The 61,435-nt window shown below is 49.5% G+C and overlaps 1 protein-coding gene, 2 long non-coding RNA genes and 2 pseudogenes across 5 annotated transcripts; 1 reads left to right on the top strand and 4 right to left on the bottom strand.

Annotated features, from left to right (window-relative positions):
* Window positions 1-749: 749 nt before the first annotated feature.
* LOC125510336 lies at window positions 750-12,407 on the bottom strand. Of its 3 annotated transcripts, XR_007284550.1 has the most exons (4): window positions 10,393-12,407; window positions 10,081-10,302; window positions 3,806-3,906; window positions 750-1,390 (listed from the first exon to the last, which is right to left on the bottom strand). XR_007284550.1 is itself a non-coding variant. In XM_048675491.1 (3 exons), exons 1-3 carry the CDS (start codon window positions 10,580-10,582, stop codon window positions 1,287-1,289), a joined length of 516 nt encoding a protein of 171 aa, XP_048531448.1. In that variant the 5' UTR covers window positions 10,583-12,305; the 3' UTR covers window positions 750-1,286. The 3 variants fall into 3 exon arrangements, 1 of the variants encoding a protein (XP_048531448.1); XR_007284549.1 differs by having other exon boundaries at window positions 750-3,906; window positions 10,393-12,333; XM_048675491.1 differs by lacking the exon at window positions 3,806-3,906 and having other exon boundaries at window positions 10,393-12,305.
* A 1,328-nt stretch (window positions 12,408-13,735) lies between these two features.
* On the top strand, window positions 13,736-15,608 carry LOC125510338. Its single transcript, XR_007284552.1, has 2 exons — window positions 13,736-14,505; window positions 14,917-15,608. It is a non-coding gene; the product is annotated as an uncharacterized LOC125510338 (long non-coding RNA).
* Window positions 15,609-17,130: 1,522 nt separating this feature from the next.
* LOC125510337 lies at window positions 17,131-18,263 on the bottom strand. Its single transcript, XR_007284551.1, has 2 exons — window positions 17,556-18,263; window positions 17,131-17,443 (listed from the first exon to the last, which is right to left on the bottom strand). It is a non-coding gene; the product is annotated as an uncharacterized LOC125510337 (long non-coding RNA).
* Window positions 18,264-23,086: 4,823 nt separating this feature from the next.
* On the bottom strand, window positions 23,087-23,225 carry LOC125511831 (annotated as a pseudogene).
* A 17,317-nt stretch (window positions 23,226-40,542) lies between these two features.
* Window positions 40,543-40,681, bottom strand: LOC125511827 (annotated as a pseudogene).
* Window positions 40,682-61,435: the final 20,754 nt, after the last annotated feature.

Below are 61,435 nucleotides of genomic sequence, written 5' to 3'. Positions count from 1 at the left end.
CGAAGGGGGGGGGGGGGGGGGGGTGAGAGGAAACTTCTGCACGCCGCTGCGCCTAAAGGCGCCCTGTCGTCCAGCTCCGCGTACAGGCTGCTGTGGTTTGGCGGGGTGACCGCTGGCTTCGCTTCCATGATCTGGGAGGCGCGCGCGCCCTCGCGGGTGAAGTTTTTCTGCTGGCTGCTGGTGCAAGACGCGTCCACACGAGGGACGTCCTGCTTCGAAAACACATTGTCGATGCTGAAGATGTCGGCTGTCCACTCTGCTCTGCTGCTCTGGAAACTGCTAACCACATGCTCTTCTCCTGCCCGTTCGCGGTGGCGTTCTGGAGGCATATCCAGGTCGTTGTCGATGGTGCTACGGTCTGCAAGCTCGGCGTTCTTGCTGCTGCGGTGGCGACAAATGTTAAGTTGGAGGTCGAGTTCGTCATGCTATGCTGCTGGCAGCTTTGGAAACACCGGAACGCGATTGTTTTTCAACGCTTGCCGCCGTCCCTTGCTCGCCTGCTTTACTGCTGTAGGGAGGACGCGGTCCTCTGGCGTGATCGGCAGTCTGAAGCTCGTCGATCACACATAGAGGGATGGGTGCGTGCGTTCTCGGCATTGCCTACGTGATGCTCTTCTCGTCCCTCATGTAAAGTTGGTGTTTGGTGTTTATAACTATCTGGGAGTTTAGCACATAGTGATCAATATATTCAGGTGGGACACCCCCCCCCCCCCCCCCCCCCCCCCCCCCCCCCCGCGTGAAAATTCAAAAGAAAAAAAGTTCTTGTCACGAACCCAGATAGCAATTTAGAGATTACAAGTCTGGATACAAGAATTGGGGGAAGGAGGAGGAAGGGGAAAGAGGTAGCCACCGCCGCCGATTCGTTGATCCATTGGATAGATTCTTCGTTGCTTCCTCTCCCAGCACTTGTAACCCGTAGCAGTCGGTAATGCACAGGCAGGCCTGGCCCATGTGATATCCAAGGGCCAGCCCAGTATATGTATGGGCTAGGAAGGTCCCTGACAAGAACAGTGTGCTCTGGTTCATAGAAGATGTCCATGAAAGAGTTAGAAAGACCTGGAACAATTTGGCTAATACAGATAGTAAGACGGTAACTGTGGTAGTAGAGGGATAGGTGTAGCCAGCCACATATATGTCTATAAGATTGACAGGTGCAAATGGGCTCAATCTGAAAGTCGTGTAAAGAGATCATCAAAAGAAATTAAGCAAACAGTCATGAGAATAAGAAAGACAGCCACCAAAATCCATAACCTGATTTTTTGTATGCAGCGCTCAGAGACGATGAACTATTGGACCATTCTAACCAAGTTACTTAAGCAAGCTTTGCAACCGAAATGAAGCTGCTGTACTGAAACTTTGAACATCTGCACTTCGTCCACAACCGGTTCTCCTGCAACAAATAAGAATTCCATTTATTTAATAGAATGTGATACAAAATAGAAGAGGTAAAAAGACCTATGTTGCAAAAAGAGGAAGATTACCACCGTAAGAATCCCAACTAATTAAAATCATAATAGGGAAGATATGTTTTGTAAAATGAGGAAGATATATATTCTGCCTTGCTGGGTCAAACAGCGCAGGGCCACTTGTAATTTCATAGTGCAACAAAATTGTCATAAAGAGATACCGCAACTGAAAATTAGTAGCCCATACAATAGCTACTTCGAAAATCTTGAACCATTCATTATCATCCCTGACTAAGCCCCGGGCTTGTCAACACGTCTTAGAAAGTCCCATAAAGGACGCCATTATAACACCTCACATCTCAAAGCAAGTGCACCTGTGACTACCATGAGTAACATCCGATGGGAAAAAAGCTCACCAGACGTACATGGGAGCCTTGGTTGAGTGGTTGGGTATGCGGTTGTGTAGCCTAACGATCCGAGTTCAATTTCTAGAATTGACAGGTGATGCACAGGGGTTTTCCTTCATTTATTGACGATCAAGTTTGGTGTGTGGTGAAACCACTCATCAAAAAATATCTTCTTACTCATTTATCTTCATACTCATTTAAAAATTTCTGAGGACCATGTTTATCTTGTTACTCATACTAAAATGGTCGTATGCATCTCTAGTTGGTGCAGAGGGCGGGGAAGTAAAATTCTCCCCCATTTAAGGCATACAGTGCTGCCTCCTCCCGACTCGCCCTCGTGTGGTGGACGGCGGCGGCACAACCGGGTCAGGGCCCAGGCGCGGGCTTGGTCTCCGGGTCATGGTCGGCGCGATGGCGGGTGCAGCACGTCGGCAGCTGGGCGGATCTGCAGATTCCATCCTTGTTTGGTCCTTGACGGCGCGGACAACTTCGGGGGGAAACCCTAGATCTCCTTGGGATCGAGCAATGGTGGTGCTTTTGCATCGTAGTCCCTCTTCAGGGCATCGTTTTGTAATTTGCTCCCGTTGAAGGGACCAGCGACGCCGACGGCGCACGCCCGGTGGCGCAAGTGCCGATGAAAATCGTGCAGACTACGGTCATGGCGGATGATGGCGGCGTCTTTGATGTCATTTCCTTGTCGAGGCATCGTCGTTGCAGTTTGCGTCATCAGGCTCAGGATGCTCCGAGGGAAACCCTAGATCTGGGTCTCCCGGATCGGATGATGATGGCGTTCTCTGTATCGCTTTCTCTCCTGGGGGCATCGTTTTGAAGCAAGTGATGGATGGAGGTGGCAAGAGGAGGAGCGGTGTTACATTTACCGCAAGGCCGACAACGGATCACGGCGGCATGGCGCTGCGGAGTTTCGGCGATGGCGCGCGTGGATGGACACACGCAGGATGGTGGCGTTGTCTGGCATCATGGTGGCGTCGACGGCAGGCCTGGCAAGGTTGATGCAGCAGTACAACACTGAAGATGGATTGGTGGCAGTTGGCTGCGGCGGCCTCATACCCGGCAGGTGTCCTGGTTGGGACCTCGGGTCTTAGATGTTAGGTTTGGTTGTGAGGTTTGTTTGGTATTAGACCCAGTCAGCATCCCTTCATCAACTGGATAGGAGTAGCGACAGATGTTGTTAGACGATGGTTTTAATCTTACTGTTAGTATGACTTTATAAAGTTTTGTGTGAATAATTAATAAAATGGTTGCATGCATCGCTTTTTCTAAAAAAAGACGTACATGGTAGATACAACCAATTCGACCGCCTAATTTTTATTTCCTCCGCCTTCTAGTCCATACTCTGTCCGAACTATGTCAGGTCCACTCCGGAGGGAAATTCATCAAATATCTTAAACACCTGGCATCCTCAAATTCTTGTAATTAGTGTTCTTATAGCGAGTATGTTCAGAGGACCGTAGAGAAAAAACAGGTTCGTATTAATTAACTTGTTAATTTGCTCTCTGCAGCCACTCACAAATTATACACAAACATAATCGACAAAATCCGGAGCTGACCCTCAAGTAAGCTAGCTAGGTTCTGGGCTTAGTGCTGAAGTGCATAGTACTGTGCTACATCACATTACAGGGAGACGATGATATGAGCAGGAGGAAATTGAGTATCCTGAACTGTAACAGAACAGCCCCATGACCGCAAACCGTCGATACATCAAGATCTTTATTTTACCATCTCTAAATAAATCTCTGAACACACAAAAGATCAAGGGACTGACTGAAGGCACAGTTAGCTTCAACCAAGCTCTGTTATACTACATGAAGAAGAATAAAGCATGTGAGACTGGGTATCTCCATTGCCACTCTGCTCCACATTGGTCAGCTCAAACAGACTCCAGCCAGTACTAAATGGCAGGGAGCAGCGAAGGTTTAAGCCACATCCTATCTGATCCACCCAACGATTTACTAAGTTTAAGACTGGACTTACTTTTTTCCAGTAAAATAGCTTCCTTGCTATGCATTATTGATCCAGTAATCAATACCATAATCATCACTCATCATTATAGGTTTCACTCTTGTTTGTAAACTCTGCAGAAATATTAACCACATAAATCTTGTAAGCACTTATCTACGAAAAATTGGTTCTGCATGTAAGTACACTAATTCTTGCAAAACATAAATCTGCTTGGACTGAAATCCTGGAACAGCATAACTGTTATTTGGGCTCTAAAACTTTCACCACATAAAACAACTACTGTGAGAAGGAACACGGGCACCACAAGTTAAGCAAATTTTCCAGCCTCGACATGATCTCTATTGTATTGTCTCAGCCCATGATCTCTAGTGTATTTGCCAACACCATGTCCAGCCACAGCCCACAGTGCATGGCAAAAATCAGACAACACAGATAACAACCTAGTGCTCAGTTACCATCTCTGACCGTCTTATCGCCCCTCACGTCGCCCTCGCGGGCGACCCGGGGGGAAAACCCTAGCCGCCGCCCCTCGAGTCTCCTCCTCCTCTCCCCCTCCTCGCCGCCGTCCATAGCGCCGTCGGGCGAAGCCTGGCCGGCTGGGCGGCAGCGGAGCTTCTCCCCATCCTCTCCGTCTTGGCTGGCGCGGGACAGCGGGATCCAGAGGAACGCCGGGCGAACGTGGGGTCCGGCGGCGCGGCGGGCGTGTAACGCCCCGAGACCGTTGCGCCAGGTGTCTTCCAGTTATTCGCCGTTGTTGCCTTGTCATTTGTTTGCGTGTCATGCATTTCATATCATGTCATCATGTGCATCTCATTTGCATACGTGTTCGTCTCATGCATCCGAACATTTTTCCCGTTGTCCGTTTCTCAATCCGACACTTCTACGTCCTCCAGTGCCTCCTTTTGTTCTTTTTCCGGTGCTGGTGTTAAACTTTCTCGAAATGGACCGAGATTTTCCAAGCGGCCTTGGTACACCATCGATAGACCGCCTGTCAAGTTTCGTGCCATTTGGAGTTCGTTTGATACTCCAACGGTTAACCGGGGAACCGCAAAGGCCTCGTGTGTGTTGCAGCCCAACACCCCTCCAAAGTGGCCCAATAACCCAGCCAAACCCTCTCCATCCTCTCGGCCGTTCGATCACGATCGCGTGGGCAAAAACCGCACCTCATTTGGACTCTCCTAACTCCCTCTACCTATATATATGTCCTCTCCCCCGAAATTTTCACGGATGAAACCCTAGCCCCGCTCCTCTCGCGCCACCGGACAAAAATCGCCGCCGACGGACATGTCCGCCGGCCACCTCACTCCGACCAATGAGGGGACGCCACGTCATCGCGCCGGCGCCCTCGCCCACTTACATCGCGCCACGTCAGCTCGCCCGCGCCTCCTCTCTCCACCGCACCCGCCGCGGCACGCCGAGGCCCGGGTCGGGCCCTCCCGGCCCATCTCGTCGCCGCCGCGCTCCGCAGGCGCCCTGCCCCGAGCGCCGCCCGGCTCCCTCCTCCGCCGCCTCCTCGCGCCATCACGCCGCTCGCTGCCGGTGATCTCCACCTCGCCGGCCTTCGTCGTTGCCTGCGTTGTGCGCCGCCCGCCGTCTTCACTGCCGCGCCACGCCGCCGCTTCAACTGCCGACCCGCGCCGCCACACTTGCTCGCCGCCGCCACCCTTTGCACGCACGTCACCGCCCGGGGCCCCTTCTCCCCGCCTCCTCGTCAGCTCGCCGGAGCGCCCACCTCGCCTCGCCGGAGGCCGCACCCTCGCCGTATTTGGGGAAGGTGGATGAGATCCACCAACCCCGAGAACCAAAAAGGCACCCTCGCCCCTCCCGGATCTTCTCGTCCCGGGTCCTCCTCGTCCCGGTTCCCGCGAGGTCTAAATTTCTGCCAAGTCCCAAATCCGTGCAATTTTATGCACCTGTTCAACATGCCATAACTTTGTGTGTGCTGCTCCGTTTTATGCGTGTAGTATATCAAAATGTTCATCTGGATGTGCTCTTCATTTTGTTCCATTGCATCATGCTTGTTTGAGTCCATCTTGATGCCCAAATCATGGGTGCAAGAGTGCTATAAAATGTTAGGTGCTGATTCTTGGCAGATTATGAGCTTTTGTCATTTTTGCCATGATTAGTGTGTGCTGCATATGGGCATTAGCTCTACATGTGTTTTGGGCTATGCCATTCCATCTTTACAGGGCTGTATGTCATGTATTTTTGTGATCAATGTGGTGACTACCACAAGCATGCAAAGTAGCTCTCGTGATATTGCTGATTTCAGATATTTAGAATTTCACTAAGTCTTTGTCTGCTGTTATTTTTATGCCATGTATTCATGTTGCTATAGTGAGATCCATGCTTCTTTTGAGTATGTTCAGTAAGGATGTTTTGGACATATGGATGTGCTCTATCCATCCGTGTCCCTATTTGCATTTATGGAGTGCCCTAGGATGACTCAATCTTGCTCTACTTTTGATATAAAATGTTTCTGGCAGATTGTTTACATGTTAATCAATTTTGCCAAGGTCGTTGTAGTTGATCCATGCATGCTATGAGTTTGTGCTTGCTTTGGTTAGCTTCATGAACATGTCTTCTTGCTGGTAGTATGTTTAGCTTGTCATGCAATGCCTTGTGATGAGTGATTCGAGCTCGCAAACATGCCTTCATAATTCTGGTTATGCCATGCCAAGTTTTTCTGCTAAGTCTGAATCTGCTAACGAAACTTACTATGTTTACCTGGGTGCCATCATATCTTCTAATCCTTTTTGGCTTATGGTCAGTAAGGGACTTTTGTTATGTGCTTTGAGTAGATTCATGCTATGCTTTTGTTTTCTATAATCTTTTCCTGTAGCATGTTGTTAGCTTGCTCTGAACTTTGCTTCCTGATGTTAATTCCTGGCATGTTGTTATTTTCACTAAGTCTGTGATGCTGATATCTTTTGCAATATTGCCATGCTTGTTCGAACCTGCTATCTTGTGATTTAGCCGTAGCTCAGTGTTCATCTTTTGTCAAGCATCTTGAGTAGATCACTGCCATGTACTTAGTTGCCATGTTGGAGTGCAGTGGCTTAGTTTCTCGTTGCATTTTAGATAGCATTGTGCTCTTAATCGCAGATTTGTGCCATTATTGTTTTGCTTGCCATTTGCAAACCGTGTCTCCGATTCCGGCGATCTTTATATCGTTTTCGACTGGAACCATCTCATCTTTCCAGCGGCACTCTTGGTTTGCCAAGTTGAGGCCTGATTCAATCTTTCCCTTCCGAAGCATGCATATGCATTGCATATCACATCTCGCATATCATGTCTTGTTTTGCATCATGTTGCTTGCGCATTGCACCATGTTTGATTATTGGTCTTTTGCTTCTGTGCTTGTCTTGGGTAGATCCAGGAGACGAGTTCCTGATCGTGGAACCTGTTGAGTATGCTTACGAGGATCACGCTTTCATCAACTCAGAGAACTTTGTAGGCAAGATGACCATACCCTCGAAATCACTTCTATCTTTGCTTACTAGATGCTCGCTCTATTGCTATGCCGCGATACCTACCACATGCTTTATCATGCCTCCCATATTGCAATGTTCAGCTTCTAACCCACCTTGTCCTAGCAAACCGTTGTTTGGCTATGTTACCGCTTTGCTCAGCCCCTCTTATAGCGTTGCTAGTTGCATGTGAAGATGAAGTTTGTTCCTTGTTGGAACATGTTTATTGTTGGGGTATCACAATATCTCTTATTTAATTAATGCACCTATATACTTGGTAAAGGGTGGAAGGCTCGGCCTTATGCCTGGTGTTTTGTTCCACTCTTGCCGCCCTAGTTTCCGTCATACCAGTGTTATATTCCTTAATTTTGCGTTCCTTACGCGGTTGGGTGATAATGGGAACCCCTTCACAGTTCTCCTTGAATAAAACTCCTCCAGCAAGGCCCAACCTTGGTTTTACCATTTTCCTCACCACCACCTACTTTTTCCTTGGGAGTCGCGCTCCCGAGGGTCATCTTTATTTTAACCCCCCCCCTTGGCCAGTGCTCCTCTGAGTGTTGGACCAAACTAGAGCCCCTTGCAGCGCCACCTCGGGGAAACTTGAGGGTTGGTTTTAGTTGTACGGATTGCTCATCTGGTGTGCCCTGAGAACGAGATATGTGCAGCTCCTATCAGGATTTGTCGGCACATTCGGGCGGCTTTGCTGGACTTGTTTTACCATTGCCGAAATGTCTTGTAACCGGGATTCTGAGTCTGATCGGGTCGTCCTGGGAGAAGGAATATCCTTCATTGACCGTGAGAGCTTGTAATGGGCTAAGTTGGGACACCCCTGCAGGGTTTTGAGCTTTCGAAAGCCGTGCCCGCGGTTATGGGCATATGGGAATTTGTTAATGTCCGGTTATAGAGAACTTGACACTTGACTTAATTAAAATGCATCAACCGCGTGTGTAGCCGTGATGGTCTCTTTTCGGCGGAGTCCGGGAAGTGAACACGGTTTTGGAGTTATGCTTGTGCGTAAGTAGCTTCAGGATCACTTCTTGATCATTCTTAGTTCTAGATCATACTTTGCTTCTCTTCTCGCTCTCTTTTGCGTATGCTGGTGCTTGCTGCAGCTCCACCTCACTACCCTTTTCCTATCCATAAGCTTAAATAGTCTTGATCTCGCGGGTGTGAGATTTCTGAGTCCCCGTGGCTCACAGATACTTCCAAAACAGATGCAGGTGCCGATGATGCCAGTGCAGGCGACGCAACCCATCTCAAGTGGGAGCTCGATGAAGATCTTGTTCCTTGTTTTGTTTCTTTTACGGTCGATCAGTAGTGGAGCCCAGTTGGGACGATCGGGGATCTAGCATTTGGGGTTGTCTTTATTTATTTTGGTTCCGTAGTCGGACCTTGATTGTATTCGCGATATTGTATGATATTTATGTATTGTTTGAAGTGGCGATTGTAAGCCAACTCTTTATCCCTTTCTTATTCAGTACATGGGATGTGTAAAGATTACCCCTCTTGCGACTTGCCTACTATGTGGTTATGCCTCTAAGTCGTGCTCCGACACGTGGGAGATATAGCCGCATCATGGGTGTTACAGGGCGGGTCTCCCATCGGCGTCGTGCGCGGCGCGACGGTGGCGACCTGCGTGTCGTGAGGTGGTGGCTGCATTGGCCTGACCGGTGGTCGCGGGTGCCGTCGGATCCTTCTGGATCCTTTCTTCGGACTCCGTCGGCCGCCGCGGGGTGGTGATGATCATCGCTGGCCATGTCGGATCGTTGGATTCAGCATCTGGAGATCTACAAGGAGTTCTTCTCGATCCTCCTTTCTGGTGGGTTGAGCCCCATGTCTCTTTCATCTTCGCGGGTTTCGGATCGTGGCTTGCCGGATCCGGAGTACACGGAGGTTTGGTGGCATAGGATGAGGACTGGAGGTAACTTTGGTCGGCGTGTTTGGCCCGGCATCGGCGACGTCGCTTGACGCCGTTACCCTTCCTGGAGGAGAAGCCGAGGTCCCCCCTATCCACCCCAGAACCCCTCCCGGACGAAAGTCCAAAATTCAGTCTAGATTGGGCGATGGCGGTGTCCTGCACGTCGTATCCTCCATGGAGGCGCCGTCTTGGGAGGAACTGCTGTTCGGGGGAGAGATGTTGTGGATGGTAGGCTCCGAGTAGCTCCAGCAGTGGCGATGGTGTGGAGGTTGCCAGGTGGTGCAGCGTTGTATCTACTGCGTCATTGACGACGAGTGGTGGCGGCATGGTGCAGCTGCATATCGATGACGGATGCGGGTGGATGGACAAGCGCAGGGTGGTCGAGCTGTCTGGCGCCATGGTGGCGTCGACGGCAGGCCTGGCAAGGTCTGTGCGTTAGTACCTGCTCTGGAGATGGATCGGTGGAAGAAGGCGGCGGCAGCCTCGGTGAGTGCGCCGGACTGGCGTGTGACCCAGTCCCGGTATGTGGCTAGGATGGGGCATCCGGCATTAGATGTTAACATTTGGTGCGATGTCTGTTTGGTATTAGGCTCGAACATTCGACACCACTGCATCAAAGGGGGAGGAGTAGCAATAGATGTTGCCTAGATGGTGGCTTCAGGTTTATTGATGTACTATTTTGTAAGGTCATTTGTGCTTAATAATTAATAAAGTGATTATATGCATTGTCCAGATGCAGAGGCCGGGGGTGCATCTTCCTTTTCTAAAAAACCCACCTCTGAATAAATCTCTGAACACACAAAAGCTTGAGGGCACTCAGTTAGCTACAACCAATCTCAAGAATAAAGGGAAGGGGGAACAGCAGGGCTGTTTTTGAGTGTGGTCGAGGCATCACATACCTCTGGTGTAGCCACCGTCGGCGATATTGGATGGCTCGACAAACGTTCTTCTACCTCCGGCGAACTTGGTGCTTCTTCCTTCAGCGAACTCAAAGGCGACATGATGCTTCTCTGGACCCAGAATTCTGGGAATTGATGGATTTTCTGATGGAGATTCCGGCCAGAAACACTTCCTTCTTATAGCAGCGAATTCCAATCCGGGTCGGGACTCAATTGATTTATCTGTTGGAGAAGGACACGGGAGCAGGATGTCCGTCAGAGATTGAAATCAAACGCGTGAGCAGGATGTCCGTCAGAGATTCAGAAGCCTACTACGGTGCAGGCCGGAGACGACTGGCAGTGGTGGACAGCTCACAGTGGCGCGTGCTCGCGTCCGGCGCTGGTGCACAACGTACTCACCCTGCCTCCTCCGGGCATGGTCTCCCTCCACCACCAGCGCGAGTGCTGAAGCCGAAGCCACTCCATCGTCGCCTCTGCTTACCTGATGCAAACACCTCGGCATCCATGGTCGACTTCTCCCATCGTCCTATCCTCCGACCGCCCCTTGAATATCCGACGCCCGTGCCTCCTTGCCTGCCTTCTCGCCGTCCTCTGCTCCGGCCGCCACTTCGCTAGCCGACGCCGATGCCTCATTGCCTTTGGCCGCCTCTGCCTCCTCATGTTGGCCGACAACCAACGCCACCACTCCACCTCGACGCGCGGCAGAAGCCGTCTCCGCCGCACATGCCTCGGCGAGCGTCGTCCATCCTCCCCACGCGAGGCACGATGGCCGGACAACCACCACCACCACCACTGCCCCGCCTCGCCGCGCCGTCTCCGCCGCACACGCCCCGTCGAACGTCCTCCATCCTCCCGCGCGAGGCACGGCGGCCGCCAGCTCAAGACATAATGGATAAGATGAAGGGGAGGGTAAGGACTGAATTCAAATAACTATAGGGTTTGTTTTGTAAAAGTGAAATGTTTTCTCAGAATGCCACTAAAGCAGGGACCGGGGGTTGATTTCATGTAAACCGAGGGGCTTTTTTGAAAAACTAATACTACGACGGACCACCAGAAGCAATAGCTGTTTTATTATTACTAGCACAAATGCCCGTGCGTTGCAACGGAAGAAAACAATGGTTCCTATCAATTAAGGTTGGCCAGGTTGAGGAACTATGTAGTAGAAGAATGGTCGCTACTGACAAGGAAGGATGGATCAATCGAGGAACGTGTGGCGTGAGCTCGAGACGGCGGTATGATTCCATGTAAACTAATTGACTGAACAACATTAAGTTTAGATTATTAGATCTACTGAAAAATTATGCATAATAGCTCAAATTTTCTGTGCAATAACACAATCTGCAAAAAAATGGCCACTTCTTTTATATATACACACAGAGAAAAGAGTAATGTAAACATTCTTTACCGAGAATTCACATTGGTATTTTTGGATAAACGAATGCTTAGGATGGCACATTCTATAGCCTTCGTGCCCCAAAGCAACCAAGAGGTTGGGAGTTCAATATCAAAACCAAACATATATTTTCATCTTTTTTGTCAAGAGGTAAATACACCAGGAGTCATAGAACTTGCACGTGACGGTCAGTTTGGTGCACAAACTTGTAAAATACGTGTTTCTGGTCATCAAACTTGCACAAACGTTCATATACGGTCACATTCCATGTACGCGGATGTATCCGTGGTCTATGTGGCATGCCAGCATGGCCAGGGCCCACCGTAAGCCCGCGACGCATGGTAGATCTGCAGACTTTTTCTTTATTTACGTATTATACACCTATTTTTTTAACTTATTAAGCCCCTAAAATAAAATTATTTTTTATTTACGTATAAAGCCCCTAAAATAAAATGAAAAAACAAGGGATGGTTCGGTTACAAACTAGGGACGTGCCACTACTAGGCTCAGGTTAACAACCACCAAACCAATGATCATTCATGTCTAGGTAGCACAAATAATTTTTATATCATATAAACATGGCCGAAAAATCAATTTTACAAGAAATGTAACCCCAAAAAAGAGAGCACCGTGGCTCGACTATGTGACCTCGTGATCAATGTTAACTAAGATTACCACCGGGTTTCGAAAACACAACATATCCAAATGGGATAAATATTTTTCATGTTGTTATTCCTTCTTGTTCTATGTAAGAAAAAAATTTATATTTTTGTGTTTGTGATATTTAATAAATGTTTATGTGTTACAAAAAAGGTGTGTGACATTTAAAAAAATGTTTAAACATTGTAAACCACATTTGTGTAATTAAAAATGATACGTTGCATTTTAAAAATGTTCGTGCATTCCAAAAAAACTGGTCATGACATTTTTTAAATGCCTATACAATGTATAAAACTGTTTGTGTAGCTTAAAAATGTTTTGTACCATCCGAAAATGTTAAAAACATAGTTGAAAAAAGTTTCAAAACTTGTATTTGAAAAAAATGTTAATCATATGTTTCAAAAGTATTAAGCATATATTTTTTAAAATACTCCAAACATAGATGTATACTGGAGTATTTAAAATAAATATATATATATATATATATATATATATATATATATGTATCATAACATAGATGTATACTGGAGTATTTAAAACATCAAAACATATGTGTATCATATGGAGTATATGTTTCAATACACATAAATTTCAAAACTTGTATTTGAAAAAATGTTAATCTGGACAGGTTGTGTTGATTAACATTTTTTTAAATACAAGTTTTTGAAACTTTTTAAAATGTCGCATACCTTTTTTTGTAACACATAAATATTTTTTGAATGTCACAAACACAAGAATATAAATTGTTTTCTTACATCTGGACGTGTTGTGTTGTCGGTGGTAATCTTAGTTAACCTTGACCACAAGGTCACATGATCGAGCCACGGTGCTCATTTTTTCCATGTTACATTTCTTGTAAAATTTATTTTCAGTCAATGTTTATATGATACAGAAATTAGTCGTGCTATATAGACATGAATAGTCAGTAGTCTGGTGGTTGTACACGTGAGACTACTAGGGCACGTTGCAGCTTCAAAACCCCATATCGCTTGCTTTTTAATTTTATTTTTAGGGGCTTAATACGAAAATAAAAAAAGGCAAAGGCTTCTCTGCAGATTTAGATGCTACAGCGGATGACAGTGGGCCTTGGCCACACTGGAATGCCACATAGGCCATGGATACGTTCGTGTACATGAAATGTGACCGTATATGAATGCTCGTGCAAGTTTGATGACCAGAAACACGTATTTCACAAGTTTGTGCACCAAACTGACCATCGCGTGCAAGTTCTATGACTTCGGATGTATTTACCTCTTTTGTCAAAGGTGGCAGGAGCAGGCCCATCACAGGAAGGTCTAGGCCCAGCCGGTTGGGGCGTAGCGCATGTTTTCATGTGAAACGGTACCACCTCGTCGGGTAATAAAATAATTTTAAAAATTCAAAATAATGAAATCACCTAAGCGGGACGAAACCAAGAATATCACCTTGCTTTAATAATAGGTATAGACTAGCAAAAAATGCCCGTGCGTTGCAATGGGAGAGAAAAAAAATTGCATGTATGTACTTCAAAAAGTATGGCTCATGACCTCCGTAGGTCCACACCATCTTCTCTAACACGATGCTCACCTATGTCACCTCTTAAAGCTCCTTTCCGCTTTCATTGATAGTGGTCACGGTGTCCAAGACAATGCACATGAGCAACACAAATAATGATAGAAATGAGTAGAGTGTGTTTTTCCATATAACTTCATTCAAAACAAATAATAAATAGCACATAGGTAATCATAGCGCATACCATCAAAATATACAGCCATTAATATTGTGTAACCGTTTTCTCCGGCTAACAAAATCACTTTGATATTATTTTAAAAGCTACATCCTTTTGATCGATGGATGTGTACAATTGAAAACCTTGACAATTGAAATATAAAATTAAGTTGTTAAATTTTGATCTACCGATATTTTTTTGATTTTTTTATAATCAAACTACATGGTCATGTGCAATTTTCTTTTTTGAGAAGCACCATGTGCAAATTAGTACTCTAGCAATCCAACCACGTAATTTGAATTGACCTCGTACACTTAGAATTTTTTAAGCAAACCCCATACATTTGGATTTTTTTTAGATAAACCGTACACTTGGATGTGTTACCACGGGCCAGCTACTTGGGCCTGACTAACCTCGCAGGAAGCCGAGCTAACACCTATGGCTCAGCCGCCCCACCGCTTGGGTATGGCAGCGCACACGCCTTATCCCCTGGTTCCCCACCGCTGAAATCGTATCCTCTCGTCTCGATTCTTCCTCTCCCTCTCACTTTTCTCATCTTCATTCGCGCAAGGTGCGGGCTTTGCAAGGCTGCTCTCCAAGGGGCAGGCGACAGCCACTGGTGACACCGTGTGTCACAACACACGCATTTTCAACTTGTACATTGGTAATTGTTTGAGGAGTGTGGCTTGTGTGTTTAATATGTTCCTTCGTAGCCTTCCATTGAGTTTAATATGTTCCTTCACTGCTTGTTGCTGCCTCAAGCAGCCGCCGTATATAAATTAATTAGATTGATTACAAAGGAGCGAGGTGGTACTATTTATATTTTGATAATAAACATATTTCTTCTTACAACAAAAGCACGCAACCGCACTCGTTCCTATCCCCCCTTCGCAAATCCTCCCTTTTTGCCACTCCAGTAGCCTGGCCTCCCTGCTTCCGACCGCGCCTGGAGAGGAGCTCCAGCTGTGCCACGAGCAGGCCAGCCTAGGAGCTGTCGCTGCCCCCTCTCTCCTTCTCTCTCTCTCTCGGCTTTTACCTTCTTCTTCTCTCTGTTTCTAATCTTTGTTTTCTATAGGGAAGTCACCATGGAACAACCCCGCTGCCTTGGAGCTCGCCCCGCCTCCGGCCGGCCACCCATCCGTCGGCCTCGTGCTCCTCCACCTCGATCCGTCCGCCCCACTGCTGGACCGGAGCAGCCGGGTCCGCCGCCCAGACCACCAACCAAGAGCCGCCTCTTGCCTGTCCTACGGTCGGGAGGAGGACGACCGAGAGGAGCGGCCATTGATCCGTCACCTGGGCCGCCTTGGAGCACGCCCTGCCTCCGGCCCGCCACCTCTCCGTCAGCCTCGCGCTCCTCCGACATGATCCGTCTGCCCCGCCGCTGGATCCGCCGCCCAGACCACCAACCAAGCGTCGGCCCTTGCCTTTCATACGAAACTAAGCTACAACATCCAGCTACGCTAGCCCACTTATCTGACTATGTACAACTTACACACTAGTTATATCGTTCTGAAACAAGAATAAACAAAAAAGGCAGTGATTAGTAACTGAAAATTCAAACTAGCAGCCTCATTTGTACGGGTTTTAGAACAATGTACCCTAGTTTTATCATTTTTTCTGCACGTCTCACATGGTTCACAAACCCGGGCGTCCTCTTTACTCCTTTTAAGATGTAAAATATCATGATGTTTGCACGTAAGTTATCAGGTACGAAATTCTAATGTTGCCATGCTTTTCTCACTCAAGTTTTTGGGGTATGTTTCTCAATAGCTTTTTCTCTGTTTGTATTTAAATTATCAGGTATCGGCTTCGTATATTACCATGATATTTGCAGATAACTTATCGGGGGTGTATTTTTCAACACCCCCTCCAGGTCAATGTTACCATGGTGTTTGTATGTAAGTAATTAGATCTGTGATGAGTAAATTATCACGTTATTTAGACAGAGGTTATCACGTGTTCATTAAAAAAAATCACTTGGACAAATTTATTACGGTGTTTTGTACCAAAGTTATCATGTTTGCGGTGTGTAAATCGTCATGCTAGGTACATAGAAGGTACTGCGTGTACCTTTTCAACAATTTTTTCACCCCCATATCATAAAAATTACCATGATGTTCATACACAAGTTATCAGATCTGCATGAGTAAATTATCATACTATTTACACAAAGGTTATACGGGAAATGTTTTCAACAACTCTTTCTCTGAGTCAAAAATTGTCGTGGTGTTTGTACGAGTATTATGCGGTGTGTATCTTACTGTGTTATTTACACATAATTTATCGGGGTATGTTTCAACATCTTTTTTCTCAGAGTCAAAAGTTAGCACGGTGTTTGTTCGTAAGTTATCATGTCTGCGGTGCGTGAATTACCATTATATTTACATAAAAATTAACGGGAATTATTTTCTCAATAAATTTTCAACTAGTCAAAATTACTGCAGCCTTTGTAAGTAAATTAGTATGTCTGCAAGGTCTAAATTACCATGCTATTTACATAGAAATTACCGCGAGTATTCTCTAAAACATTTCCCTATCCAAAATTACCACGGTGTTTGGATGTACATTACCGTGTTATTTGCACATAAGCTATCAAGGGTAATTTGCAATGATTATTATCCTAGTTAAAATTACCAAGGTGTTTGGATGTAAGTTATCAGGTCCGTGAGGCATATATTACCATACTATGTACAAATAAGTTAGCAAGAGTATATTTTCCAACAATTTTTTCGTAGGGCAAAAGTTATCATGGTGTTTGTATGTAAGTTATCGGTTATGAGTTGCTTATACTATCATGATTTTTTTAATTAGTGGGGGTATGTTTGAACAAAAAAAATCCGGGGTCAAAAACTTATCATGGTTTTTGTAGGCAGTTTAACAGGTCCGCAGTGCTTAAAATAATATGCTATGTGCACAAAATTTACCATTGTATGTTTACAATAAATGTTTTTTCATCGAACAAAAAATTATTGTGATATTTCAGACGTAAGTTATCAAATCTATGGTGCTTATATTATCGTGCTATTTACACAAAAATTATCGAAGGTATGTTTTCAATGTTTTTTAGTTGTGACTCAAAATTATTGTGGTGTTTGTGTGTAAGTTATCTAGTCCTTGGTGCTTATATTACCAACTATTTACAGAGAAAATCACCAGGGTTATATTTTTCAGCAAAAATTTAGGGTCAAAATTACTGCGGTGATGGTACCTAAGTTATCAAAATCAGTATAGGGAACATTTTCAAGGAGCAGTTTACTGCGAGTGAGAGAGATACCTACCTGACAAAATATCATTCTTTTCAAAACTACTTTTTTTCTTACCAAAAAAGAAAGGTCCACGAGAATTATAGCAGCAGATAGCAGTACCATGAAGGAGCACGGACGTGTAATTTGCTAACTAGCAGCACGCTAGCTAGCTTGCCAAAAAACTAGCATTCGTTGGAAACAAAATTAAGGCATTCGTTGTACTAAAAAAGAAAAGGCATGTGTTGCCCAGAACCAAAATACTATTGTCTCCTCTGATTTTAGTTGCTACCTGAAGTTCAGCTGGAGCTACCGTGATTGAGTGCAGTCTCGCGGGAGCAGAGCCGCCCAGCACTGCAGCTGCAAGAACACCAATTAGTCTGGGAGACATAGAGCACATGGATCGATCTAGGAATCAGCCGAACCGACGGACGCAAAGAATCAATCGATCGGTTAGCCGAAGAGTAGGTACCTCCTGTTCAGAACAAGTTGAAGCGGCGGGATCCTGGTTGGTGGGCGGCGGCGCGCGTCGCCGGGGCTGGCGGACCCGAGAGAGGGAGGGGCAGCGGCTCGCTGGGGGTCGGAGGGTCGGCGGGATGCAGGTGGTACTGGTGTGGGCTGGCCGGCGCGGCGGGTGGGTGGTTGTCGTAGCGCCGACTATAGGTGGTGGACCTCGCGGCAGCGGCGCGCGCGACCAGGTGTAGGTCGAGACCTCCTCCAGCTCCAGGTCGAGACCTCCCCCAGCTGCAGGTAAGCCGAAGGGATGGGGAGGCAGTGGTTGGTCGGGAGGCGAGCGGGACGTGGTGGGGAGGCGGCGGTTGCCCGGACGGAGCGCGGGGCGGTTCAGGAAGCGGTGGTTGGCTGGATTTCGCGGTTTTGTTGTCGGGACGGGGGCGGCGCGTGTGGCAGGGGGTCGTCGCCGGAAGAGGAGCTGGGCGAGGCCGGGGGCAGCCTAGATGGCAGGGGAGGCGTGACAGCATACCAAAGATAGGCGGCGGGATCGCACGTCGACGCTTGGTGGCGGCAGGCAGTGGCGGCATCGGTTCCGGGCGGATCCAGGGAAAGGAGGCGGCGCGTCGGCCGGATACGGGGACGGGGAAGGGGCAGGGACAGCGCGTGGGTGCCGGTGGTTGGATAGTGCGCTTGGAAAGATGGCGAGCTCTAGCGATTTGGACGGAAGGTGTGGCATTTTTGTAAAAACGGTTCCGGTTGCCACATACATATTTCGATTTATTTATTACTATATTATTTTTTGCGGGGAAGATATTTATTTATATTATTTCATGACTGTTTCTAACATATTTACTTTAGTTTTGTGTATCTAATTAAAAATGAGAGTAATATATAATTAAAAATTACTCATATCTTGATAAAAAAATGTTCATTAAATTTTACAAAGTATTCATGTACTTTTAAGATGGCATGCATCCGATGAAAACCAACGTCTTTGAAATCTGAAACCTTTGCTTGTGAGATGTCGGATCGAATGGAATACTAATTATGGATGGGGTCGCATAACTTCAACCAATTCTTATTTCTTTTCTTCAGGAACTCTCTCTCTCTCTCTTTTATATGTGTGGTTGTGTGCATCTCTCAAAGGGCCATTGACCGAACTTTATTAGATGGGAAAGAAATACAAGCTGGTTACCAGTCTAGGCGCACTAGAACTGAAAACCAGAGGATGCTCTCCTAGAACCGCCATGGATACACGTGAGCCTGAACAAACAAGCATTGTCAAAACTAGTTACACGTGAGCTTGAACAAACAAGCTTGGTCAAAACTAGTCGCCCAGGTGGGAAATGCATCCTGCTGAATGTCTTCACGCACCATATCCAGCACTCTAATTTGGAACTCCATTCCTTCCACAGCCTCCAGTGTGTCAAAATTGAAAGAATAAGAAAGGCGTGGAAGCGTATACCTTCTGGCAGGGACATGTACGTGTTAAATACTCAGAGAAGATTACATCATGCGGCGCAGGTTGTTGCAAGACTTTGCCCCTACTCCAAGCTATACAAGATAAGGCTTGATCTATACTAACAACCTGCACCGGTTACAATATACACACGCCACAATATACGTGACAACATGTCACGTTTCCTACAACTACTAGCCTACACTTTAACATCTTCCTTTAATCTTAACGTGTCAAGGTTTAGATCATGCTTGAAGGCTTGTAGTTTTCTGACTTGAAGAGGCTTGGTGAATCCATCTGCAACTTGATCTCCTGTTGGAATAAACTGAACATCCAATAGTTTTTGTGCAACTCTTTCTTGAACAAAATGACACATGTGTTCTTCCAATCTCTTTGTGTTTTGTCCTTGCATGAAACACATGATTTGCAGAAAGATATGTTGCCCCAAGATTATCACACCACAAACATGACACATGTGTTCTTCCAATCCCTAGTTCATCAAGCAAAGTTTCAATCCACATTACCTCAGCAGTTGCATTTGCCAGAGACTTATATTCTGCTTCAGTGCTAGAACGTGAGACTGTGATCTGTCTCTTTGCATTCCAGGATACAAGATTTGACCTAAGAAAAATTGCAAAACCTCCAGTTGATCTCCTATCATCTAGACACCCGGCCCAATCTGCATCAGAGAATGCACTCACTGCCGTTGAAGGAGACTTGCATATTTTTAAGCCTGTTTCAGCACTGCCTTGAATATATCTTATGATCCTCTTAACAGTTGTCCAATGCAAAGAAGTAGGAGCATGCATAAACTGACAAACTTTATTAACAGCAAATGATATATCTGGTCTTGTCAATGTTAGATACTGCAATGCACCTACTGTGCTTCGGTATTTAGTTCCCTCTTCTGGACTTAACAGTTCTCCTTCATGCAAAGATAGCTTGTCAGTGGTAGACATGGGAGTACTAGAGGGTTTACAGTCTCTCATGCCTACTCGCTTGACTATGTCTCTGGCATATTTTTCCTGAGTTAACATAATACCATCATGACATTTTTTTACTTCAATGCCTAGGAAGTAATGCAACTCTCCTAGATCTTTAAGAGCAAATTCTCCTTTCAGATTTCTTAATAGTGCTGAGGTGGCTTCTTGTGATGAACTAGCAACAATTATATCATCAACATAAATCAACATAAACATGGTCACCTTCCCTTTTTTGAAGAAGAACAAAGACGTGTCTCCTTTAGATGCCTTGAAACCAAGTTGTTGTAGCTTTGTACTCAACTCGTGGTACCAGGCTCTGGGCGCCTGTTTTAGACCATACAAAGCCTTGTCCAGTTTACACACATGATGTGGTTTTGAACGGTACTCATAACCTGGTGGCTGTCTCATATAGACCTCCTCCTCGAGAACGCCGTGTAGGAACGCATTCTGTACATCCAATTGGCGAAGACTCCAACCCCTGAAAACAACAATAGACAAAACAAGTCTGATAGTAGCAGCCTTAACTACAGGGCTAAAGGTATCTTCATAATCAATCCCATAGCGTTGTTTAAAGCCTTCAGTTACTAATCTAGCCTTGTATCTATCTATAGTGCCATCAGGTCTTTTTTAACTTTGTACACCCACTTACAGTCTATGATATTTCTCCCTTGCTTTGAAGGAACTAAGTGCCAAGTTCGGTTTTTCACAAGTGCATCATACTCTGTGTGCATTTTCACTGCTTAGTGCCTCTGTCAAATTTTGAGGTTCACCAGAAGAAGCAAAGTTTGCAAACTTAAAGTTCTTCTCATACCTGACTGTACCGTCCTTGAATTTTGTAGGTTTCAAAATACCTTTCTGAGCACGTGTGGTTATCCGTGGCAACACGTCCTCACCCGTAGAAGATCCTTCTCCTCGTACTGCAGCTGACCGGATCGGGGTGGCTCCCTCTGCCACCGGGCTCGAATCCCGCGTGTGTGGGACCGGCGAAAGCGACCCGCCGGCTCGTCCCGCACCGCTCGTGTGCGCGTCTCAGGCGGTGTACCGCCTGTCCTGCCTCGACAACTGGCGACCAGAGGCGAGGAGGCGCATGCAGGCGAGGGAGCGTCCAACCGCGGGCCCGCCTCGAGGTGAGCGCTTGCGTCCGCGCCGCCCGACCAGGTGGCAGATGGCGAATCTGGAGACGCTGGGGATCCTGGGGCCACCAGAAGATCCACCTGGGATCCCGTGACCGCGTTAGGCAGCGCGCGCCCGATCCCGAGGGTGTATCAGCCTCGTGTCCAGCGCCAGGAGTTCTCTGCTGCTGCTGCATAAAATCACAGGCCGGAGCGCTGTTTTCACTGGCATTTTTTTCACCGCTGTCTCCATGAGGGTTAGGATTATTAAACAGATGATCATTAGCATAATATTCACCCCCTTGATCAGTAGGATTTAATAACTCCGGAGATTGCAAAAGTATTTCTGCACGTAAACGAGCGCCAGCATTAGGATGCAAGGTAGAGAAGGGAAAGATGTTTTCATCAAATACCACGTCTCTGGATATGTAAACACGTCCAGTGGAGATATCAAGACATTTGTATCCTTTTTGAAGATTGCTATAGCCAAGGAAAGCACATTGTTTGGATCAAAATTGGAGTTTATGGTTATTGTATAGCCGAAGATTTGACCAGCAAGCACATCCAAAAATTCTGAGAATGGAATAGTTGGGTTTTTCATGAAGCAATCGTTCAAAAGGTGTCTCAAAATTGATGACATTGCTAGGAGTACGGTTTATCAAGCACGTGGCAGCAATGAAGGCTTCGTCTCAAAACTTCAGAGGCATAGAAGCTTGGGCAAGAAGAGACAAACCAACTTCGACAATATGTCGATGTTTTCTCTCAGCTGAACCGTTTTGTTGGTGAGCGTGAGGACATGAGACGTGATGAGATATACCTATCTTGGTAAAGAAGGAATTTAGCCTAACGTACTCCCCACCCCAATCTATTTGGAGAGCAAGGATTTTACGATCAAATTGTCGTTCCACAAGATTCTGAAAGTCATGAAATTTCTGAAAAACCTCAGACTTATGTTTGATCAAATAGATCCATGTAAATTTACTAAAATCATCGATGAAGCTAACATAATATTGCTTTCTTCCTACTGTTTCAACAGCAGGACCCCACACATCAGAGAACACAAGTTCTAAAGGGAACTTTGATTCACTTATTGAATTTGGATAAGGAAGTTGGTGACTTTTGCCTTTTTGGCAGGCGTCACATACAAATCATTATTGAGATAACTAGAGATAACTAGCACACGGGAGATTATTTTGACTAATGACTTTCTTGACAATAACAGAAGAAGGATGCCCTAGACGTCGATGCCACCTATCTGAAGACAGCTTTGTAGCACTTAGCACTTGCTTGTTGACGTCGGTTCCCGTGTGCCTAACTGGGTAGAGACCTCTTCTACCCCTGCCTCGAAGAAGTACCTTCCTCGTTCCCCGTTCCTTGACAAGAAAAGAATAGGGATGAATTTCAACAAAGGAGTCATTATCAATGGCAAGACGGCTAGCGGAGATTAGGCTTTTGTTTGCTTCGGGTACATGAAGGATATTATTCAGAAAAAGATCACGATCTTTGGTGTGAATGGCTGAATGACCAATGTGTTTAATATCCGTACCTGAACCACTCGCGGTTTGAATCTGCTCGTTGCCTTGGTAGCGGTCTCGCACGGTCAGCTTCTCCAGATCGCCTGTGATATGGTCGGTAGCACCACTGTCAAGGTACCAGTTGGTGTCTACCCCATACTGTGGCGCTGCGAGATTGGCTGACTTCTCTTCTCCTTGGTAGGACTCGTCGTAGCATTTCTAGCACTTCCATGCTGGGTGGCCCATCTTGCCACAGATCTGGCATTGCACCCTGGGCGCGGAGGCATTGTTGTTGTAGTTGCCGCCGCCGCCGTTGCCGCCATGTCCACCGCGACCGCCGCGGCCGCCGCTGCGACCGCCGCGATCACCACCAGCGCCGGCCTGTCTGCGGCCGCGATCACCACCTCCGCCGCCAAACTTGTAGCCTCGAGTGGCAGCATTGGCAGAGGACTGAGACCCTCCACCACGAAGATTCAGCCTCATCTCGAAGCTGAGCAGCTGTAAATACAGCTCGGCCACGCTCACCGGTTCCACCCGAGAGAACATAGCAGAAACCACCGGGTCGAAGTCTTCTTCGAGCCCAGCTAAGATGTGGGAGACGATGTCATCCTCGTCCACCCTCTTCCCGGCTGCGATCAGTTCATCGCAGAGGGACCTGATTTTCCCAACATACTCCGTGATGGAGGAGTTGCCCTTCTGCAAGTTGGCGAGGGCGATGCGGACGTTGGTGGTCTGGGAACGGGTGCGGGATGAAAGCATACCCTCAACCGTATTCCAGAGCTCGGCCGAAGTGTGACATGATGCAACCTGGATGGCTATCTCACGAGGGAGAGTCGTCAGAAGATATGAGAAAACTTGCTGATCTTTCGCGTACCAGGTTTGGAACTCCGGGTTTGCTTCCTTCGCCGTGGTCTTGCCATCAGACGAGGTTACGTCGATCTGCATCGGTGGTGGCGGCCGCTCGACGTCGAGGTACTGCTCCATCTGCGCCCCTCGGATGGCGGAGAGCACAGTTGCGTGCCACAGGGCTTGATTGCCCTTGCCGATTTTCTCTGTGGCGGCGTGAGCAAATGACGAGACATGGAAGGAACTTGATGATGTCACCATGGATGAGTTCGAGGGCAGCTCTGATTACCATGAAAGAAGAAGAAAGACGTGGAAGCGTATACCTTCTGGCAGGGACGCGTACGTGTTAAATACTCAGAGAAGATTACATCATGCGGCGCAGGTTGTTGCAAGACTTTGCCCCTACTCCAAGCTATACAAGATAAGGCTTGATCTATACTAACAACCTGCACCAGTTACAATATACACACGCCACAATATACGTGACAACATGTCACGTTTCCTACAACTACTAGCCTACACTTTAACAAAAATCGCAATGTAGTCAAAGTTGCGACTCATCATCTTGGGCACACCGGCCCTTGCCTGCAGCCAGCTCTCCTTGATGCAGCTAAACCGGTCATCCGGCGTGATGAATTGAGCCCCCAACCAAAACTGTAACATTCTCCAGACCAGGCTATGTCGCCAAGTCGCTGATACAGCCGGCCACTCTCCACATGTGTATATCCTCCAAGATTAGATCTCGAACCTTGTCAGGAGTGCTCGCCACGTTTTGTCGAATATCCTTGCATTTCTTTCCTTCCAGATTCTCCAATGTAGAAGGATGGCAATTTTATCAAAGTTACGCCTCATTTGCTTGGGGATCCCCGCCCTAGCATTCAACCACCAGTCTTCCGTGGTGCTGAAGTTGATATTTGGAATCTGAAAATCAGCTCTTGCCCATGTTCTGAACCTCTCCCAAACCTGAATACTGAAACTGCAGTGCACAAACAAGTGCGAGAAGGTTTCAGGTTCAAAGGAGCACAGGGGGCAGACTTCCTTGGAAGGCCAGTTCCTTCTTTCTAAATTATCAGCCGTTAGACATCTTCTATGAACAGCAAGCCCCATAAAAAACTTGCAGTGCGGCGGCGCTTTGGATTTCCAGATTGGCTTATAACACGCAAACCCAGTGTTCCCTAAGAAGAACATCTGGTATGCACTCTTCACCGAAAACTGTAGGTCATGAGTCAATTTCCAAACTGGCCGATCCCTCATACCCAAGTTTAACAAAGTGTCTTGAACAAGATCCCAGACCCTCAGGTATTGGCCCATGGCTATGAGCGACAAACCTCCAGATATGTCACTGATCCAGGCCCTATCTTGCAAGGCCTCTCTTACCGATTTGTTTTTGTACTTGACAAAGGAGAGCAAAGCCGGAGCCAACTCAGCAAGTGAACGACCATCCGGGAGCCAATTATCCGTCCAGAACCTCGCGGACTCGCCGTCGCCCAAGCTTATGCGACAAGCCGCGGAGAACATGACCTGCACCTCCTTCTCCGTTGCCTCGGGGATCAGTTGCCATGGTCTCTCTTCAGCATCCCAGAGTAACCAAGTCCACTTACATCTTAGAGCGAAGCCGAACCACTTCAGATTAATAATACCGAGCCCTCCCACCTCTAGAGGTAAACAAACTCTAGACCAAGGCATAAGACAATGGCCACCATTGATCTCCTCCTCCCCTTTCCATATAAACCCTCGACATCGCCTGTTAATGATCTTAATGGCCCATGCCGGCATGGGAAGCACAACCATCAGGTGTATAGGCAATGCCATGAGTACCGAGCGGGTTAGAGTCAGGCGGCCCGCAACAGCTAGCATCCTCGGCTTCCACCCCTTCAATTTATCCGAGAACTTGTCAATGAGAGGAAGCAGATCTTGACGTTGCATACTATAAATGGTAAGAGGAAGCCCCAGGTATCGAATAGGGAATTGCTGCCTCCTGCACTGGAAGTGCTCTTCCACCACCGCGGCTACCTCTTCGTCGCAACGGATAGTGGTGATCGTACTCTTTTGCATGTTGATTCTCAAGCCTTAGGCCTCTCCAAGTAGCTTTAGAATAGAGGATATGATTTGAAGGTCTGGGCTAACTGGCCTAAAAAACAATACTGCATCATCTGCAAAGATAGATGCCCTCGGCATCTTCGTGTTGCACCCAATGTCAGAGAGCAACTGATGTTGAACCGCCCATTGCAAGATGCCATGCAGCGTGTCCATGGCTAGGATGAAAAGAGTGGGAGATAAAGAATCTCCTTGCCTAACTCCCTGCCCAAGGCAAACGGTTGACTCAATTCTCCATTAATGAGAACTGACGAAGATGCAGTGTACAGGAGACCACAAATCCATGAGCACCAACGTCTTCCAAAGCCTCTCGTCCTCAACACCTCAAGGAGGAACTCTCATGATAATGTATCAAAGGCTTTGGAGATATCAATTTTCATTAACACCGCTGACTTGCGCTTCTGTTGGAGCCATCTAGCTGTGTTGCGCACGAACTTGAAGTTTTCATGCATGTTGCGCTTGCATATAAAAGCACTCTAAGCCTGAGATATTAGAGCTGGGAGAAAAGGTGCCACCCGAACCGAGAGAACTTTTGCAAAAATCTTGGCAGCCCCATGAATCAAATTGATTGGCCGAAAATTACCCATCTCCAGAGCCTCTGTTTTTTTCGGCAGGAGGGTTATGATGGAGGAGTTGAGATCACCGAAGGAGTAGAAGCGTCCATCGTACATCGCCTTCATAAAGGCCATAAAATCCTTCGCTATGATATCCCAGCAACTCTTGAAGAACAGCCCAGAGAACCCATCCGGCCCCGGAGCTCTATCCGAGGGCATGTTCATAGTAACCTTCTTGACTTCCTCTTCCGTGAATGCACCTTCCAGACAAGCTGCCATCTTTGGAGAAAGCTGCCCCAAGTTCAACTCTTCAAGACATATAGTGTGACATCTGTGTTCCGGAGCACCCATCAAGCTACTGAAGAAGCTTCTAGCCAAATCCAACTTGTCCTCTAGAGCCGTTGCCGTCTGGTTACCCGCTTTGAGATACGGCAACAAGTGTTTTCTACGTGTCCCATTAGCCTTCATGTGGAAGTACTTGGAGTTTGCGTCCCCCTCCTTAAGATCCCGCACTCTCGCGCGTTGCCAAAGACGCACTCTTTCTAGGGAGGCAAAAGCCAAACATTTGCCTTTTAGAAAATCTTTCAGCTTGAGCTCTTCCTCTGACAGAGTCCTGGCCTCTTGTGCCGTATCCAGACGCAAAATGACTTCGCTCGCAATCTGAAACTGAAGATTCAGCCGGCTCATGCTCCTCTGACCCCAACTTCTTAATGCTTTCGCCGTGCACTGCAACTTGATACTAAGAATCTTCATCGGGTCACAACCAAGAATTTCCTGTCCCCATGCCTCCTTAACTACCTCCAAGAATTTCCGTGCACCAGAAGTTTTCAAAGCGAAAGCGGTTAGCCCGCGGCCTAGCGGCAGAACAAGTGAGGAGCAACGGTGAGTGATCTGAAATATTCGAGCTGAGCAATAACAGATCACTAATGGGGTGTATCTCCTCCCAATCGTTGTTGAAAAGCACTCTGTCCAGCCTAGCCATGATAGATTGCTCCTGCTGGTTGCACCAAGTGTATCACCTACCCATCAAAGGCATGTCATAAAACCCGAGCCTGTTTATGGTGTGTCTGAATTTGGAAATAAGCCTCCTATTCCCTCTTCCAGAGCTACGCTCATGCTCAGAGTAGACTAGATTAAAGTCACCCACAACGATCCACGGTAAGTGCACCTGATCACCAAATTGCACCATCTACTCAAGAAACCTTATTTTGTCATTGTCACCTTGAGGCCCATAAACAGAGGACACCAACCATTCTTTGCCGTCATCCAAGGATATAACTTGTGCCGAGAGCATAAACTCATCCTTTTGAACATTGAAGACTCGCAACTTGTCAGATTTCCAGGCCATCAACATGCCACCTCTCGTGCCCTCTGCTGGCAGAAAATCAAACCCATCAAAAGCAGGACCCAAAGTCTCGCAAACAACAGTGGCATCCAACAAAGCCATCTTAGATTCTTGAAAACAAATTAAAGAAACATTGACGGACTGCATGAACAATCTGATCGAGCACCTTCTAGCAGGGTTATTAAGCCCCCTAACATTCCACACTAACACACCTAGAGACATGGCCATAACACAAACTCAACAACCACTGCAACCCCTCACTCACACCTAAGCATCACATGGCTCCACAGCATCAGGAAGGGAGAAAGCACCAAAACCGGGCTGCATTGGTTCGTCAAACTCCACTTCTCCAGGGGCAAAGAGAGCGATCACCGCTTTGACATGATGAGGCACCAGCGGCTTGTCGAACAGCTTGATATATTCATCTAGAGCTTTGCCAGAAACTTGTTCCTCCGCCTGAATAACTCCCATCTATCGAAGCAGGACAGTTTGGGCACGCTGCACCGGCCCCATCTTGTGAGCACCAGCTGCCTTGCACAGCCGAGCACTTCTCCTCGGTGTGAAGTTAGGTGGTAAAGTTCTCTTCCTGTGTGTTGGCGCAGACGCCGAAGGCCTAGGCCCCAGTATGGATGGAGCAGGTGTATGACCCAGACCTTGCCAAAGCATCTCCTCCGCAGTTCTATGCCCGGTCACCACACGCGGGAGGAGCAGATGCTCCCCCAGAGGAACGGCGATAGGTGTGCGCACAGGGCTCTGACTATCATCACGCCGACGCGGAATCTGAATTTGAAGACCATGTCCAGCATGCTGCGGCGAATCAGAATTAGCATCAGCCTGGCATCTACCCTCTTCATTAGTTGTATCTTGACGCCTCGAGTCTCCCTCCTCCCGTTGGTCCTTCTGCACCATCACAGTCGAGGGCATCTCTCAATGCAGAGGCCGGTGGTTATCCTCCTCTTTGAAGAAAAAAACATGTCAAAGCCAATCACCTCAAACGAGAATCCAACATGGCACCCGCCGGGTTCGGGTGCGGGTAATAGTCGCCCAAACCCTCACCCATCTTAATATTTTTCGCCCAAACCCGTATCCGTACTCGTACCCATAGTTTTATATTGCAAAACAAGGTGAAATTAGAATTGATCTGAGTTTCTTTGTTTAGGTGGTGTTGTAGAAATAGCCAATGTCGATGCTACTGTGAAATGTTTTGGTCAGTTCATACGAGTTAGTGTTGTGCTGAAACTCTTGTTGTCCTAATTTGTTTCCCGTGCAAAAAAAAAAACTTGCTTGTGCTTGTGATCCCTGGGAGTATTACGGAACATGCAACTTTTGGCATGTTTTGGTATCAAAATGTAAAGAAGCTAGGGAGTTTCACCATCCCTAGGACCATGCCAATACTTATATTATTTTGTACAGCCATTTCGACATCGATGATTGATGTTCATATACCGCCAACAAATAGCAGTTGTGGCAAGAGGCAACTCTCCAAGGCATGTGACCATTTTTGTAATCATAAGAGATGCTAATGGAAACCTTGTGGAGGTAGGATGCAAATACTGTCACATGGTCGTTCTGTGTAAGACTGCAAATGGGCAGGAATTTTGAGCAGGCATATCAAGAGTGCTGATTGCAGGGCAAGTCACCAACCACAAGGCCATTCCTCTAGAGGTACCATTTACGAACTATCGCAATTCATGCATTTTGACATCCTTGCACCGGTGCACTTTTGGGGCTGCAGTTTTATTAAATGCGAAGTGGAATTGCGGAAATTGATAACCAAATGTCGACATAGTCCCCATTTTGTACTTATCTATGACTCGACAGATCATCTAAATACCCTCTGTTTGTTGGTCAAACTGTCCTCCTTTTGCGACTAACCTACACGCTTTCGTGTGTGCTTGTAATAAAGGTGTTGACAAGGTAATGAATTGCTTCCTTAGATACCCAGTTATGTTATACAAATTTGGGTCTTTTGGTAAATGTTGTACTAAAACTTACATTTTATTCATCGCAAAAAATAAATCACATATTTTATTGATTAGCACCAAACAATTATAAAATGGAGTAATAACCATTGTTGTATGATTATGTATATTGTAGGACATCTATAGTTGATTTGCACAGAAACTGCCACAAATGTTGCTATGATTTTTGCCTTTGGTGCTGGGAGCTCTGTCGTGGACTTAGTCATGTCATTGTTCTTGCAAGGAGCATCGTCCTTGCACAACCTAGGATATAAGGCAAGGAAGATTTGCAATAGAGAAGTAGTCGTGGCAACATTTCATGTCAAAAAAGTCTTCTGACATCGTGGCATCTTGATTGGGCCTTCATAACATGTTTGCCCCCATTATAATGCACGGGCATATTTTCTAGTTATATCTCATGATTGAATACTTCCTTGAAGTATAATGTGATGGTTATATCATGATGATTAAAATTCTATATTTACACATAATTGCATCAATCACTAATATTAGTGTCAAAATCGACGGACGCAGGAACGCGTGCCTTTGACAATCTCTACTATTAAAGGAGGATTTGCAATCGTCGTGATGGTTCGACCAGCAATGCCCCCACATACGCACGATCGAGAAAAAAAAATCTCAACGGGAAACAACCGCGACCCACGCGGATCTGCCATGAGGCCTACCCCTTCTCCATCACCGTTCGACGCTCATCTCAGTCACCGTCGTGCGGCCCTTGTAGGCCGCCCTTGTACAACCTGCTCGCCGCCGCTTCAATGGACTACTCCGACAACGATGCAGGGGAAGCTAGGGCGAGCCTGTGGCCGCCCAGGTCCAATGCGGCGCAGCCGATGGCGTGGTGGTAGACGAGCGTGACCTTGTGGGGCAGGTGTAGCCGTGGAGGAGGGCAAACGGATGGGAAGGAGGCTTCTCGCCGAGAGGGTGGCAGCCAAGGAGGAAGCCGGCAGCTCGCCACCAGGGTACGTCGTCCCCGCCATACCGTCAGGCCCCCGCAACCTGGGTTGACGCCATCCACCGAGAAGCCCATCGTCGCGCTCAAGGTCGGCACCCGAGCAGGCACAACCTCGACCTACACCTCCACCCGATCCTCTCTGCCGCCGTCATCCTACCTTCAGCTAGCTCCCATCCTACACCCTGATCCCCTCCTCATGTGTTGCTCCATTCATTATGACTAGAAGGTAATGAACTAATGACTAATGAGCATGCCATCTCTCCCTCTCTCAATTTCATCTTTGTGCTAACCAGTTTGACTTCGTCCCTAGCAATTCAGATGTTCAGTGGTTGTGGTGTTGTGGATTATTCTTCTTTTACTTCAATGTTGTACTTAAAAACAACTAACCAGTTTGACTTCGTCCCTAGCAATTCAGGTGTTCAGTGGTTGTGGTTGGTACAGTAAATAGACGAGCTCTTCAGTCAATTCAATTCATCACTTGTTTTTCTATAGATTGGACGAGCTAGACTTCATCTGGTTATGAATGTTGGTTAGTTCGGTTCGGTACATTTTGCATCACAACTGTTGTGTTCACGATCTAGGAGGCCCCAACTTCAGAGTTCAAATGGTGCACCTGGGAAGAATAGGCGTGTACACTGAGTCCAAGCAAGTGTTGATCCCAAAGGAAATCACGCATGGCACAACGGAGGTAGGCGGTTCACTGAATTTCCTCTCTTCTTCTGTTTTGTATTCTTTGCCGTTTTCTATTAGTGGAATAGTGAATTATCACTTTCTCATCCTCCTACGTTTCTGATTGACGCTGATGCAAGAAGCTTAGACTTGTGTTCTAAACAAACACTAGAACTGGTGCTTTCCGTTTCACTGCCGAACATGGATGCGAGCACATCTTCATCATGCTTCTTCTCATCATGCATAGTGGTTGTTGGTCTGGTTGCTTCTGTACAGTAGATCAAGTAGGTGACACAAAGTGATACCTTGGAAGTGATATTGATTACTGCCTTGATGTCTTATTTGAATTTGTTGGTGCCTGATTTCTTAATACTTGCCTGAACAATGCTGCAGTTTTTCTTTCTGCTTTTGCTTTGCAAGCTAATTGTTTAATTGCCAATGATTTTTTTCAGTTCATACACGTATAGCAGAGGAGACGGATTTTGGACTATTGTATTTCGGATGCAAATAACATGGAAATGCAGTCTCAAGGATGGAAATAAAAGAGTCTGTGTGGTGTTGTTTTTCTTAAAGAACACGTTTATATTCCCTGTTCTTTTCGTTCAGGTTTACAAGTATTTGGTCTGCTACATAGTGCATGTGTTCACGGGCAAAATTTCAGCTTTATTACTGTCATATTTACCACTTCACGTTAGTGATTCATAGCACGTCATTGTTGAAAGCCTACATAAAAGATCAAATAACCAATATTGTTGACTTAAGTCTCGGTATTATTTCAGTTTTAACTACAGGACAAAAGGGATCTAGGAATATTATGTTGAGTCATTGACTTTGTACAATTTTTATGCGAGGGGTCATTACAGAGAGCAATATTGGTCAGTTATTACCAATTTCTTGCATATCAGTAATTGATATTGACAGTGCTAACATGATAGTATAGTTTAGTTGGTTATTCCTTCAAAGAAAATTTTAATTGGTTAAATTATTTTCTTAGTGCTTCTATTTAGATTCATTTATAGGAATGAAAAAACTGTAATTAGGAAGCCATTGTTTTAATATTGAAGTGCTGATACTGCTCCCTCTAGATTTCAAATAGTACTTTTAGGCTCAAAGTATAGAAAAAATAGGTTTACTAATCTTTTCCTCTAAATAAACTTAGGTTGACTTTGCACACGGTGTAATGAAATTAGGATGAAAGAATACTTTTTTCGTTTGTGTTTTGTATCTATTGCTTATCTGCTCTGCCTCAATTACTCAAGGTTGCGAGGGGATTCTTTTTTACCAGGACATTGTTTTTTAGGAAAGAATTGCAATTGACGCATTTCATATCTACTGCTTATCTGCCCCGCCTCGATGACTCAAGGCTGTGAAGATATATTCTCAAGTGATACTCATATATTGTTTGGCTGGCTCTTTATTATATGAGAGGAATTGAATGATTGAATTATGCATTTGATATTACCAATATACATCTGGTAAATGTTTTTTTTCTTTCGATAGTGCACTACATGTGTCTGCACTAGGGTAAAGAGGGGAAGATGCCTCCCGGGTCGCTCTCAGCGGTTCCGAAGCCCCCCCCCCCCCGCCACCTCCCCCCGCTGCTCCCTGCTCTCGCCATTGTCGGATGAGGTCGTCGGGCTAAGCCCTGTGCGACGGACGGCGGTGGCGGGGTCCTGCCCTCTGGCATGCGAGCTCCCCTCCCCCTTCCACCTCCAGATCCGTTTCTGCCTGAACCCCCGGCCTTCGGCTGCTCCGTCCCGCTGCTGGCCTCCTTCGCGGACTGCGGCGAGGTCGTGCCCTTCTCCGGGGGTCGCTTCCTCTCAGTCGCGCAGCCTAGATCTGTTCGGAGGTTGTTGGGTCGTGACACGCAGGCCAGATCTGGCCTGGGCACGCGGGCCTGCCCCTGGGTTGGGGTGCCGGCGCCTCTCCCGGCGGTGGCTGCTGCGCGGCCTCGTCGTGGGTAGCATCCCTCCCTCGGATCCAAAACTCCCGCATCGGTGCTTGTTGACGGCGCCTCTTGGTGTGGGGTCCCGATTGGCTGCCTTCGTGAGGCCGTCGCCGGTCTCTGGCCTGTTCACATGGATTCAGGTTGGCCTCGTCCAGGGCGTCCCAGCGTGCTGTTGCTTCTTTGGCACCCCGTATCACGGCTGATGGGCTACATTGATGGGCGGCTGACGTGCTCCGAGTGCGAGGAGATGGAGGCACTGCCAGGTGAAAATCTTGAGCGACGATGACGCCTGCGGGCGCCATTTTCCTTCTTGAAGGCGGCGATTTTTGGTATTGTCTCCATCCCCCCATGCTCCCAGATCCCGAGAGAAATCTCAGACCCGGGGTTCCCCGAGTCGGACGGTGTCGACGTCTTTACGTCGTTTCCTCCTTGGAGGCATCATCTTGGATTATTTCTGCTTCGGGTGGACTCGTCTCTAGCAGCTCCATCTTCACCTTAGCTTTGACCCCAGGCTGGCCTTCGTCTTGGTTACTCGGGTGGAGCTTCCCTGGACGTCTTGGGGTGGCCTTGGCGGCACGCTGCCCTTCGACCTCGGTGGCAGTACACCGGGTACTGCGTCCTTCAGTCTCAGTGGCGCGTTGCCTTTCGGCTTCGCCGGCGGCACACCGGTGCCACCGCTCAAACTTGGCTATCCGACGCCCTTCGTTCGCGCCATTGACGATTCTTGGTTTGCTTCTACTTTGGTGTCCCCTTTCCAATAGGGTTGTGTTTCATAGTGGCTCAAGCGACGTTTGCGTGGACATCTTGGGGGTGGCCTCAGCGGCACTCTACCCTTCGACCTCGGCGGCGGTACACCAGTATCATGCCTTTCGGTCTCGGTGGTGTGATTTGTTTCGGCTTCTCCGGCGGCACACCGGTGTCACCGCACGAACTCGGCTATCCGACGCCCTTCGTTCATGCCAGTGATGTTCCCCTGCGAGCTGTTGTTTTGGTGCCTGTCATTTTCTCCCTAGGCCTGTTTGTGGTTCTTTGTCGATGGTGGTACGAGCTGCTTTGCGGGGCTTGCTTTGGAGGTGTCGGCTTCCGGGGGCTTCGGTTTGGTCTTTGTAACCAGCCATCTCTCCCGTTTCTTTCTTTCATTCTTCTTGTGTTGGGCTATCCTCTTAGGTGCCTTCCTCTGTAATTTTCTTTTGCGCCCCGTGTGCGCTTTATGTACTTGTACTGACTGCTAAGTCTCCTTCGAGTTGGAATATAACAATCGGTGGGATTCCCCCCCCCCCCCGGGGGGGTTTCCCCCCCCCCCCCCCGCGGTCAATCTCGAAAAAAAAGAGGCAAAGCAATATGTGTCCCCAGCGCGAAGGATTCGGACCATGGTCATTGGAGTTTGAACATGACATTGTTGATGGCGAGAAGAAGAGATGTCTCACATACACTGAACAATTGGGTTGATGTTGTGGTGCCTCAGGACATAGTACAAGCAAGATGTAGTTGCCTCAGCCCCTTACATTATAATTTTTCTGACCAAGGCAACATATATATTATAATTTTTCTAACCAAGGCAACATATATATTATAATTTTTCTGACATGAACTTTATTTATCATGTAAAATATACAATCAAATTATGGGTTTTAATTGTTGCTTGCTTTTCAATGCCTAGAGAATGGTAAACGTAGCATGTGAAGGAGGGGGGGAGGGGGGGGGGGGGTAAAGATGGGACATGGTGGGTTTGTACCAACAATGTGCAACAAGTAAATTTGATTAGGAAGAAGTTTAATAAATAGGGACAAAGGGATATTTCAGTTAATCAAGTCTCTGTATTAGTTTCAACCCTTATCTTTGTTGTGATCAGAAAATAAGGTGGGACACACATTTTATTGCACTAAGTACATCCTTCATGTTGTTAGCAAATCAGTATTACAAATCAAAATATTATTTTGACTTGATAAATATTATATATTCATAGAAATACAAGATCAAAGACAATGGTTGTGGAAAAAAGAAAATTACCCAGGAGGGAAGAAGCGACAACATGCCATCATGTTCAACAAATTTCTGAACGAGACAATCATTTGATCGCTACCCATGGCAACGTACGGTCATTAAACTAGTCTATCTAGCACGTACAAGTTACCCACCAGCTAAGGGAAAAAGATGTTACAACTAGCAAACAGAAAGAGAACTACACTGGATCAAATAAAACAAAGTAATACTCCAAACATTAATTCACACACTAGAAACGACCAAAGATGGCTAGCACACATCGGCGGGCCGCAGGTTGGCGACTCAAGCGGTGGCATGCTTGTTGTGGAAGGGCCCGTCCTCCCGTAGAAGCAGGTAGATGAAGCCAAGGCCGATGGGCAGAAAAGGCGCTCCCAGGATCCCAAAGAAGATCTTGTCGAACCTGGTGGCGCGGGCAAACACGTGTGTGTAGGAGATCATAGCGGAGAAGGCGAAGATGCCGAGGGAGTAGACCGCGATATAGACGAAGAACCAGCCCACGCACCGGTCGGCCGCCTCCTCTTCCTCCGCCGTCATCACGCGATAGTTGCTTCTCAACGATGTCGTCTCTTCCTATTTAGGATTGATCGAACGCGCCGCTTGTAGTTGTAAATAAAGAAGCTTCGGTCGCCAGGTGATTAAATCGAGCTGCGTACGGGAGATGAAGCCCTAGCGGCAGCCGGACGGAGGACGTAGTACGCACAGGCCGGGCCGTATTACCGGGCCAGGCACCAATGCTTACAAAGACATTTTGACTCTTGGGCTAAAGACGGCAGGTACCAAGCCATACGTATCTGGGGCCAGGTTCTCGAAAAATAACGTACCTGGGCCCAAAAATTTGTTAACAATACTCCCTCTATTCCAAAACATAGTGCGCCCGCATTTTTCAAGGTTCAACTTTGATCATAAATTTAACCAACGAGACCAACCGCGACGGGAGAAAACAATTATATAATTGAAAACTTCTTTCAAATACGAATTCACTGATATAATTTTTGCTTCCGCCGCAATCGGTCTTAATAGTTAAATTTACGGTCAAAGTTGAAGCACGAGGATAGAGAAAGCACTACATTGTGGAATGGAGGGAGTATCATCTTTTTACAGCAAATGATTCTAAAAAATTGAACAATTAATACTATAGAGCAAATCTCATAGGTGCCCACTATAAGCTTATTCCAAATGTTTTTTTTTTGCTTTTCTAGATGAATATGCACTTGGTGAAACTTGGTTTGCGTCTTGTTCGATGCTAAATGATAACCTCTTGCCTAGAGGCCCGACATGTGGGATTTCTCACGAGGGGTTGTATGATTCAGATTATGTGTTAGATCTTGTTTTTTGCTAGGGTGTAGGCAGTGCAAGAAACTAGGTTAAGCGTTTGATGATCTCATCAGGGACGCGTTCGTGTTGATTATATAGCACAGGGTACATGTGATGAGGTAGGTTGTTGAAGTCTTGGCCCCTAATCCAAGCTATACAAGATAAGGCCGGACTCTAACAACCTACCTCGATTACAACTCACGCAGGATTACAACCAACGCATACACAACTACGTACACAAGTTGACACGCTACAATCTACCTTTTAACATCCTCCCTCAATCTTTTAACGTGTCAAGGTTGAGATTGTTCTTGAAGGCTTAAAGCTGTCGAATTTGTAGTGGTTTAGTGAACCCATCTGCAACTTGATCTCCAGTTGGGATGAATTTTATCTCCAGAAGTTTCTGTGCAACTCTTTCATGTACAAAGTGAAAGTCAATCTCTATGTGTTTTGTCCTGGCATGAAATACAGGGTTTGCAGACAAATATGTTGCTCCAAGATTATCACACCATAAGTATGGCACACGTGGTCTATCAATTTTTAACTCATCAAGAAGTGTCTCTATCCACATCACCTCAGCAGTAGCATTTGCCAAAGACTTGTACTCAGCCTCAGTGCTAGAACGTGAGACTATTGCTTGTTTCCTTGCAGTCCATGATATGAGGTTTGAACCAAAAAACACAGCAAAGCCTCCAGTAGATCTCCTGTCATCAGGACACCCTGCCCAATCTGCATCAGAAAAGGCACTAACAGTTGTTGAAGGAGATTTGCATATTGTCAGACCAGTGCCAACACTCCCTTGGATATATCTTAGTATTCTCTTTACCGCTGTCCAGTGAACAGAAGTAGGAGCATGCAAAAACTGACAGACTTTGTTGACAGAGAAAGATATATCTGGTCTTGTTAATGTTAAGTACTGAAGTGCACCAACTGTACTTCTATATTTAGTTCCTTCTTCTGGACTTAGTAGTTCTCCTTCATGCAATGACAATTTTTCAGTAGTTGACATGGGTGTGCTGGAAGGCTTGCAATCTGTCATTCCTACACGCTTTAATATGTCCTTGGCATACTTTTCTTGTGTAAGTAAAATACCTTCATTTAATCTTTTAACTTCTATACCTAGGAAATAATGCAACTCTCCTAGATCTTTGATTACAAAGTCATTTTTCAAATTTTTCAACAATGCTGAGGTGGCTTCTAATGAAGAGCTAGCAACAATTATGTCATCAACATAAATTAACATAAATATGATCACCTTCCCTTTTTGAAAGAAGAACAAAGAGGTATCTCCCCTTGATGGTCGGAAACCAAGTTGTTGCAGCTTTGAGCTCAACCTTGAATACCACGCCCTGGGTGCCTGTTTGAGACCATATAAAGCTTTGTCCAACATGCATACATGATGTGGTCTTGACCCATCCTCAAAACCAGGTGGCTGTCGCATATAGACTTCTTCCTCGAGAACGCCATGCAAGAACGCATTTTGTACATCCAATTGGCGAAGGCTCCATCCCCTGGAGACAGCAACAGACCGAACAAGCCTAATAGTAGCAGCTTTAACTACTGGACTAAAGGTGTCCTCATAGTTAATAACATATCTTTGTTTGAATCCTTTAGCCACTAACCTAGCCTTGTATCTGTCTATTGTACCATCAGATTTCCTTTTAACTTTATATACCCATTTACAGTTTATAATGTTTCTTCCTCGCTTAGGTGGCACTAAATGACATGTCTGATTTCTCATAAGAGCATCATACTCATCATGCATAGCATTTTTCCAATTTTTGTTACTCAAAGCTTCTATCAAATCTTGTGGTTCACCGATGGTAGCAAAATTAGCAAACTTGAAAATTTTCTTATACCTGACTGTTCCATCCTTGGGAACCGTTGGTTTGAAAATACCTTGTTGCGATCGAGTTACTCGTGTAGACCCAGCAACATTTGTCGAACCAGCCACAGAAGATCCTCTTCCCATAACCGTGTCAGGTTCGACAGCGGCCACAGAAGATCCGCCTCCTCGTACTGGCCTGCCAGGGGAATCCGCCTCGGCACTCGAGCGGTCGATTCGCCTCGGATCAGGCGCAGACGGCGACGACTCTCGACGAGATGGGCTGCCAGCCTCATCATGGTGCGCAGGATCTGTCACACACCCAACCCGGCTGTCGTCACGTGAAGAAAAAAGCAGGCTGGACCCACCCGCTCGTGGGCCAGTTTCTGTCCGCGTGTCACGCGCAGAGAGGGGGCTCGCGCCCCGTGCGCCTGTCTCCATCTGCATGTCGCGTGCGGGACTGCCGCTGCCAGGCGAATCCTCCCTGGGATCCGCGCCTGCTGCGCCTGTCGCAACTGCGCCAGATCTCTCGGGATCGGCGCCTGTCCCTTCCTCGTGTCATGTGCCTGTGGAGCCAGGCAGAGAAAGAGCTGTTTCTGCATAAAATCATGACCACAAACAGCATTTTTTTCTTGTAAATCAGTGTTATGACTAGTTGCCAATTGATCAACACATTCATTACCCCCGTGATCTATTGGATTTAGAAGCTCCGGAGACAAAAGAAGAATTTCTGCCCGTAGGCGAGCGCCGGCATTTGGGTGTAATTCAGAGAACGGAAAAACTGTTTCATCAAAGACAACATCTCTTGAGATGTATACACGTCCAGTAGAAATATCTAGGCACTTGAAGCCTTTATGCAAGTTACTGTAGCCAAGAAAGGCGCACCTTTTGGAGCGGAATTGGAGTTTATGCGAATTGTATGGGCGCAAATTGAGCCAGCAAGCACACCCAAAGATTCTAAGAGATGAATAATTGGGTTTTTCATTGAACAATTTTTCAAGAGGAGTTTCAAACTTAATCACTTTGCTAGGCAACCTATTGATGAGATAGGTAGCGACAATAAAAGCCTCATCCCAAAATTTCAAAGGCATACAAGCTTGAGCAAGAAGAGAGAGACCTACTTCAACGATGTGACGATGCTTGCGTTCAGCTGGCCCATTCTGTTGATGGGCATGGGGACATGAGACATGATGGGATATCCCTATTTTATTGAAGAAGGAATTTAATTTCTCATATTCTCCCCCCCAATCTGTTTGGAGAGCAAGGATCTTTCGGCTAAATTGTCTTTCAACAAGGTTTTGGAAGTCATGAAATTTTTGAAAAACTTCTGACTTATGTTTGATTAGGTAGATCCATGTGAACTTACTGAAATCATCTATGAAGCTCACATAATTTTTTTTCTACCTATTGATTCAACAGCTGGTCCCCACACATCAGAAAAAGATAAGTTCCAAAGGAAATTAGATTCACTTATAGACTTGGGATATGGTAACTGATGGCTCTTGCCCTTCTGGCAAGCATCACAAACAAGTTCATTATTTGACAAACTAACACATGGAAGCTTATTCTTGCTAATTATTTTGCTAACAATAATCGATGAAGGGTGTCCTGGACGTTGGTGCCATCCGTCCGAAGATGGAGAGGTGACACTGAGCACATGCTTCTTGGCATCTTGTTCCATGTGTTTTACAGGGTATAGGCCTCGCCTACCCCTGCTACGAAGAAGGGTTCTCTTTGTTGCACGATCCTTAACAAGAAAAGAATAGGGTTGAATCTCAACGAAAGAGTTGTTATCAATGGAAAGGCGACTAGCAGAGATTAAACTTTTATCAGCTTCAAGAACATGAAGGATATTTTTAAGGACAAGATCTCGTTCAGAGGTATATATTTGTGATTGACCAATGTGAGCAATAGTCATACCTGATCCACTAGCTGTGTGGATTTGCTCGTTTCCCATGTAGCGGTCGCGAACTGTCAGCTTCTCCAAGTATCCCGTGATGTGATCTGTCGCGCCACTGTCAAGATACCAGTTGGTATCCACTCCATAGTGGGAAGCCGCCATGTTTTTCGAGCGCTGGTGCTGCTGTTCTTCTCCTCCCTGGTAAGATGAATATTCCTCTTCCAACACTTCCACGCAGGGTGTCCAATCTTGCCGCAGATCTGGCACGCAGGCTTGGCAGAGGGATTGTTGTTGTAGTTCCTGCCGCTGCCACCTCCGTTGCCACTGCCTCCCCCGTTTCCACGGTTTGGCGGCTTGGAGTAGTTGCGGTTGAGATCACCGCCGCCTTGCTTGTTGGGGAAGCCACGGCCGCCGCCGCCGCATTGCTTGTTGGGGAAGCCACAACCACGTGCTGCCGCGTTTGCAGATGACTGAGAAGACCCGCCGCGCAAGTTCATGCGAGTCTCGAAGCTCAGGAGCTACGAGTACAACTCCGGCACCCCGACAGGTTTGACCCGTGAGCACATGGCAGAAACCACGGGGTCAAATTCCTCGTCGAGTCCAACGAGGATGTGGGAGACGACATCTTCCTCGTCCACCTTCTTTCCTGAAGCCATTAACTCATCACAAAGTGTTCTGAACTTACCGACGTATTCAGCGACGGAGAGGTTGCCCTTCTGGAGGTTCGCCAGAGCAATCCTGACGTTGACGGTCTGTGCGCGGGTATGTGACGCCAGCATCCCTTGCACGGTGTTCCACAGCTCATCTGCGGTATGGCATGTTGCAACTTGGATGGCCATCTCGCGGAGCAGCGTCGTCAGAAGGTAGGAGAAAACCTGCTGATCTCGCGCATACCACACGCCGAACTCAGGGTTCGGGGCCTTGGACTTGGTTTTGCCGTCGGAGGAGGTGACCTCAATGTGCGTGGATGGCACCTCCTGCTCGAGGTCGAGGAAGGACGCCATCTGCGCCCCTCGGATGGCCGAGAGGACCGTGGCGCGCCAGAGTGCTTCGTTCCCTCTCGTAAGCTTCTCTATAGCAAAGTGTGCAAAGGGAGATGAGGGGAACGAATTTATGGAGGAGCTCGCCATGGATGAATCCGAGGTAGGCTCTGATTACCATGTAAGAAACTAGGTTAAGCGTTTGATGATCTCATCAGGGGCGCGTTCGTGTTGATTATATAGCACAGGGTACATGTGATGAGGTAGGTTGTTGAACTCTTGGCCCCTAATCCAAGCTATACAAGATAAGGCCGGACTCTAACAACCTACCTCGATTACAACTCACGCAGGATTACAACCAACGCATACACAACTACGTACACAAGTTGACACGCTACAATCTACCTTTTAACAGGCAGCATTAGCTTTCCCTCTGGTCTGCAATCCTGTTGGAGGGTGGAGATGCCCAGTTCTGCATCGTCAGGGGATCATGTCGTTCGATCTATCAATGGTTGTGTGTTGGCAGTATATATGTAGTGGTCGATGGTTGTTTGTAAGACACTGTGATTTCTATCAATGAAAATTAGAGATGGAGCTCTCTTTGTAAAAAAAATGTATTCCAAATCGGCACGTAATGCGCGGGGTAGCGAGCAAACTTGCACTATACTCATGCAGTTGCGTCGACCCAAGTGCGGGGTGGAGCACATTTTTTTCTTACTTTCTTTTCTTTCTTTTGTTTTTTCTTCCATAATATTGTTTCAATTTTTTGTTTTCAGATATTTTTTTTTCGTACTATATGTAACATATTTACTTTATTTTCATGTATCTAACTAAAAAGTGAAATTAAAGTATAAAGAAAGTGCTCATATTTTGAGAAAAAAATGTTCATTAAATTTCAAAAAGTATCCATGTATTTTTAAGACGGTATGTATCCGACGGAAACCAACTTCTTTGGAATCTGAAATCTTCTTGTGAGATGTTAGATTGAGAATAGGCGCATACTAGTCGCGGATGGGATGGGATGGCGTAGGAGATAACTTTAACCGACTCCTATTTCTTCAGAATTCTCACAATTTTATATAAATGTGGTTGTGTGCATCACTCAGTGCAGAGGCCAGGGGTTATCCTCCTTTTCGGGAAAGGAAAAACATGTCAAAGCCTATCACATCAAATGAGCAATCCTGCTTCTTGTAGTTCCTTTCTCTCCAAAGATCACCGGGAGGGTGATCCTTCTCAAAGGATTGTGGGTTGTTTGTGGGAGGAGCCCATAAAACAACTCCGTCGAGGTGGATCCTTCGCAGTATTTGCCTTTGCTACAAAGTCTGCATTAGGATTAAACTAAGGAGCTCCCTTCGTCTACAAAAATTCGATGTACTTGTTGATGCGGCTTAAACTACATCGGTATTTACACAAAGAGGAAAGGATGATGCAGCACAGCTACAGTAGGTATTTTCCTCAGTGATGGGACCAAGGTTTGATGGGAAATGATGCATGGAAAACAAAAAAAATCTATGCACACACAAGATCTATCCATGGAGATGCATATCAACGAGAGGAGGAGAGAATCTACATACCCTTGTAGATCGCTAAGCAGAAGCGTTTATCATGCGGTTGATGTAGTCATACTCTTTGCGGTCCGATCACGATCCAACCGATCTAGTGCCGAACGGACGGCACCTCTGAGTTTAGCACACATGCGGCTCGATGATGTCTCCTCCTTTTTGATCAAGCAAGCGGGAGAGGAGAAGTAGATGGGATCACAACCAACATGAAAGCGTGGTGGTGATGGTGGAGCACTGATAGCGCTTCGCTAAGCGTCACCGGGACGAGGCGGTGGAACTACAGAGTAACCGGAGAGAGGGGTGCCAAGGGCTTGGTGTGTTCTCTTGGGGTACCCCCTCCCCTCTATATATAGGTGGAGGGGCGTGGGAAAAATCCCCTCCAAGCCTTAGGGCGCAGCTAAGGGGGAGAGGACTTGGACTCCAAGTCCAATTCTATTCTTACTATGACTCCTTCCTTTTTTGCCTTCCCTAGTCACATGGGCTTTTGAGGACTTGGTGCGCCTAGCCCAATAAGGCCAGGGCACCTCCCCGCAGCCCATGCTAGCCCTTGGGTCATGGTGGACCCACTTGTGAACTTTTGGACCCCTCCGGAACCTTCTGGAAGCTTCCCGGTACAATATCAAAAAACTACACCTTTTTCTGAAACCCAAAATATGACTTCCCATATATAAATCTTTACCTCCCGACCATTCCGAGACTCCTCGTGACATCCGAGATCTCATCCGAGACTCCGAACAACATTTGGTTACCACTCATCAAATATCCCAATACTACTGTAGCGTCAACGAACGATAAGCGTGCGACCCCGCGGGTTCGGGAATTATGTAGTCATGACCAAGACACCTCTCCGCTCAATAGCCATTAGCGGGACCTAGATGCCTATATTGATTCCTACATATTCCACGAAGATCTTTATCGGTCGAATGATAATCCCCAAGTGCAGGGAATCATCGTAGCAATTTCCAAAGGTGGAAGTGATAAGTATGGAGTGTCGAACCCACAAGGAGCTAAAGGTAAGATCAATATTCTCTCAAGCCCTATCTGCCACTGATACGACTCTACGTACATCGAACGTTTGCTTCCAACTAGAAACGAGAAATAAAACTACGTTGTGGGTATGAAGTGGATAACTTTGTATGATATCGGAGAGCTAAAATATGAAAGTAGGTGATGTTATCATAAAGTTAGAATATATTACTAAATATTATAAATAGCGAGTATGGAATAATGGTGGATCAGTGTGCGGAATTGTCCTAGGCAATTGTTAATAAGACCGGTAATCACTATTGCAGTTTCATATGAGGGAGAGGCATAAGCTAACATACTTTCTCTACTTGGATCATATGCACTTATGATTGCAACTCCAGCAAGCATCCGCAACTACTAAAGATCATTAAGGTAAAACCCAACCATACCATTAAAGCATCAAGTCCTCTTTATTCCCATACGCAACAACCCCCTTACTCGGGTTTGTGTTTCAGTCACTCACCAACCCACTATAAGCGAATCATGAACTTAGTGCAACACCCTACAGCAGGAATCCATCATGCTTGCGCGACACCGAGGGCACCATAGGACAACATCAAAGTAAAACATACAACTCATACCAATCTAGATCATCAATCAACCCAAAGACAAAAGATATCTACTCAAAACATCATAGGATGGCAACACATCATTGGATCATAATATGTGGCATAAAGCACCATGTTCAAGTAGGGATTACAGCGGGGTGCGGGAGAGTGGACCGCATAAAAAAGATGAGGATGGTGATGTTCATGAAGACGATCACCGCGGCGATGATTCCCCTCCCGATGGCACTCCGATGCCACCGAGAGAGAGGAGGAGAGGTTCTCCCCCTTGTGCTTCCTCCTCCATGGCCTCTCCCTTGGATGGGGAGAGGTTCTCCCTCTAGTCCTTGGCCTTCATGACGATAATGGCCCCCCCGGGATCCTCCTTCATGCCCTCCGGTGATGATGGCCCCCTCCGTCAGGGTGCCAGAGAGGGCCTAGATTGGTTTTCGGTGGCTACAGAGGCTTCTGGCGGCAGAACTCACGATCTAGGTTTCTTTCTGGAAGTTTTGGGTTATACAAGAGGTGTTGGAATCGGGGACTGTCGGTGGGAATGACACCCATGGGATCACAAGAATCCCTACTACGGTTGCGGGGCACGGGGTCGTGAGAAGAGCGGATCAAACAGATAGCACACGGTTCGTTTATCCAGGTTCGGGCCGCGGGGATGCGTAAAACCCTACTCCTGCTTTGGTGGATTGTATATCTGTGTTCTTGAGCTAGCTATGGGGCGTGAGGAGCTCCAAAAAGCCGAATCCTCCTCCTAGTCGCCTCGGGCCTCCTTTTATAGGAAAGGGGTTGCCACAGTGGCACACAGGAGGTGGAAAGGGTATAGTGATGTGAGGTTATCCCTCGCAGTACATGACAAGGCGCATTTAATGCCTCTTGCCCAGGTGTCCTTGATTTATCGGGGACGGGGGAGAGCCCTGTCTCGTCCGTCGCCGCTCCCTCTCGTGTCGACACGCGCCCTGGCCAGCGGCGCCCGCAGTGCCATGTAGGCAGGCAGGCAGCTAAGGTGGCGCAGTGGTGGGTCTCCATGAAGATCCGCATGCTGCCACGCAGGTGCCTGCCCAGCTGGTTGGGTCGGCAGCTTCATGCGAACGGCGGTGGAGGTTTGACTGGCGTGGGCCTGATGGTGGCCCTACGGGTGTTCTTGGCAAGGGCCTTGCCGGGGCCCCGGCAAGGGTCTTGCCGTGGCGCCTGCTGTCATCCTCGGCAAGGCTCTTGCCGGGGGCCTTGTGGTCCTCCTTGGCTGGGATCCCGCCAAGGATCATCATCTTCTAAAGGGTGTATCTGATCTTGAATGTCTTCACAAAGATCTGCATGCCACCACGGGGATGTCTCTCGAGTCCTTGCCCCATGGGGGCAGTGGACTCAAGGGTGACTCACTCCGTAGGTGTGGGGCGAGCTGCCACGGCAAGGGTCTTGCCGGGTTTGCTAAAACCGCCTCCCGGCAAGGATCTTGCCAGGGGGGGTCCGCTTCATCCCCTTCTCTCTTTGTGGTCTTGGTCTTGGCATCGTTCTGCTTCTCCTGAGCTTCGGCCTTACCTTGGCTCACCTCCCTTGCCTTGCTCAGTGTGGTGGTGCCTGTGGCTCAGACTGCCCGTGCACAGTTATAGGGGTACAAAAAGTGTACCCCTCTTTTTGTACACCGACAAGAGCCCCCGGGCCTGGGCCACACGTAAGCGCAATCGCGTTGTTGGGCTAGGCCCAAAAACGGTGCGCGGGCAGGCGGGGTGGTTTTTACCGCGTTAAGTCTCTTCGCGCGCTGTGCTTCCCATGCTTCCCGCGCGTGGCGCGGCGTGGGGAGGCGTGTGTGACGTGGGCGGCATGCGTGGGGCTGAGCTCTGCATGCATGCGTCACGTCGTAGTAAAGGGGGCGGTTCGCGCCTTCCCCATAAACGGAGGGAGGCGCGGAGGCGCGGCCCATTTACTGAACGGGGCCGAGGCGTGGTCTTCAAGGCGTCCACTCCCCACGATCACGGGGTGGGGAGAGGTCGCCTCACCCGTCGCCTCGGTCCTGCACGCCTGCCACGTGGCTCTCATGCGCTTGGGGTGGCGGCCGGTGGAGGCGGGAAACCGGGCCACCGCGGGCTGGGGCGGCGGGTCGGTCCCAGTTCCCTGCGCCTTCCGCGCCTTGATAGGCTAAGCGGGGCGGCCGAGCCCCCACCCCGTTCCTTTATAAGGAGCGGGAGGGGGGATGGCATCCCGCATTCCTTCATCTCCTCCTTCCTTCAGCTTCTGCTCCCCCCTTCCATCCGCCATGGAGAGAGGGAATCCTGGTCCTTCAACGGTGGCGGAGAGGGTCGCCGCTCGACAACGCGCCCCTCCTTCTCCTGCACCCGCGGTGGCAGAGCCAGCCGCAAGGGGAAGGGGGAGGGGGCGATGTCGTGGGAGAGGCCGAGGCGCTCGGGGAAGAGGAGGACGGGGCGGCGCGCCGGCCTCGCCTCCGCCATCAGTTCCTCCCCCCATGGAGGGCCACGTTGGGCATGACCCTTGCGAGTTCTTCGTCAGGCTGCGCCGGCCGCCTCGCCATCGCCTTCGTCTCCCGACCCCATTCGCGTGGGAGATGGAGCTGGATCCGCCGGAGTCGTTGTGGCTGCACATGAGGGGCCGCGGGATCAGTGGCACGCGGGCCCGCGTCGACTTCCCTGCCCCTCACGTGATGTATCTCCGTCGGGGATGAAAGACGTTTGCCCATATCCACCGCTTGACGGAGGGGCTCACTCTCCATTTTAAGCTGATGGAGGGTGGCCTTCTCTCCGTCAAGGTCTTCGGGTGCTTTGGGACCCGTGTAAGGTGCTGCGTGGAGAGCTCTTCTGATAGTGAAGACTCCTCCTCGGGCGGGAGTGACGAGGAGGATAGCGGCAGCGACGATGAGGGTAGTAGGCAGCAGGATGACGGGTCCGATTAGGTGTCGGGAGCCGCTCCGTGCGGCACCGGCGACCCTATCATCCGCGTCGCCGGCTCCCTGAACTTCTCGGGGTTGTCTCCTTGGGCGGCTGGCGTTGGGAGGCTGCGGAAGAGGAAGTGGGTGGGCGGCAAGGCCGTCAAGTCGGAGTACGCGGGCACCGACGCCTTCGACGCGTGCTGACGTCCTTCCGCCTCGTCTTCGAGCTCTGCTTCCGGCGCCGCCATCACCATCCAGCCTTCGGACGGCCACCGAGATGTTCTCTTGGTGTCTTATGCCACCTGTAGCTCGCCTAGGCCCCCCTTTTGCCCTTTTCGCCTCCTTGACCTGCCTCCTGGGGAGAGGGACAAGAAAAGGATTACGGGCACCTTATCTCTTTTTGGTTTGTAAGCCTTCGGGCCTTAGCTGAATTTAAAACTTGTAATCCCATCATTCATGTTTTTCATTCCCTATGGACTGTACCTGAGTGGAATGTTTTTAATGAAAAAGGGATCCTTGTGGGGTCATTTGTTTGTGGGTAGAACCCACGACAAGGAGTAAATCCTTGATATCCTTAAGATAAACATTTCCTTTCCTGGCAACAGGCCTTGCCGTCTCCCCACTTCGCTCGACCTTTCTCACACCTTTGGCGGAGGCAGGGATGAGGTGGGTTCAGGCTCCTTGTTTCATCCTCTCGCTGCCGCGGCTACTACCAAACCTGGCCCCAGGAACGAGCCCTAGGGCCTAGAGTTAGGGGAGCACGGTAGTTTTAGGAAAAAATGAGGTTTCACATACCTCAGTCCATAAGGGAACGCATGATAAGGGATGAAGAACTTATCTGAAGCTGTAGCCCCCGGCAACTCTGGTTTGCCGTGGGTGAATCTTTGCTCTTGTAGCCCCCGGCAATACTGGTTTGCCGGGGTCTAGATGCTGGTCTGTCCCTCTTCTCTTTTTCGTCCTCAAGTGGTCCGGCAAGGATACCTGTGAGTCCTGCGAACCAAAGAAGACAAAAGAACAGCAAAGAGACACACACTCGACCTCTAAGCTAGGGGTTAGTTGCTGCTAAGCACTATCAACCCTAACCAAGGACGAGACTCGACCTAGCATGCATGCTATAACTTAGGGCGCCAGCGCTTCATTTATTTATGCTCAGGGTCTGCGCCTGGCTTTGTACAAAGGGTTACATGCATCATCGGCAATGCTTGTACAAAAGGTGGCTTGCCGGGGGGCCCGGCAAGCCGCGCCTCACGGGTAAAACTTGCGAAGATGCTCAATGTTCCAGGAGTTACTCACCGGAACGGCATCTTCGGTCTCCAGGCGGACTGCGCCGGGCCTGGTGACTAGTATTACCCGATAAGGGCCTTCCCACTTTGGCGTCAACTTGTTGGAATTCTTGGCCGACTGAACGCGCCGAAGGACAAGGTCGCCTTCCTCAAGGCTTCGGGCATGAACCTTGCGTCTATGGTAGCGGCGTAAGGCTTGCTGGTAGCGTGCTGCTTTCACAGCCGCCCGAAGACGATCTTCCTCAAGGAGCATTGCGTCATCTTGCCATAGTTGCTCTTGCTCAAGCTCATCATAAGCGAGCACTCGAGGTGATCCGTATATGAGTTCAGTGGGGAGAACTGCTTCTGCCCCGTATACTAGGGCAAAAGGTGTCTGGTCGGTGGCTCGATTTGGCGTCGTCCTGATCGACCAAAGAACCGTCGGCAACTCATCAACCCAGCGCCTTCCACTCTTGTGCAGCCTGTCAAAGGTCTTGGTCCTTAAGCCTCGCAGTACTTCAGCATTTGCCCTCTCAGCTTGACCATTGCTTCGTGGGTGAGCAACGGAAGCGAAGCAGACTTTGCTGCCGAGGTCTTGGATATATTGCATGAAGGTGCGGCTTGTGAACTGTGTGCCGTTGTCGGTGATTACCCTGTTGGGTACACCAAAACGGCACACTAGTCCCTTGAAGAACTTGACGGCTGACTGAGCTGTGACCTTCCTCACTGCCTCCACCTCCGGCCACTTTGTGAACTTGTCGATTGCAACATACAAGTACTCAAAGCCCCCGACAGCGCGGGGGAAGGGGCCCAGTATGTCGAGCCCCCAGACCGAGAAGGGCCAGGAGAGAGGAATGGTTTGAAGGGCTTGAGCTAGCTGATGAAGCTTCTTTGAATGGAACTGACACGCTTCACACCTGGTGACTAGTGTCGTCGCATCCTGGAGGGCGGTGGGCCAGAAGAAGCCTTGCCGAAATGCCTTGCCGGCAAGGGTCCTTGACCCGATGTGGGATCCACATATGCCTCCGTGTATCTCCGCCAACAGCTCCAGTCCTTCCTCCCGAGGGATACACTTCAATTTCACACCGTTCGGTCTCTTTCTGTACAGGACATCATCGACGAACTGGTACATGATAGAGTGACGGGCTACTTTTTCGGCTTCTTCCCGCTCTTCAGGAAGTTCCCCTGTTTGGAGGAATCGGACGGTATGCTGTGCCCACGCTGGAGCCTAAGGCTCGACGGCGAGGACTAAAGGCATTTCCTCCGCTATAGGAGCGGCTGTCTCGACGGCAAGAGCTTGACGCTCCGCCGGAGCTAGCCGTCCCATGGCGGGCTCAGTGTCCCCGGCAACATCCTTGCCGGCGGCTCCGGGGAGCTCGGCGGGAAAGTACTTGTCGGGTCCTGATTTCCTCCTCTTGTTCTGCTCTGTTGATGGATCAACGGATGGCTGAGTTAGCTGGAGCACAAAGGTACCTGGTTCCACAGGTAGCTTGAGGGCAGCGTGTTTTGACAGGTAATCGGCGATATCGTTCTCCGCTCGGGGAACGTATTCAGCCTGTATACCGTCGAAACACTCTTCCAGCTTTCTCACTTCATCGACGTAGGCCTTCATCAACGGGCTCTGGTAGTCCTTGTTGACTTGCTTGACGACGAGCTGCGAGTCGCCCCTGACGATGAGCTTCTTGATTCCGAGGTCCGCCGCGATCCTAGGACCGGCAAGCAGCCCTTCGTACTCTGCCATATTGTTTGTTGATACCTCCCTGGGGAAGTGCATCTGGATCACGTACTTGAGGTGCTCTCCGGTGGGCGCGACAAGCAGTACGCCAGCCCCGGCGCCGTGTAAGGAGAAAGCTCCATCAAAGTACATGATCCAACTGCAACTTGCCTTCTTGCCGGGGAGAGCAGTCTCTTGGGCTTCTTCGTCAGGCGTTGCGGTCCATTCTGCAATGAACTCCGCCAGGACTCGGCTCTGAATCGTCGAAGTACGTACTTTCAAACTTGAGGCCAAAGCTGGACAGCTCCAGTGCCCATTCCACAATTCTTCCCGTTGCATCTGGATTGTGCAATATCCGTTGCAGAGGGAGGTGAGTGACGAAAGTGATCTCGTGTGCCTGGAAGTAGTGACGCAGCTTCCTCGAGGCCATAAGAAGGCCGGAAGAGCAGTTTCTGCACGCCGGAGTACCTTGATCTAGCTCCCTGCAGGAGGGAACTAACAAAGTAGACCGGGTGCTGCATCATTTTCTTCTTCGGCGGCACTTCAACTGGCTGTGTCATCTCTGCATTGGTGGTGTCGGGCTCTGTCGCTGCCATTACCTCGTCGTCAACCTCTCTCTGCGCCACTAGTGTGGCGCTGACCACCTGCTTTGTTGCCGCCAGGTATAGCAGCAACGGCTCCTGTGGCCTAGGCGCAACTAGTATTGGCGCGGAGGAGAGGTACTTCTTCAAATCTTGCAATGCTGCTTCGGCTTCTGGCGTCCACTCCATCGGGCCCGCCTTTTTCAGGATCTTGAAAAAGGGAAGGGCGCGCTCGGCAGACTTGGAAATGAATCTGCCCATGGCGGCGACGCAACCAGCAAGCCGACGCACATCCTTGATTCGCTTGGGTGCTTCAATCTGCTCTATAGCTTTGATCTTGTCCGGATTGGCCTCTATCCCACGCTGTGACACAAAGAACCCGAGAAGCTTGCCGGACGGGACGCCAAAGACGCACTTCTCAGGGTTCAGCTTGAGATTGATCTTGCGCAGGTTTGCAAATGTTTCTTGCAAATCCGGTATGAGGGTTGCCCTGTCCTTGGTTTTGACCACTATGTCATCCATATAAGCTTCCATATTTCTATGGAGCTGGGGTTCAAAACCAATCTGGACCGCCCTTGCAAACGTCGAACCAGCACTCTTCAGCCCGAAAGGCATCCGCATGAAACAATACGTACCACATGGGTTGATGAATGCTGTTTTCTCTTTGTCTTCTCTTGTCATGAAGATCTGGTGGTAGCCGGAGTAGGCATCGAGGAATGATAACAGATCACACCCAGCTGTGGAGTCAAAAATTTGGTCAATGCGCGGCAACGGGAAGGGGTCCTTAGGACAAGCCTTATTGATATATGTGTAATCAATACACAGCCTCCACTTCCCATTAGCCTTGCGCACTATGACCGGATTGGCCAACCACGTTGGATGGAGCACTCCTCTTACCAAACCCACTGCTTCTAGTTTCCGGATCTCCTCTGTGATGAACTCTTGTCATTCCAAAGCTTGCCTTCTGACCTTCTGCTTGACGGGCCGCGCATGAGGACAGACATCAAGGTGGTGCTCAATCACCTCCCTGGGAACGCCGGGGATGTCGGAAGCTTGCCATGCAAACACATCGACATTCGCCCGCAGGAAGGTGACAAGCGCATCTTCCTATTTGTCGTCAAGGGTGGAGCTTATGGTGAAAGCCCCTCCCGTGCCGTCCTCATTGACAGAAACCTTCTTGGTTCCCGGCGGTATGGCCCTGGGCTTCTTGTTTCCGCTGGTGGAGCTATCTGGCACGTCCTTGACGGGAGCGCTACACTTCGAAGAGGTGCGCTTGCCGGAGAGGGTGTCCGAGGTCTCACCGGTCTTCTTCTTCTTCTTCCCTCCCGGGGTCCCAGTGGCAGGAGCAAGTGCCCTAGTGGCGGCAGCTGCTGCAACTGCTTGCTGGTATAGTTGGTCAGTGCAAATTAGCGCATCTTTCTTATCGGAGGGGATGGTGATGATCGTCACAGGTCCTGGCATCTTCAGGGTGTTGTAGGCGTAGTGTGACGCCGCCATGAACTTGGCCAGTGCTGGGCGGCCAAGGATCCCGTTGTAGGGCAAGGGGATCTTGGCAACATCAAACACGATCTTCTCCGTCCTGTAGTTCAGATCGCTTCCAAAAGTCACGGGCAGCGTGACCTTTCCCTTAGGTTGGCTTCTTCCCAGGTTGACCCCCTGAAACGTGCCCGTCTCCTTGAGGTCTCCATCAGGAATCTGCAGTTTCTCAATCACGGCAGGCGAGATCAAGTTCAGACCGGCCCCGCCATTGACTAGCATCTTTGTCACCTTGAGGTTGCGTATTGTTGGTGAAACCAACAATGGCAAGCACCCGACCGCAGTAGTGCGATCAGGGTGATCCTCAGTGTAAAAAATGATAGGTGTGCTGGACCACTTCAGCGGCCTTTCGGCATCAAACGACGGCTCTGCCGCTGTAATCTCTCGCGCCCACTGTTTAAGCTGGCGGTGAGAAGTATGCAGCGAGGCGCCGCCGTCGGTGCACATGGCCTCTGTAGCTTTCTGAAACTCTTGGTCGCTGGATTCGTCGTCCTCTTCGTGATCGTCGTCTTCTGGCTTTTTGTCACGGCCCCAGGCGGGCCTCTCCTATTCTATATCCTTGCCGCGACAGCCTGCCTGGCCATCACGCTTCTTGCCGGACCCCTCAGCACCGTCTTGGCCCTTCTCCTTGTCCCGCCTCTCATATTCAGCCCTCTTCTTCTCAGCGAGGAGCTCAACCTGTCGGCAGTCTTGGAGAGCATGGCCTTTGGTGCGATGGATCTTGCAGTATCGCTTGTCGGAGTTCCCTGGTTTCTCGGCAACCGCCAAGGCCCGGCAGGCGACACATCTGGCAATTTCCTTGCCGGGGTCATCTGCCTTGGTTTTCTTGGTGGAGCCGGTGTCACTAGATCCCTCGACGGCAAGCACGGCTTTACCTTTGCGCTTCCTGTTGCGGCGCCGACCTTTCTTCGCTGGGGCGGCAGTATCTTCATCTGAGGAGTCGGTTTCCACACCGGCGTCTTCGCCAGGGTACTTCCTTCCCTCTTCAGCCTGGACATATCTGTCAGCAAGAACATAGAGTTCTGCTACATATTTCACCTTGTTCATTGCCAGCTCTTTGCGCATCTTGCGGTTACGCACGTTCTGATGGAACGCGCTGATGATGGCGGTAGGGTGAACATCAGGGATATTGTACTGTATCCGGCTGAACCTCTGTATATACTTGCCGAGACTCTCGCCTCCCTTCTGGGGAATGACGTGCAGGTCGCTCACTTGGCCATGGGCTTGGTGGCCTCCAGTAAAGGCGCCCACAAACTCATGGCACAAATCTGACCAGGAGGAAATAGAGTCTACCGGCAAGTACATCAACCATGACATGGCGTTGGGTTTAAGAGCCAACGGAACGTAATTCGCAAGCACCTTATCGTCGCGGGCTCCGGCAGCTTGCATCGCAATGGTGTAGATGCTGAGGAACTCGGACGGGTGGGTCTTGCCGCTGTACTTTTCGCCCACTTCAGGTTTGAAGGTGCGTGAGTGGGCCACTGGAACTGCCGCAGCTCACGGGTAAAAGCCGGATAGCCTACCTCGTAAGGTAGGCCTCCAGGGCTCTCCGGTGCCGGGTGGTTCACAGCAGGCCCTGCTCGCCTGTCTGACTGGTGGCGCGCTCCGCGCCAGCGCTCGATAGTGGTTCGAGTGTCTTCATGTTCTCGTTCCCGAAGGACTTGGCGCTGGTCACAGTGGGTCCGCAGGTCGGACGACGCTATGGAGATTTCGTCGCCCGCAATGTCGCGACGGGCTGACGTCCGCGGTACCGGGCGAGGAGGAGGCGAGTGCATCATGGTCGCGGCGCCGCCGGCTTTCCTGCCACTGGTGCGTGGGACTCCGTCGGAGCATCGACCCGGGGGCTCCACCAGACTCGGTTCGTCTTTGTTGGCCACCGCAACAAGGCTTCGGATAGTGGCTCTCCATTCGTCGAGTTTCCCCGTAGTGGGAGGAAATTCGAGGAGCAACTACGCGCGCGCCAGGGCTTCTGCTGGCGTTGGTGGCAGCGAAACCTGCACGGATCACGACACGCTTCGACTTCTGACCATGTCAGAAGGAGCTCTATCACGACCCCGCGGTCGCATGCCATCTTCACCAGCGCCTCGGCGAGCGGGCAGGTCTTCTACCTCCCGGGAGTGGCGCTCGGGGCTCTTCCCGCGGCGACGCCTGGGGTCTTCGGCGTGATTGCGCCGTTCGTCGCACGCCGCTTGAGAGGAGCGCGCCGTCGGCGCCGGCGTGGGAGTCTTGGAGGCCCTCGCATCGCCTTCGGGCGGGGCGGTAGTGATCTTGGAAGGCCCCGCGCCACCCGCGGAGGGCCTGGCTCCGTCTTTGGATTTGGCGGCGTGCGGCCCATTACCAGGCGCACGAACGTCGCCGCCTCCCAAACTCCGGCTGCTGGGACGGTGTTGGTGTTCGCGAACGGCGCCCCGGGTCCTTTCTGCGACCGGTCCGCTGCTCGCCCGCGTCGGGACGGGATGTACGGCTTCCGACGGGCCAACCGCCACCGTCGTCTTCTTCTTGGGCGCCATGACGATGAAGAAGCGTCGAACTAACTGCTAAAGCCGATTCTCACAACTGCGCCCCTACCTGGCGCGCCAAAGATGTCGGTGGGAACGACACCTATGGGATCACAAGAATCCCTACTACGGTTGCGGGGCGCGGGGTCGTGAGAAGAGCGGATCAAACAGATAGCACACGGTTCGTTTATCCAGGTTCGGGCCGCGGGGATGCGTAAAACCCTACTCCTGCTTTGGTGGATTGTATATCTGTGTTCTTGAGCTAGCTATGGGGCGTGAGGAGCTCCAAAAAGCCGAATCCTCCTCCTGGTCGCCTCGGGCCTCCTTTTATAGGAAAGGGGTTCCACAGTGGCACACAGGAGGTGGAAAGGGTACAGTGATGTGAGGTTATCCCTCGCAGTACATGACAAGGCGCATTTAATGCGTCTTGCCCAGGTGTCCTTGCTTTATCGAGGACGGGGGGGAGCCCTGTCTCGTCCGTCGCCGCTCCCTCTCGTGTCGACACGCGCCCTGGCCAGCGGCGCCCGCGGTGCCATGTAGGCAGGCAGGCAGCTGAGGTGGTGCAGTGGTGGGTCTCCACGAAGATCCGCATGCCGCCACGCAGGTGCCTGCCCAGCTGGTTGGGTCGGCAGCTGCATGCGAATGGCGGTGGAGGTTTGACTGGCATGGGCCTGATGGTGGCCCTACGGGTGTTCTTGGGAAGGGACTTGCCGGGGCCCCGGCAAGGGTCTTGCCATGGCGCCTGCTGTCATCCTCGGCAAGGCTCTTGCCGGGGGCCTTGTGGTCCTCCTTGGCTGGGATCCTGCCAAGGATCATAATCTTCTAAAGGGTGTATCTGATCTTGAATGTCTTCACAAAGATCTGCATGCCACCACGGGGATGTCTCCCAAATTCTTGCCCCATGGGGGTCGTGGACTCAAGGGAGACTCACTCCGTAGGTGTGGGGCGAGCTGCCACGGCAAGGGTCTTGCCGGGTTTGCTAAAACCGCCTCCCGGCAAGGATCTTGCCGGGGGGTCCGCTTCGTCCCCTTCGCTCTTTGTGGTCTTGGTCTTGGCGTCATTCTTCTTCTCCTGAGCTTCGGCCTTACCTTGGCTCACCTCCCTTGCCTTGCTCAGTGTGGTGGTGCCTGTGGCTCAGACTGCCTGTGCACAGTTATAGGGGTACAAAAAGTGTACCCCTCTTTTTGTACACCGACAGGGACAAGTCAGGGGGGTTCCCGAGGTGGCCAGGAGGCAGGGGGCGCGCCCAGGGGGTAGGGCGCGCCCCCACCCTCGTGGTGGCCTCGGGACTCTTCTGGCCCACCTCTGGTACTCTGTGGGCTTCTTCTGGTGTGAAAATGATCTCCGTGAAGTTTCAGGTCAATTGGACTCCGTTTGATTTTCCTTTTCTGCGATAGTTAAAAACAAGGAAAAAATAAAAACTGGCACTGGGCTCTAGGTTAATAGGTTTGTCCCAAAAATCTTATAAAATAGCATATATATGCATATAAAACATCCAAGATTGATAATATAATAGCATGAATACTTCATAAATCATAGATACGTTGGAGACGTATCATCGAACCTTATGACAACATATGTAATTCCCTTTGTCTGTCGATATGTTACTTGCCCGATATTCAATCGTCGGTATCTACATACCTAGTTCAATCTCGTTACTGGCAAGTCTCTTTACTCGTTCCGTAATACATTATCTTGTAACTAACTCCTTAGTCACTTTGCTTGCAAGCTTCTTGTGATGTTGTATTACCGAGAGGGCCCAGAGATACCTCTCTGATATATGGAGTGACAAATCCAAATCTTGATTCATGCCAACTCAACAGACACCTTCGGAGATACATGTAGAGCATCTTTATGATCACCCAGTTACATTGTGATGTTGGATAACACACAAGGTATTCCTCCGGTATCCGGGAGTTTCATGATCTCATGGTCGAAGGAATATGTATTTGACATTAAGAAAGTGGTAGCAATAAACTGAACGATCATATGCTATGCTAACGGATGGGTGTCCATGACATCATTCTCCTAATGATGTGATCCCATTATCAAGTGAGAACACATGTCTATAGTTAGGAAACCTTAAACATCTCTTGATCAACGAGCTAGTCTAGTAGAGGCTCACTAGGGACACGGTATTTGTTTATTATTGCCTCTAGGGCATATTTCCATCAAGTTTATCGAACCAGTAGGAGAACCACGCAACATTATGTAAACAGTACATGCACACAAAGAACAAATACTTGCAACCCGACGCGTAAGAGGGGTTGTCAATCCCTCCCAGGTAAAAGATAGATTGGTTTGTAGTAGATTGGATAAATATATCTCGCGAAACGCAAAATAAAATTAATAACAAAAGTTATTTTTGGGTTTTTGGGTTTTTGGAATAATAGATCTGAACATAAAAGCAAATAAAAATAGATCTCAAAGCAATATGATAAAGAACAGACCCGGAGCCGTAGATTTCACTAGTGGCTTATCTCGAGAAAAATAGCATACGGCGGGTAAACAAATTACGGTTGGGCAATTGATACAACTTCAAATAATTATGATGATATCCAGGCAATGATTGTTATATAGGCATCACGTCCAAGATTAGTAGACCGACTCCTGTCTGCATCTACTACTATTACTCCACACATCGACCGCTATCCAGCATGCATCTAGTGTATTAAGTTCATGGAGAAACGGAGTAATGCAATAAGAATGATGACATGATGTAGACAAGATCTATTCATGTAGGAATAGACCCCATCTTGTTATCCTTAAAAGCAACAATACATATGTGTCATGTCCCCTTCTATCACTGGGATTGAGCACCGTAAGATCGAACCTATCACGAAGCACTTATTCCCATGGCAAGGAAAATCGATCTAGTTTGCCTAACTAAACCAAAGATTCAAAGAAGAAATACGAGGCTACAAGCAATCATGCATATAAGAGATGCAAACTCAGATAACTCTCATGGATAAAATAGATCTGATCATAAACTCAAAGTTCATCAGATCCCAACAAACACACCGCAAAAGAGTTACAGCAAATAGATCTCCTAGAGACCATTGTATTGAGAATAAAAAGAGAGAGAGGAAGCCATCTAGCTACTAACTACGGACTTGAAGGTCTACAATGAACTACTCACGCATCATCGGAGAGGCACCAATGAGGATGATAAACCCCTCCGTGATGGTGTCTAGATTGCATCTGGTGTTTCTGGAACTTGCGGCGGCTCGAATTGTGTTTCGTCGACTCCCATATGTCGGTGTTCTGGGAACGGGGGTCCCCAGACTTGCCTGCCTGCGGCCTGCGGCGTGGCTCAAGGAGGGGCCCAGCATGGCCCATCTTCATCAACACAGACCCAAGACCCTCGCGAGGGGCCAAGCCTCGCGGGGCAGACGACACGGAGCTTCCTCAGGCACGGCCTCATCAGGCTGGCTCGCGAGGAGGCGGAGAGATCAAGGCGGGGTACCTCACGAGGTGCCCGTGACGCAAGCCATGACGACCAAAGGCGCCGGGCGGGCGCCAGCCGCGCAGTGTCCTCCTTTCCTCTTTGGTGCAAAGGGAGCAAGCGCAGGCGAGAGCATCAAGCAAAGGCACCCATTTCGGTGCAACGAGACCAAGACCAGTCCAACGGCAGGGAGGAAGTCATTGTGGAGCCCAAGCCAGCGTCACCACCAGAGCCTTTGGCAGGCGAGGACCAACTTTAGTCAGGATAAGTGTACTAGATGTTCCCCTTCAAAATGGCCAATTGTTGGCGCCCTTCCGGCTCAATATTTGGGAAGAGGCCCAGGACCTTTGCCTATAAATAGGACTAGCCACCCACAGGGTAGAGGGGAGATCAGAGATCGGAGATCGGATCGAAATCGAAGGAAGAATCGAGAAGGGAGAGAGAGAGAAGGGTGACTGAACTCCTCCTAGCAGTTCATCCCCCAGCCAAGAACAGACCCTCGCGAGGCTGTTCTTCCTTGTATTGCTCATCATCATCAGCCCAAGAGGCAATCCACCACACCACACACTGGAGTAGGGTATTACACCACAACGGTGGCCCGAACCAGTATAAACCCTGTGTCTCTTGTGCTGTTCTTTCCATAGCTTAGATCTTAGCGAGGTGGAGGGGTGCAGGTAGGTAGAAGGAAAAATCTCCGCGCGCACCCCAGTGTTCGAACCTCAAGGGTCTGCCGGAACCCGAAATCCGACATTTGGCGCGCCAGGTAGGGGTCCGCCGGAATTCGTCTTCCACCACCCCGTTCTCCTCCGACCATCGCGTCCATGTCTGACGCTCGTCGGGCCCGTGCCGAGCGCCGGGCCGCTCTCACTTCCCACGTCGCCCAGACGGCTCCTATCGGCGGGCGTCCTCGCCGTTCCCCGTCACCTGCCGTCAACGCCGCCACCGGCCCGGCGGGGGACGAGCAGCAAGCGTCGTCTCAGCATCCGTCCGTGCGGCAAGACGGCCGCACCGCTACTCCCTCGCTCACCCCAGCTGGTTCTTCATCTCGTGCGCTCCGCGCACCCATGGAGGCTCGAGCTGCGCTCATCGCGGCAAACGAGCTCCTGCGCTACCGTCCCGTCGACGACATCTACGAAGAATGGCTCGACCGCGTCGCCGAGCTCGTCCGCGCCGTAGGGGGCTCTCCTGCGCCGTCTGTTCCGCTGCACCGCACCCCGCCCCGCGCGGGCGACGAAGCTCCGGGGGTGCCCCAGCCGCCTCCTCCTGAAGAAGGCGCCATGGCTCCAAGGCACGTGGCCCCTGGGCGGAACCCGCTCCGTCAGGTGCTAGCGCGGCAAGAGCAGAGCTGCCAAGAAGTCCCTCGCCCGCAAGAAGCTGCCTGGACGCTCCCTGCTCCAGCACGTCGCGACCATGTTCCTGCTCCCGCACATCAAGACCCCGCGCTGCTCCCAGCCGCAGCGCGTGGGGACATGCAAGACCAAGCTCTCCGTCACCCAAGGCCTCCCGTGGCCACAGCAGGCTGCCGTGCCTTCACCATTGAGCTACGCAGCGTCGCGTCGCCCGGCAAGTTCAAGCCAGACCTGCCTCCTCGTTACGACGGCACGGCCGACCCTGCGGAGTTCCTCCAGCTCTATGAGCTAGGCATCGAAGCTGCCAACGGAGACGAGAAGGTCATGGCGAACTGGTTTCTCATGGCGCTCAAGGACGGGGCCCGCACCTGGCTCCTGAACCTGGCTCCAGGCACGATCTCCTCCTGGGACGAGATGCGCACCCGCTTCATCGCCAACTTCCAAGGTACTCGCGACCGGCCACCCGCCGTGAGCGACATGCGCCGCATCAAGCAATAACCCGGAGAGACCCTGCAGAAGTACATCCAGCGCTTCAACAACGCACGCCTCAATATTCCCAAGGTGACCGAGGAGGCCATCATCTCAGCCTTCTCCGACGGCGTGCGCGACGTCAAGATGAAAGAGGAGCTGGCGATGCATGAAGACCTGTGCACTTCCTTGGAGTTGTTCAACTTGGCAACCAAGTGCGCCAGGGCTGAAGAAGGGCGTCTCTCCCTCCTCGAGCTGCCTGCTGCGGACCCAGAAGATAAGAAGCCCAAGGCCAAGGATGTGAAACGCAAGGGGGCTGCCGTGCTCGCGGCAGAACCAGACACCAAGCGGGGCAGAGATCAACCCGAATCTTCCAAGGGCAGTCGGTACTGTGTGTACCATGACCTCCACACCCACAACACCAACGAATGTCAAGAGCTCCGAGCCATGCGAGAAGGAAGGATCGGCCGTCGCCCCGACCGCGATGACCGGGGCTATGGTCGAGGAGGAGGAAGGAACACAGGACGCTGGGAAGACCGCTGCCCGCGCCAAGGGTGGCGCGATCAACCTCGCGAGGATCGCTGGCAAGACCCGCCTCACGAGGGAGACTGGAGGAATCAGCCTCGCGAGAATCGCCCACCAGGCAACGCAGACCTCCCTTCGCTGCCGCCGCAGCCAAGGAGAAACGAGGACCGCCATCAGGACGAGGGGGCTGGGGGCTTCCAGGAGCCGCGCGCGATCGCCTGCATTCTGGGCGGGGCTCATGCCCCAGCCTCTCAACGCATCTTCAAGCAGTTCACCCGCGAAGTGAATGCAGTCCTCCCCAAGCTCGAAGCCACGCGCCCTCTCAGGTGGTTGGCGTGCGCCATCACGTTTAGCTCAGCAGATCAGCTCAAGTGTGCGGCCACAGCCGGAGTCCTCCCGATGCTTTGTTCCCCAATCATCAGCAACGTGGTGGTCACCAGGACCCTCATCGATGGCGGGGCAGGGCTCACTGTCCTGTCTGTGGAAACATTCAACAATCTCCAAGTGCCCTACAACCAGCTTCAGCCAACCAAGCCTTTCTCCAGAGTCACCGACGGCTCCACGGTCCCGATTGGGCAGGTCCGCCTGCCTGTCACCTTCGGGGCACGCGACAACTACCGCACTGAGCTCATCGACTTCGACGTCGCTCACATTCGCCTGCCGTACAACTCCATCCTTGGGTACCCAGCGCTGGCCAAGTTTATGGCCGTAACTCACCGCGGCTACAACGTCCTCAAGATGCCAGGAACATCACGGTGCCCTGTGAAGAGAAGGACGCGGTGTGTTCCCTGGAACGAGCCTTTCAGGCCGCATCGCTGGAAGACCCGGATCGCGGAAGCAGGAGGCTTCCCGAGACCGCCCCGAAGAAGAAGAAGATATTGTCCGGCCCGGCCCCTCAGGAGGCAGGCCCCTCAGGGCCCGCGCCTGCCCAGGGGGAACCTCCTTCCATCGCATAGGAAAGCACGCCCGGCGCCCTCCTCAGGCAGGGCTCGAGGGCCCTCCCCTGGAGGGCCA

Source organism: Triticum urartu, chromosome 5 (genome assembly GCF_003073215.2).
Source record: "Triticum urartu cultivar G1812 chromosome 5, Tu2.1, whole genome shotgun sequence".
In the NCBI taxonomy this organism is placed as follows: Eukaryota; Viridiplantae; Streptophyta; class Magnoliopsida; order Poales; family Poaceae; genus Triticum; species Triticum urartu.
The sequence above is the reverse complement of the archived record's forward strand: the minus strand, read 5'-3'. Positions and strand labels throughout refer to the sequence as shown.

Bases quoted from the DNA above. Each gene is read 5' to 3' on its own strand.
- LOC125510336 (XM_048675491.1), bottom strand. From the start codon at position 10,582: ATGCCGAGGTGTTTGCATCAGGTAAGCAGAGGCGACGATGGAGTGGCT. The intron at 10,303-10,392 runs GTAGGCTTCTGA...CTTCTCCAACAG, and splicing joins CGTCTCCGGCCTGCACCGTA to ATAAATCAATTGAGTCCCGA. The intron at 1,391-10,080 runs GTATGTGATGCC...TATTTGTTGCAG, and splicing joins CGACGGTGGCTACACCAGAG to GAGAACCGGTTGTGGACGAA.